The following is a 51,421-nucleotide window of genomic DNA, read 5'->3' on the forward strand; positions in this document are numbered from 1 at the left end:
ATGGGGATGCCATCCTCATACCCAAGAGAAAGAAATCCTTCCTCCTCTCCTTCCCTGAGACCTGAAATGCTTTAAAATTACGGTATTTGCCTTTGTTTGGAAGGGTGGAACTGGCTCTTTGATAAAACCTCCAGCTCTGCTGTGCAGCTCAAACACAGTGGAGTTAAGAGATGTTTTCTGCCTGGTGTCAGCTTGAAGCCTTGCAGACACTGAATCCCTCTAGAGGAGGGCACATCTGTTCAGGAATCTGATCTCATTTCTGCCTTATAGGTTCTCCAGCTAAATGGACCATTTGCTTTCATGGAAGTAATTGCTTTGAATGCTGTGGAAAAGGGAAGCCAAAGCCACAGACAGCATCTAACCTCGCTGGTGTTTATACAATAAATTAATAAGCGCTAAAAGGGTAGCATTCAAGTTCACAACAGCGCACAGCATATTTTTACACCATCCTGGATGCTGTAGAAGAGCACACAGTGCAGCAGCCACCCTCTATAATGTGCAAACGCTGGCTGTGGCTGCAGACAGGGGTTACAGTGCACCCAGGAGCATCGTGGAGCCGGGATGTAGCAGCTCCATAGAAACACATCTGCTCCTGCCCTGCTCAGGGGGAGCTGCACTGGCTCCACTGCTGCTGCTGGCACTGAATTGTCCCCCTGGTCTGCCTTACCTGAGCCCCAAGAGATCCTGTACATACACCAATATCACCAGGAATAACACCAGGACGCTGGCGGCCTCGGCACGTTATTCCCGAGGCTGCTCTGGCCTTCCTGCTGCCTGGATGCTGTGCAGGCAGGGAATGTGCTGCCGGCATGGAGGGAACACAGCGGGCCTGGGAAACCCGGGTCACTCAAACTCCGTGTCACAGCGACTTGTGTGCTCTCTCTGCATGCCAGAGGGACGTAATTCCCTTCTTGCCATAAATCTTCTTCTCTTCCCTGCTGCGCTGCCCTGCCCCTCTCTGCACATCCATAGTGAAACAGGAGTACCACAACATTCCCAGTCTGAAAGGAGCAGAGGGTCTTGCCCATGCACAGGCTCCCTCTCCTGTCATTGCACCCACCCACAATAAAAACAGTGTTATATACACATATATTTAATGCAAATGTATTATTGTGAATTGTATGTAATTATATATGTGCATACTAAAATATATAATAATAATATGTTATTATTTAAGCATGTGAGGTGAGGCAGATGCTTTTTAAATTATGATATATTTATGATAATCATATATTTAGGCATATTAAAAAACATTTTGTCAATCTCATACCAACGTCACAAGGGGAGAGGGATGGAAGGTTGCTGCTAGCTTTATATACATAATTCTGTAATTTTTTTCCATGGGGTCTGAAAGGTAGGTTGCCCTAGCTTTACTTGTTAATATTGCCTTTTCTGTATTTATTTTTTTTTTAAGTGGCAAAAGTTACGTGGATTCTTCAGAAAGAAGAAACATTTTTGCTGATGTAGAGTGTTTAAATGGCACGAACCAAACTGGAGCTCATGTTTGTCACCCAGGCCACAGCCACCAGGGGCCGGCCCAGGCACTTTCTTTAGGGGCTGTGAAGGGCTGCAAGGTGAAGAGTGATTTCTCTCCCTCCCGTGCTTGTACCTGCTCAGTCCTGCCCTCTCCTCACCTCCTGTGAGAGGTGCCTTCACAGGCTTGAGACAGACATAGCATAGTTCCAATGATGACTTCTTTCTTGGGTTTCTTTTACTAAATGTAAGAAAATTAATTTTGTTTCTGCAACAGTCTTCCATCCTGCTGGGATTCCAGCACGTGCTCTGCAGAGCAGCTCAGGCTCAAGGTGTTTGCCTCAGCCTCCAGCTTGCAGAGACAGTGTGTGAGGGAGATGAGGAATGGGGGGCAGAATAGCCAGTGGCAGAGCAGGCGTCCAGTTCCAAATCCAGGCTCCTGGCTGGATTTGGGGTTGCACAAAGCTGTACTTTCCCCTCAAGACAGCAAACCTGTGGGGTTTTGGGTTTTACTGCCAGATGGATGAAGATGGCTCTACTGTCTGCAGCTGACTTTTAAGTGAAGTAAGCAGGTAGCAGATAAGGTCCATTGTAAGCTGATTGGCACCACATAGAACTGCTTTTATTTAGCACCACAGTGCTACTGCTGTCCTCAGGATGTAGTGTGGTACTAATCACTTCTTCAGCTGGCCTAATTATGATATGTGGGTCCTGAGCTGCAGCTGCTTTTATCCCAGTGAGGATAAAATGTGGAGATTCACAGAGAACCTATTGCTGCATCCCATAGTGCAGGGAGCTGCTGGACCAAGGTGCCAAACCTCAGCTCCCGGGTGAAACCCAGTAAGGTGCTGAGCTATACCTTTGGGGTGAAGGCAGTCAAAACAAGATTAACCAAGCCTTTACCCACTGGTATTTATACAATGCCAAAGTTGTGACCAGGGTTTCACAAGCTGAGGAAGAGCACTATGGAAGTGTTTCCATACCAAATAAATTCAGGCCCAAGTACAACAAACCACAGGGTGGAGAAAAAACCTGATGGAGACTCACACAAGCAGAAAATGAGGACTAGGGATGCAGGCAGCACCAGGAAATAGACACCCAATTCTCTTTGTGAGCCCAGGAGCAGGATTTTCCTTCCCAGCCTTTCCCCAAGAATGACTTTCTCAACTCTTTTGGGCAAGCTATATCACTTCTGAATTTCTATTTTCTCTCCTAAAAATGAGGTTGCTGCTTTTATGCCTTTGCAGTGTGGCTGGGACAATGGTAACTGCAACACACTCCAAAGGGCCGCCAACCACTAGGTGAGACTTACCCAGGAGAGGAGGGGCTTAGCTCCTGAAATGCAGCCTCCTTCCATTCCAGGTCCTCTGAAAGCTGAAGTTCATGCTCCACTGTTGACAGAGCAGGAATTCAGGTGGGACCATAGAGGTCTCTTCTGGGAAGCTCAGAGAAGAGTGCACTTCTGCGGAAGGAAATCAGCTTTCAGCAGCACTGCTGAGCTCCCTGCTGTTTGAAATGCTCGCCTAGATGTTAATAATGATGTTGTTCCATAGATGAACAGATTCAAACAGTGGGAAATACACCCACCTGATTTAGAGGTGGCTAAATAAGCATATTTTATTTAATAAAATGTCATAACACTCTCTTGGCATTAGGCCTGTTCTTGGTGTCCCCTGTGCTGGTTCCTGTGTCTCTGTTGGGTACAGGGCTGCTTGGTGCTGATTTTGGCAGCCAAAATGTTTTCTTGGTTTTTTTAAACGAGGAACCAACATTTTTGACTGAGGATTTTGGCTCCACTTTGTGATTGCAATCAGCCAGTGACAGTTGAAGACTATGACATTAAAAATATATTTTTTAACTACAGTTAATTGATCCTCATGGGTAATTAGCATGCAATGGGCTGTTTGCTCTCTATTTATCACTCTGCTCCGCTGAATGAACTTGGCTGTGTTGTCTGTTTCTGTATTTCCACTGTCATCCATGAATCCTCCTGTACATCGGCGATGCCAGGCTTGGATTTCAGAGGGCAGAGGCTTAACCCCAAGCTGGGACAGGCAGAAACCAGGTGCCCCTGGAGGACCTAGGCTGCTGGATGGTTTCAGACATTCTGTGGGTGCTCTGCTGCAGCCTCCATCCCCCCTTTTCCTTGTGCTGCTTTCCTTCTCCTGCCCTGCTGCAGCTCTGGCTGGGAAGCCAGGGCCATGTGTGTGTCTCCAGGCTACGCATGGAAACTCGGCTTTCTGCGACTGACCGTGGCTGTGCCATAAACGAGGGGAGCTGTCCCTGCCTGACTGGCCAGCTAAGCAGATGTTCAGTCCCCAGACCTCATTTCAGGCAGTCAGAAATGAGAAGATGATTTTCTGTCCTGCCCAAGAGCCGGCAGTGCCCTCACAAGGCTCCTGTGCAAAGGCAGGCGGCACACCCGGCATGGACAGCTGTGCTGGAGCTGCTGGCAGCATGGCAGGGCTGCTCCCTCCCAGGATATTCGAGTGTGTGTGAGGCTGGCTCCAGCTGCAGAGATGGAATGGGCTGAAAGGATGCTTTAGAGGCACTGAAGAAATGCTGAGAGAATATGCTGGAAGCTTGGGGGTTACGGGGCTGTGTCACAGCTGAGCTGACCGCTTTAGCTCTCCTTCGAGCTACTCTATTTATTTCTTTCAGGAACAGCTCAATTTTTCATAACTTCTCTGTGTGAAAGGCTTATTATTTTCTGTTGTTGTTGTTATTCTCCAAGGTTACACAGCATCTCTGTGGCAGAAATGCAGCCCTAGGAAGGAGCTGAGCCATCTTGGCTCCATTTTCGCATCCATCCAGACACCTTTGCCCTCACCCCCAGGCAGCAGTGATGGGGAGATGTCCCTTTGACAGAGGGATGTAATAAGGGCTGTAAATGGAATAACTGGACACAAAGAGCTAATAAATGTGTAGATGTGCTCTAGTTGATTGGGGAGACTATAAACACCACTCTACCTGGGCTGGACACAGTTAAGGGGAGGTGGTTTGCTCCTTTCCATCTGACACACGAGGAGCAGAGCGAGAAGTTTTCAGCCTTGTGCTCCAGATAAGAGGTCAGCTTTCCCATTTCCAGGTTAGCCACACTCTCCCACCTCCATCTATGCAAACAGTTGTTAAAATGACTCCTCATGCTCCCATTTAAGTTGTTTTAATTGCACAAATGACTTCTGTGTAGTGGTCAAGATTATAGACAATGGCTACTTGGAGAGCAGAGCATCCATGCAGCAGGCTGGGGAATTCTGAGTATTTCCTGGAAGAAAAAAGAAGGGCAGTGGTGTCCTATTAAAGCTGTTCCAGAGTAAATCCAGCACTGAGAGGAACCACTTCAATCCGCAAACTTCCTAAGGAAGGTTTTCCTTTCAGCAGCAGCACAGTGGTCACTTCCATGGGATGCTCCAGCAAAAACCATCCCAGGGCTGCAGCAGGCAGTGTCTGCCTTTCACAGGGTGCTGCGGGAGTGACAGGCACCAGGCTGGTTTCCCCTGCTTGGCTGCTCAAAAAGCCCAAGGAGCATCCATTGTAGGGACAATGGTTGAGGCTGTTCTGGGTAAACGCTTCAGCTTCCCATCACAACAACCGGTGTCCCATATCCTAAGGCTTCTCCTCAGTCCTACATCCACCCAGAGAGCTCCACCAAAGCCACTCCAGAGGCACAGCTGCAGTGAGAAGAAATATGCTGCCAGTAATACAGCAGGTACTCCACTCACAGAGAGGCAAGGATGTGGGAAGCATTCCCATGGGAACCTGGCCAAGTCCTGGCCTTCAGTGGGACAGCATCAGGAGAAGTGTGACCAGCAGGTCAAGGGGGGGGATTCTCCCCCTCTGCTCTGCCCTCCTGAGAGCCCACCTGCAGTGCTGCATCAGCTCTGCAGACACCAGTGCAAGGACAGGGACTTGCTGGAGTGAGGAGAGCTGTCTGTCCGTCCAGCTTGGAGAAGAAAAGGCTCTGGGGAGACTTTGCAGCACCTTCCAGTACCTAAAGGAGACCTAAAAAAAGCTGGAGAAGGGCTTTTTGCAAGGGCCTGTAGTGATAGAACAAAGGGTAATGGCTTTACACTTACAGAGGGCAGGTTTAGGTTAGCTATTGGGAAGAAATTCCTTACTGTGAGGGTGGTGAGGCCTTGGCACAGGTTGCTCAGAGAAGTTCTGGATGCCTCATCCTGGAAGTGTTCAAAGCTACATTGGATGGGGCTCTGAGCAACCTGCTCTAGTGGAAGGTGTCGCTGCCCATTGCAGGGGGGTTGGAACCGGGTGATCTTTAGGGTCCCTTCCAACCCAAACCTTTCTGTGATGATTCTGTAACTGATTATTTTCCTAAAGTAACAGAAAATTGCTCCTGCTGTTATGCACCTATTCAGGGAGCTGTGGTTCTGAGGAATTTTTTGAGGGGTTGTTTGGTGTGCATGGGAACAGTTTGGGCAGTTTTCTTCTAACAGTAAGGCAAAAAGAAATGAAGGTGAAAGACTCACATGGGACAAAGTCTGCCTGGGGCTCAGAGTCGATTCAGAGATGTCTTAGCTTGCCTGTGTGCAGGAAAAAAGTGATTTAACGGAACACAGGGCTCCATTCCCAGCAGTGTGGAATACCTTGAGCCCAAGGGGAGGTTTTCACAGGAGCTTCTGTCTTTGGCAGGACTTCTGAGGGCAGTGGCCATCCCAGCACTGCCTGGCTGGGCTTTGGCCACTGCGAGGCACCGAGTGACAGCAAAGGTCACTGCAGCTCCACCAGAGCACCCAGCACTGCTGGCTCACCCGGAGAAAATGGCAACTGGGGCTGAAAAGGAGCAGGTGACAGGACTGGGAGTCCCAGACTTGGGTAGCACAGAGCAGAAACTGAGGGTGTTTGCTCAGCAGATGTGCTGAGGCCACCCAGCACAGAGAAAGAAGGAGCCGGCCTTATCACATGAAAACAAGAGGCCAGAGAATGATGTTTATGGCTGGCCTGTCTGAAACAAATCAAAGGAAAGAATATTTGGCTTGCCTGAGCATGGCAGGGAACATGCCAAATATTTCATGTGGGAGCACAAGGGTCAAGGTGTTGCTGTGCTCTGTGTTGGAGTGGCACATCCTGATGGGCAGGGATTGATGGCAACAGCAAGGAATGGGCCTAAAGTCACAGATATTGGACCACAATTTGAATAAAAACTCCACAGTTTATTATACAGCTCAGCTGACAGAGCTGGGAATAAAAATCTGGATGTCACCCCAGGGGACTGCAGTCTGCTTTAGGGACCTCCAGTTGCACTGCATTGCTGATCTCCTCCTTCCCAGCCCCTTCCCTGTCTCTTCCCCACCCCACCTCCCTTCTGCAGCTGATGTTGGCTATAGAAAAGGACAGGATTTCAGAGACAAGACAAAAATGGTCCTTCATTTCCATCCACCTGTGTTTGCTCACTCACTTCTCTCTCTGACTTCCTAAATCAGAATTTATTTAGCACTTACCACCTTCCCTTCCCACCCTCCCCTGATTTTCCTGCCTTGTGATTTGAGTTTTCCCTGGGCATTACCCGACTCCTTGGAATGTAAAGCTTCCTCCTAGGGCCATCACTTGAATATACACATGTAATATAAAGGCTGACAAGGGGAGATGAGCAGCTTGGAAGCCATGTGAGGGGTATGGTGTTTATATAAACCTTCCAGAAATGACAGATCACTGAACTGGATGGCAGGAATGGCTCTGCAGCCTGAGCCCACCACATTGGGCCAGTTTTGGGATGGGGGTGGGTATGGTGCTGGAGGGGAACCCCTCTCCTTGGGCAAGTTGCTGGAAAAGCAGCAGAAACTCCTGCAAAAGCTGAGCCAGACAGAGAGAAACATTGTCGTGTCTATTTTAGGGTTTTTGTGCTGTTGCTCCTCATCACCCTGTCCAAATACATCCCTTTAATGGATGCTGCCTGAGAGGAAGCACATACATCCTCCTGTGAGAGGGTGCCTGTGCCCATAAGCCTGTTTCCCAACACTATAAATTGGTCCTATAAAAGATGTTACTCCTCCCTGCCTCTCCTTAATAACTCTGTGCTGGGGCTATAACAGCACTTTGCTGCCATCATATTTTTCACCAGGACTCCAGTCCCCCTCTCTTTTTTCCTTCTGGCTACTGAACAGCTCCCAGCAAAATCAGGCAGTTCAGGATCCCAGAGGGGTCTGGTGGGGATGCTCTGGGAGGAGGTGGGACACTGGGTACAGGGGGGAGGGTGGTGGCAAGAGGGCCACAGGAGAATTTGGGAGCTGAGTGGGTGCATAGAGTGAAGCCCCAGCAGCTCTGCAGCCACAAGGGTAAATCCAGTGCTTTTCCAGGCTCACCCTCCAGGGATGACCCCTCTGATGATCACAGGGCCCTGTGGGAAGCCCAGCCCTGCAGTGGGAGCTGTGGCTCATCCTCAGGGACTCAGTATTCCTTGTCGTGTGAGGAGCATCTCTGCTGCCCACATCCAACCTGCCTTCCTGATGGGTTGTGCTGCCCAGTGCCAAACAACACGAATGTGGGGGTGAAATGGAGCAGGGAGGGTTCCCAGCTGGCTGCCCATGTCCTGCCCGTCTCAGCACACCCTTGGCACAGTGCTGGGATCCACAGGGAACACCAGACACCCTACTGACACCCCTTGACACTCAGAGGGGGAGACTTCCACCTTTATTCAAAACCAGTAAATTTGGGCTGTTTAAACACAGCCCAATTCCCCCTACAAGTGACCAGGTGGGGAAGTGCTCATCTGCACCCAGTTCCCCCCTCCCCAGTGCCACTAAGCAGCAAAGCTGGATTCTCTCTGCAGGACAGGCATCCAAGGTGTAGCTGCTAGTGGTTTTTTGTGGCTTCCACTTGGGGCTGCTCCTCTTCCTTGCATGCGTGGGGAATATAGCAGAATAATTTGTGTCTGGAAGTTTGTGTTCCCAAGTTTCTTTTCCCTGAGGATGTCAGAGCCCTTTCACTGAGCACTGAAGAGATGATGTGGTCTCCTTCAAAAATAAGTGCATTGGGTGCTCATTGTGTAAGCAGAGTGCAGTGAGACTGCAGAAAATCTGCACAAGCCCAGCATCAGGGAATTATGTATTACAGTAATAAAGGTTTAAAATAAACCCTTAGAGGTTCCTCTGACAGTTGAAGCTTGGAGGGATCCCTCAGTAAAGCCTTGGGGGGAACTCTAGGACGTGGTTCACCTCTTCTTGTGTCACCTGTGTGCATGGCTGGGTGCCTTGGGGGTAACAAGGCAGGGCTGTGTGCTGCAGGGGATCCCCACACCTGGGGCCAGTTGCGTCTTTATAACAGAGATGGCATTGGAACACGCTGATCCCCTCTGGTGCTCGCTGCAGGAAGGACAAGGGGAACATCTCAAAGCCATCGAATCCTGTCAGCTCACATCTGGTGCATCCTGCACAACAGGTAGGGTAAAACCAAGCAGCTGCAATGTCTTCTCTCTCACTTATGCCTAGATTTTTTTTAAAAAGGAGATCCCTTGCCCTTGCTGTTCATTCCCTCTCTTCTGGGCTATGACTCTCCTGCTGCAACCCCGCAGCAAGTTGCTGTCAGGAGCAGCCCCCTTGCTTTGTGCTCTTCCAACAAAGCATGGCCAAGTATTTGCATGAGGGCAGCTTTCATGACCTGCTTTTCTGACGATGTAAATAATCTTGTCATCTTCCTGACAAATTAATGCTTAACCCCTCCCCCTCACCTCTTTCTAACTGGCTAAAGTGTTAACCATTATTGCTTTGGGGCTTATTAATATTTTGGAGTGCTGTAGTGACACTGGGAGAGTGCTGGGAGGTTGTATGAATTAATGCTCCTTTGCCTGTCAGGGCATTTAAGTCTTAGGTTTGGGATGTGGGTGATTTAAATAATTCCCATGGATTCCTCAGCTTCCCTTGTCACATGCATGGGGACAGGAGAAATCACACGTACAAGCATGATTAACTAATGAGCTGTCTAATGAAGTGCTTCTGACTACAGGCATTAACCATCCACTGCCAAACAGATCGCGGGGGAAACAAGGCATAATCCCATGTCAAAGTTCCCTGGTGTCTCACCCTGTCTTTGGTGACAGAAGCTGGTCCCACTCCACGTGTGAGAGATGCTCCCTCCTGATAGGAAGAGCTTTATTTAACCAATCCAAATGAAATCCTCTCATTTAGCAGCCTTGAGCAGGGGGCTGCCGGCTACAAAACCCAGTAGGAACCCAAAATGAACAGCTCACAAAATGAGGAGAAATTTAATAAAATAAAAACCCCAGAATTTTTCATATCTGCATGTAGAAAACACAGATTATCACACAGATGCTTTGACAACACACCTTTCCAGTATATAAAACTCACACATTTGTAAGGCCAGGCCCTGTCTCTGGAACTGGATTTGCCAGCTGCAGGCACTGCTTGTACCGAACAGGGGCTGCAGGGCCAGGAAACAAATGCAGCTCTGCTTCCTAATGCAGCTAAGTCCAAAACTTTCCATGGAAGCATGAAAAACACTGTCTGCAATTGGCTGAAAAGCTGTGCATGGGTCAGCAATGCTTTTGGGGGATTGAAATGTCACCTGTGGGATGCAGGGAACTGCACCAGGCAGCCACCAGCTCCTCCCAGATCACTTAAAGGAATTAGAAGCATCTCCTGGGGCTCCAGCCTTTCTGCCCCTTGGGTTGGGACTGAGTTATTTATCCAACCGTGACATTTCTCAATCCACAAGTAACCAACCTGTCTCTCTGTTTTTCTCCTGGAGCAAAGGGGTAGTGTTGAAATAAGGGTGCCCTCCAGGCTCACAGAGGATCAGTGGCATTCCTGGGGGCTTCACTGGGCTGTGGAGAGAGGTTTTGTGCTGAGGTGGGCTGTGGATATGGATCCTGCAGAGTTCGATCCACCTGTTTTCTCAGGTGAAGTGCGTATCTAACTGCCATTCCCAAATCCAGGACTCATGATATCTCAAGTGGGATTTTTACTGTGGGTGTGGGCTGCGAGTTTCCACCCAATTCCCTGTGTTTAGTCTATTTCCCCAGGGGCTGTCTGGGGCCCTGCTCGGCCTGGGCTGGGCATCTCTCCTGTGTGTGTTTCCTGACTCCCAACGTGCAGGAAGCGCTTTGGAGGGATGTTGCGGAAATTCTTTGTCTCCACTTCCTATTTCTTTTCCTGCTCGCCCCCCTCATGCAGGCACGTGTGCTGCCTGCTCCAGCAGCCTTGGGCTGCCTTGTTCTGGGGCATGTCTGCTATTTCATGCTTTATAAAAGATGGGAAGGGCTGGTTTGTGATGCCCCGTGCACTTGGTATGGCCAGGCACTGCTGGGGCTGTCCTGGTGAAGCACAGTGGCTTTCTCCAGGATGATCCATCCTTCCCAGAGGTTGGGGTGGCCCTTGCTCTGCTGAGTGTCCTCCCATTCAGGTGCTGGAAGAGCAGAGTGAGTTTGGGTGCTGACTGAGGGCATCCCTTCTTCTTCTCATCCTGGATAAATGGCTTTATTCCCATATTCCCACAAACAACAGGATGTTGTAGCTGCCAAAAATCCCAGTGTTTTCTGACAGCATTTTCAGCAGCTATTCCTGGGTGCTCGTTTCCAGCAATTTGCCTGCTGGAAAGTGAATTTCTGCCACACAGGATGTGCCTGTGCAGGGAGGAGGCCAATGGTGGTGCCTGCAGTTTGGTTTTGTGGTTTATAATCCAGTAGCTCCCACTGTGGCAGGAGAGATGCTGATGCAGCTGGGACCAGGCCATCCCAGCTCCTCTGCCTCCAGCTCTTCCAGCCGCACAGAGGCACCTGAGCCTTGCATGGCAAAAGGGATGGCATGGACCCGTGGCAAAGGAGTCTCACTGTGGCTGGGGAAACCCTGGGCAAGTTCTGCTCCCTCTTTCATCCCCCCCAGCAGCGCCAAAGATGTGCTGGTTCCCTCAGGGATTGCTCGGCTTGGCATTATTTTGGAGCTTCAAAATCTTCAGCTCGATTTCCCCCCCCCCCCCCCCCCCCCCCCCTAAACATTTACCCAGCACCTGCAGCCTTGACAGTTCTCTGCTTTAGGCCAGGAACTGGTGAGGCTCCTTCTGTCAGCCAAAAGGAGCCCATGGGCACATCAGTACCAGGCTCCTGCCTTTGCCAAGGTCTTTCCCATCCCTATGATCTGTGTGCTACACCAGGGAGAAACGAGAGATGTTACAGGGGAATCGGGAGTGGAAATTTGTTACCTTCTCCCACCTACAGCTTCCGACAGGCTCCGTGGGACTCGCGTCCCTCCTGCCGTGCCTCTGCATCGCAGAAGCACCCACCTTCTGTCTCAGAGCGCCAGACCGAGGCAGGGAGGACCAGAATTACCTGCTGACCCCGGGCAAGTCCTACTGGGAGTCTGAAACACAGATCCTAATTCTTTAACTATAGCCCCATCTAATGGCTCGACACCAGCAGCTCCCTGTGCGATGCCGGTGTCGGGAAGGGCAAATCCCGCTCGGGGGCTGGGGATCCTCACTGGCAGGGCATGCCAGCCACCCTTCCCCTGCCCGGAGCCCGCCACCAGGGACACCGCCGGGCTGTCACCTCCCCAGGGACACCGCCGGCCCGGGCTGCTCCTCGGGTTTGCCCCGCTGTGTTGTGTGTACGGGAGCAGCGGCTCCGGCGGGCTGTGCCGGGCTGTGCCGGGCTGTGCCGGGCTGTGCCGGGCTGTGCCGGGCTGTGCCGGGCTGTGCCGGGCTGTGCCGGGCTGTGCCGGGCTGTGGCAGCCTGCAGAGATCCGGTGTCTGCAGCACACAGAGCGCACAGAGCCCAGGGACACACGGCCCGGACACATCTCCCGCCTGCTGCACCCGCTGCGGCACCCGGGGAAACCCAGACCCAGCGGGCTCCCGCCCTTTCCAGCCGGGAAAATCGGGGAGATTTCCAGCGATCTCACGGGGTGGGCCCTGGGGCGTAGGGCAGGAGTGCCACCCTCTGTCCCCAGGCCGCCTGCTCCTGGGCTGAGCCCCTGGAGCCGTGTGGAACCCTGCACTGGTGTCCCAGCGGAACAGAGAGTTCACCTGATGGTGGCTTTACCTGAATTTAAATGCCCTCTGTGGCTGAGGCAGGAAAAAGGACGGGAAATTAGGCCAGTGGGGCTGGTTTTGCTCAGCCCAGCTGCTGCCTGGAGGAGAGGTCCCGCCTCTGCCGGGAGGCTGGCGGGCTGGAGCATCCTCCCCTCTCTCTTCTGCAGGAGATGGTGGCGCTGGTGCTGGGTGTGGAGTGCTGGCTGGGGCTGGCCTGGGCCTGGGGAGGCTCTAGCTGTTGTCTTTCGGGGATGGTTTCATGTCAGCCAGGTCAGTCGCTGGTTTAGGGTGATTTGATTTGTGGTTTCTTCTTTAACTGCATTTACACACATCTTCAAATATTGGTGTTGACTCAAACCCAACTCCCAGTGCCAGATGTGGCTGATCTTGTCTTCTGGAGCCAAGCCATGGTGCTGAGATGATCTAACAGCAGGCTGGAAAGCCTGGATGCTCCCTGTGTCCACCCAGGGTGGAGTGAGCTGGGCCAGCCCTCTGTGGGGATGATTTAGTCACATTATCCACGTGTGTCAAGGTGTGCACTGACACCATGTGTACATCCACAGTCCTGGCTGTGTCACCCAGCCTGCCTGGGTGAGTTTGTTTGGGACTTTATGCTGCCAACAGCAGCACACAGCAGGGAAATGCAGAGGGTGTAGGCCCAGCAGGAACCTGGCTGCAGCTCCGTGCCTTAAAAGCAACTCTGGGGTTGTTGATGCCAGGACCAGGATTTTCCAAGCCTGGCTGAGAGAAATGCTCCTATGGCTGAGCAAAGAAGCTCCTCTGTGCAACACACTTTGGTGGCTCTGGCTTTCTACACCATTTCCAGTGCAGTGACTATTTCCCTTCACCTCCCGTTTCCTCCATGCGTGAGGCTGTGCCCTGATCTGCCATGTCACCTGGGCCCTGAGACCCTCGTGTTGGTTGAGTCTGGGTGGGGGTGGTGATTTTGGGGCTTTTTGAGGGCCCTGGGGGGGGGCACGAGGTGAGAGAACCAGGTGGTGTCATCAGGAATTGTCCCTTTGGCTCTGGAGCACGCACCATGGTGAGAGCAAGCCCTGGCTCTCCCACAGCAGCAAGTTACACACTGTCCCACAAAAGCACAGAAATGCAGGAAACAAACAGCTGGAGCCTTAGGATTTTTTTTCCACTGTTTTTGGTCTTTGTCCTTCTGTTGGCACTAGGGAAGGGGATCCTCCAGCAGCTGGGGCTGGACCAGGGGGCTGTGACATGGCTGTGACTGGCCAGGAGGGCACCCACCATGGCTACCTGCTCCTCCATGGTTTTGCTCCATTTGCTTTGTGGCCACTGCAAGTTCCACCAGCGAGGCTGAAAGGGAAACCTGGCCCATCTCCCACTGGGCTGGCTCCAGGGGAGCAGAAAGTGGCTCTTTGTGGGGTCCCTTTTTGCTGTGAGGGGGAGCTGCCTCCCAGCTCCTCTTTATCCAGTACCCACAGGCTGGCTACCAAAGCCTACTGTAAAAATTAATTTTGGCACAAGAAGCCCAGGGAGAGCATTTGCCAAGGAAAAATATTGTTGACAGACTCTAGAAGAACAGGATTATTCATCCAGGGGAAAATCACCCAGCCAGGTGGAGCAACCTGCACAGGAATACTCAGCACAGCTTTATCTCCAGCTGCAGATGGGTGCCTGCAAAAAGATGGTATTTCTCCTCAGTGTGGCCCCACATCACCCAGTCTGCTCCACCTTGCGTTGGTGCAGGCTTGTGGGTCCCCACTGAGGGACACATCAGGCCAAAGAGGACAGCTGTGGGGTGTAGCTGGCTGGGGCAGGGGCTGGTTTCTGTGCTGGGGCTGTGCTGGGATGCTCCCGGAGCTCTGCTGTGCCAGGGCAAAGCCCAGCCCTGGGGCACTGCCTGGAGGGCAGCTGATTTTGCTTCCTGCCTTGTTCTTCCCATCACCAGGCCTGCATGAAGTCACTTTCCCCTGGGCATGAAGCAATCCAAGCTTTAGTGTCACTTTTTCTTTTCTTTCAGACATTAAAAACTTCTGTTCTCTTCAAGCCAGAGCCAAATTCAACAAGCATCAAGCAAAACTCTGCTACACTCTGTGATCTGGTTTGACTGTCCTGACACAGGCTGCAAATAACTTCCCAATGTTTTACACAGCCTGAGAGGTAGGATTTGAGAATTGCAACCCTCCAATGCAAACTAGTGTCATGGGCAGAAAGACCTGGAGTGGGTTATGTGAGGAAGGAGACTCCTTCATAATGTCCATCCAGGCAGGTCTAGACAGGACACCTGGCTCACAGCTGGCTGCGCACATGGCACAGGAGGGGTCTGAAGGCCACCCCAGTTTCATGAGCAGTCACAGCCAGAGGGGGCCATGCCCAGCCTGTGCCCAGCCCTGCTGCAGCAGAGGGTTGTGCTGGGCTCCCCAGGCTCTGGGCACAGCTGCCCCTCAGTCCCTGCAGCGTCCCTGTTCCCACAGAGGCTGTCCCAGGCGTGGTGGCTCAGCGGCTGTGCAGGTGTTGTGACACCAAAGGTGGTGTCAGGGGGCCCAGCATTCATTCTGCCAGGTGAGCAGAGGCCATTCTACTGCCCACAGGTGGTCCAGAGTGCAGGGCAGCGCCTGGGCTTGAGCATTCCTGCACAGACAAGGTGCCAGCAGCCCTGGGTGTGCTTCCCCAGGACATCCCTGTCACGCCAGGGGATGCAGCCACAGCAGGAAAGAGCTGCAAGCAGGCCTGGAGGGTGGCACAGCAGCTCAAATAGCCCTGGGGAAAGGGAGTGGTGAGCTGTCCAGGCCAAGGGAATCGGCTTTTTCCACTCCTCCATCACGAGAGCACAGCCACGGGGAATTTTTGCTCAAATGCACTGTGAGGGAGAAAACATCAAGCCTCCTTCTGAGCCTCAGCACAGACCAGCTGCCAGGTCAGGTGACACCAGTGACCATCACCCAGCAGCTGCTTCCTTAAAACAAACATGCAGGAAAGCTGAAGTCCAACACTGAGAAAAACACTAAATTCCAGAGAAGTGGAGGCTGAAATAAGGAATTACTCCTTTAGATCTGACCACCAGCAAGCCATGCCAGTGTTGACCCCCTGATTAAAAGGAGCAGGTTTCTCACCAGCTTCATGATGGAGATGGCACAAGATGAAAATAAGAAGGGCTGGGAGAAGAGCTTATTAAAGAACCAGTGTTGCCTTGTTTTTCCTCACTCCTTGCAAGTTTCATATTTTTAGGATACCAGATGATTACTCTGCAGATGCAGTATCTACATTGCATGGCCATATCTACATCTATACTGGTCCAAGCAGTTTAATCTATTTCTTTAAGCCAGTCTGGTGTTTCAGTAAAACTTCTGATGTCCAAAAGGCCTCAGACCAGTGGTATTCAGGGAAAGATTTGGGATGGCATTTCTTGCTTTGCTCAATCTTCCAGTACATGGTGGTGGGTGTAGCTGTGGTGTGAGTTTAGAAGTTTAATTTTTAAAAGCAAGGGACCCAAAAGCATGTTGCTGAGATCTGTACCTGCCCTCTGAACCCAGCTGTGGGTGCAAGCTGAGCACACCAGAGCCCAAGACAGGTTCTCTGCTGCCACAGAGCATGGGACCAACGTTGGCACAGGGACTTGCACATTACTACAGCAAATAAAGCAGGGACCCAGCCCTAAAATTTGTCCTTTTGACAACAGACCTCCGAGTGTGGACCCTGTCTACTAGTTACCTCAGCTGCCTGCAGCCTTTGCTCTAAATCACAGCCTCTCATCCGTGACTGACAAAGCAAAGAGCAAGGGAAGGTGCCAAAAGCCAAGGGGTGGGAAGGACAGCAAAGGAGACAGGGAAGGGTAATTTCACAGAGCAGACAAGTGGCTTCACTAGCAAGTGGTTTTGAGTGCACTGCTTATCCTTCTGGGATGGCAGAGCCAAGGAGGACCATGTCCCATAGAAGTGTCTTGAAGAGCCTGTTCTAACCATGTTTTTTTTTCCCTGGGATTATTTAGCTTTTCTCCAAGGACCAGTGTATTCTGAACTGAGTTTTGTCAAGTTGCTGCTGTTGTGTCACCTAGTTACTGTTAGTGCCTCTGTCCATTCCTCAAAGTGTTTATAGTAACTCTCTTGTGGAAAGGAGCTGTCTAAAGTGAGCTACGAGGAGCACAGCTCCTCTATTTGTAATTTTTTTTTATCCATCTTAACTGGGGAAAGGGGAATTTATACATGCATGAGACAGATAAAACAGGCTCAACCAAGGCAGGCTTGCTGCTGTAATTACTTTGGTTTTCAATGCACTTGCACATTTCGTGTGAAATTAGCTTGTGGCAGACCCAGACTATGGTCCATTGAACTCAGCATCTTGCTTCTCATAGCACAGCACTTGCTTTTTTCTCTCCAAAGAGAATTCTGCTCCCCAGCTGAACTCTGGGACCAAACTAGTGCATATCCTGGACTCAGCTCCAGGATAAGCTGCTTACCAGCAGCAGCTAAGCAGTAAAAAGGGACTGACACAAACCTCAGCATAACTTGCCTTTTTGCCTCTAGGTCCTTGCTTTTCTTCTGGTTCAGTCTAAACCGCGCATGGTCCAGTCTCTTTCCCTCCAGGTGAGGGATTTCAGGACTCTCTTGGTGGAGAGAGCTTACAGGTTTTAGTTGCCCACATCCAACCCCTTCTGCTCCCCACTCAAAATCCAAAGAGCTGATGCAGCTCAAGCTGGGCTCTTCCAGTATGGACAGATGGCCCCATCCAGTGAGCCAGTGACATTCCTGGGCAGAGCCTTTGACCAGTGTGAGCACGGTGCTGAACCTCTGAACATGAGAGAGAAGATGACAAGTTTAGCTTAGCTCAAGAGCCATACACAGCAATGCCAAGGTTTGCAAATTAATAAAAAGCCAACAGCATTACAGATAAATGTATTTTAATTAGGATTAAATACTATCTCAAGGTATCTTGAAATCGCACTTGTACTGTACTATCAACAGCCAGAGGCAATAAAAAAAAGTCTGAAAACGTAGAAGTTCTAGCATCCAACACATGACAGTAAGTGCTGCCATTTAAAGCGACAAACACCGCTCCCAAGAACAGATAATTCTTAGGGGAAAAAGTTGTAACATTTTTGTATGGACAAAAAAAAAAGTAATTTGAAGACCAGAAGAAATATATTAGTGCCTGCCTTTTTAAAAGTTTTTTTTTTGTTGTTTTTCTTCTTTTTTTTTACATTAAATACAGTTTTCTTTAAAAGCAAGGTACTTTCTAAATTCATGGTTTATATACTGTATGTACACAAGAGCAGAACATTGTACAGTGTTTTTGGATAAAGCAGCACTAACTAGCTGTAAGCTGGTACGGTGTTGCTGACCCAAAAAGCAAGATGACAAGTTAAGCACTCTAGGAGAAGTATCTCCATGGTTGGTATGAGAAAAGTAAAGTATCATGTATGTACAAACTGACCCTTCAAACAAACCCCACCAACTCAGCACCATTTGCTGTGGAACTGCACATGCTGCAGCTGATCAATGGAAGCCTGACTGCAAGAGCTGGTCTGAGACCCAAAGCAACCATTTCCTTTCAGTAACAAGGTGCATCACCCATGCAGAGAGCACTCGCAAAGTCATCACTGCAGCATGTCACCCTTGGGCTCTGGGGGGAGTGCATTCTTACTGCAGCCTCAAGCCAAGGAGACACCTGCACTGGTTTTTCACTATACAAAACACAAAATGCCCCAACCAAGCCATTTGAAATTGAGATTAAAGCTACCTTAAGTATCTGTATGGGCACCTGGTCTTTCTGCCCACAGTTAAAGCAGAAAGTTTGCACCCCACTATCACCAGTTCAGACTAAAATGGAGTGGCAGTGATTTCCATATTAGTGCAACATTAACTCCTAGACTCTATCAAAGTGACTGACTGCTCTCCAGACACACAACGTGTATTCAGGTCTTACAAAACTGGTTTCAAGTCTGTAGCCTTTTTTTTTTAGTCTACCCCATTAAAAACCCCATTACACTCAGGAGCAGTCTGTGTCCTGTCCAAAGTCCATTGCATCAAACTGTGACTTTTATTCTAGGGTTAGCAGTGGGGCAGAGATTAAGGTTCTTCTTGTTACATATCCTTTTAAACATCATTCAGCTTACACCTTCAGAAGAGGTTATTTGCTGTACTTTCAGGATGTTCTTCATCCTTGTCTTACACACTACACTGGTATAAGGAACTGAATGTTTCTTCTTGGATGAGGACAGAAGTGAGACAACTTGTTTCTAAACTGCATTAACTTAAAGTTTCAAGTTTTAATGGTGTAAAAAATCTGACATTCAATTACAGTTAAGAGAAACTTGCTACACAGCAAACTGCATCCAAATCTACCAGTTACTGATGGGACCTTTAAATTAACCATGAACGACTTATTCAAGGCATCCAGACCTGGAAACATCAGATCACCCAGCCAGTGAGCCAGCAACTCCCTCCCCCTTTTTCATGAGGCTTTAACTGCAATTGATGTGACCTCAGCACTGGAGCAAATGACTCCAATCCCCAAAAAGGTTAGGGAGATCCTGTGTTAAGCCCAATGCAATATGCATTAGTGTCATGGAGCAGGAAGATCCCAGTGTCTACTTGTTAGAAGTTCACACAAACCATACAGATACAGACAGGATGAAATACAGACTCAAAAGGATCCATTATGCTTGAAGGAAATTCCAAATAAAAATGACATCTTCTGCACAGCCCAGCCTCAGACACAGCCACACCTTTATCTAGTATAATAAACTCTGTAGTAAACTGTTTTTGACCTCCATAGAGAGTAGGAGTTGTCAAACTTAAGAAGATAAACTCCTCTCCCTGGGTACTGGTGGCTGCCAGCATACACTTCTTCGTGACAGTCTCGTCTGTACACAGGCACTATTTCATCTAGCTGAGGCTTGTTGGCATTCTTTTTGGCTTTTTCTTCACTGCTTGTATTTTCTGCAAGGGAAAAAAAGGGGTGTCAGTGAACATGGGTGGATGCTTTATGTGAGAAAGTCAGACTAATCCCTAGGGGACAAGGCCCTCTTTGTTAGTTTAGGAACAAGGGAGTCACAGGGATTCATACCAAGGCTGGGGTTGAAGCACTTAGATGCAGGAGGACAGCAAGCATGCTCACTTTATCATGATTTTAACAGTTTGATATTAAAACTCACCACACCCATCTCCCCAGCACCGCCAGGTCAGTTTGTGGAGATGCCAAGCTCTAGTTTTCAGTAGCACAATCACCCACCACTGACAGCCACTGATGTGACACACTAAGTAGCACAGATTACTTGGTAGGGATTCCCAGAAAGCCACAGCTTCCTAAGTCAGGGCAGCTCCTTCCAAGCAAATTACATGCTCATTTCAAAACATTTTTGTGATGCTAGATCCTCCACAGGCAAAGGCTGTGACCTGTGTCTCAGCCACTATCAGGACTTGTTCTCTGAAGCTGTTTTGCTGCAGCCTCAGGGAAACTTCCTTCCTAGAAACATCTACTGAACAGCAGGACAGGATTTTTCCTAAGCTTTCAGAGTGTAGATCCACTGTGCTCTGTTACAGCACGGGTTTGAGTTTAGTTTACTGAAGAGCTCACTTAGGAAAAGGATTTCCCCAGCCTCAGCTGCTTCACCCTGTCTGTGATCCAAGGAGGGGACTGAAGTTACTTCCAGAACTGAAAATGTTTTCAAAATTGAAAACATGACTGCAGCCAGAAGGAGCCGGGGAAAGGAGATTACACAAGACCATCAGTGGGGGCTTCCCTCACAGCCAACCCTGACAGTTTACATGCATTGGCGTGCTTACCTTCCTCTTCCTCCTCATCATCACTGGACTCGCTGACATGCACACTGACTGCAGTATTAGGGGAGTCTGTCCATTCAAAATACACCCCAAAACCAATGTCATAATTGTCTGTAGCAAACTCCCAAAAGAGGTAAGACCCCTCTTCATGAGTTGGTACTCTGACTGTAACCACTTCTCCTCGGCCCACTGTGATCACAGAGTCTGCATCCTGACGGATTTTCTCCTTGAAGTCTTTGATCTGGGGTCGTGTCCACATGGATGGGGCAGCGATCACTGGGACAGAATCTGGAGAGAGAGGAGGAAATACTCCAGTTAGGCTTTATTTCTGCTATTTATGCTGCTATTTATACTTAAGTGTGACTTGAGAGCACTTGAGGGCCCCAAGCATCAAAGTTGCTACCAATAATTTTTTTTTAACTGAAGAAGCAAGTTTCAGCTCTGAAAAGATATATGAACCAGTGCAAATTTAATTATAACATTACTAAATGCTACCAGTTTATCCATCCACCACATTTAAACCAACAGTGCTTATGCAAAAAAGCCTCAGAAGGCAAGTGTACTGCTACAGGTGACAGGTTTATATTGCCCAGAACCCTTCACTGGAAGGATCTGTAAACAGCTCTGACTCAGTTCAAATAAAACTGAGAATATTTCTGCCCAAACCAGCTTTGTGCTAGAACTTCTACGCTCCTTTCCTTCCAGTCTAGAGTGACAGGAGGTTCTGGATCCCATCAGCTTTGCTGAAATGCTTTTGCTGCCTCCTCTTTCCCTCCCCTCCCAAAGCTGAGCTTTGCCTATGCAATATTATTCTCCCAGGAAAGACAGCAGCCCCAGGAATCAAACCTAGCTTTTCCATAGTCAAATGAAGCCAAACAAAGAACCACAGTGACCCTACTTAAGACACCTGAATCCTAAGAAAGTCTTTTACTATTTATTTTTAATTATGAAATTCAGCTAGCCCCACCTTTTGGTCCATTCTCCAGCGCTTCTTCCAAAACCTCTGGATCCAACTCTTTTTCAGGGCTGTCTGCATGTGCACTGGCCTGCCCATTAATGGATGGGGTGTCCCCTGGGGCAGGGCTGTTCACCTTCGAGGCAGTAGTCAGGGACGTGCCTGTCGCTGCCACCACTGCATCCTGCTGCTTCTGCAAGGCTGCCTAAAACAATTTAAGGAATTTAAGGCAAGTACTCCAAACTCCAGGAGTACTAAAACTTCTGCAAGGCTGCCTAAAACAATTTAAGGAATTTAAGGCAAGTATCAAACTCCAACAAGCTGCCAGTTTTACACCTTTCAGCAGAAGGTCTAAAGACAACTCAAAGAATAAACCTCCCCCTTCACCCTACAAGGGGGCTTGACCCAGAAGACCAGAGGCAGCACACATTAACCAGTTACATCTACTCGGTCCCAAGGAATGTGAAGTAACTTGCTTCTAGGCTGGTGGATACAACCTGAACAAAAAATTTCAACTTTCAAATTAACTACAGTACACACACTCTTGCACTCTACTACGGAATATTTCATTCCTGTAACATTTCTATCAAAGTTGGAAGAGTGACTTATTTGCTGGAGGTTTTTTTACTGGCTGGAAGGGCTCCATCCAGCCTGAGCTCATCCAGGTCTAACAAGAGCTGACTATTGAAGGTCTATTAGCTACTTGCCAATTTATGAGTTAAACAGAGAACTCTGTTGAGCAACCCCCCTGTCCTTTATTTATCTGTATTTATTTATCTGTCTGGAGGGTTATCAGTCCAGACAGATAACACAGGCTTTTTTGTTGGGACAGGGAAAAGATGTAAGTGACAGTGCCACTTTAAAGTATAACCTAACAATCACAAGATTTTGATGAGCAAATATAGGCATCCTGCAGGAATATGAAGACAATACAGAAAAATATCAGTTAAGATTTCAAATTTAACAAGCAATTGCACAGATGCTGTCCAGATTTCACTACTACAGCAGTTCTGTGCTGTGAACTTTTCTACAAAACTATTGCATACAGCCCTTCCAAGATTAATTGCATCAGAAGCTGATCTGTAAGCAGAACAGCACTTTCTAACTGCTCAAACAGATCCCAGTGCAGCTGACTCACAGGCATCCAAATAAAGTATTCCTCAGAAGTGCTATGGAAGCTACATGAGGGAAGTCCAAAAAGTAATTATAACAGGGCAGAAAGTCTCTGCCTTTCCTACACCACTTCAGCCCCATCCAATCATGCTTTGGCTTAGAAGGGAGCTACAAAGACCATCCAGTTCCACACCCTTGGCATGAGAATGGACATCCTCCACCAGACTAGGCTGCTCAAAGCACCAACAAACCTGTCCATGAACACTTCCTGGGATGGGATTTCCACAGCTTCTCCAGGCAATCTGTGCCAGTGTCTGACTGTAAAAAAAAGTCTTCCTTATGTTCAGTCTAGACCTCCCACAGATGAAAACTTCTGCCCTCGTCCTGTCACTATAGGCCCTGGTAAAAAGGCTTTTCTTTGTGCTTCTTATAACCCCCTTTAGATACTGAAAGGCTGCAGTGAGGTTTCCCCAGAGCCTTCTCTTCTCCAGGCTGCACAGCCCCAGCTCCCTCAGCCTGCCTTCATAGCAGAGGTGTTCCAGCCCTCTGAGCATCTTCATGGCCTCCTCTGGACTCACTCCAACAGGTCCCCATCCTTCTCATGCTGGGGACCCCAGAGCTGGATGCAGCACTGCAGGTGGGGTGTCATGAGAGCAGAGCAGAGGGGGAGAATCACCTCTCTCCCTCAACCTTCTGGCCACACTTGTTTTCCTGTATCCCAGGATACAACTGACTTCCTGAGCTGCAGAAGTCAGCTCATACCCAGTGTTTCACTCACCAGCCCAGCCCTGCAGGACAGCTCTCAACACATTCACCCCTCAGACTGTACTGATACTGGGGAGTGCCCTGACCTGACCCACTGCAGGGGCCTTGCTGAACCTCATGAGGATCACATGGCTCCCTTCCTTGGACATTTCTTTACTGAGGGCATCAGCCTCCACAAAATACGAATTACTTAACAGGAAATTGAACTTTAGGTCTTTAGCTCAAGAACAGACTTCAGGCTGGCAGCTACACTCTGTCCTCCCACCCAAATCACAAGCAGCTTATTGCAGGCAAGCAACTACATCAGGTATTAGTACTTGATGAAGTCAGACAATAGGTGCAAAAGGAGAGAGAAGTCAGCAGTGAAGGCTGCCAGGGAGAAGCAACCTCCAACCCAGCAGTGATGCTACAGTGCTGCATATGCATGCTCAGCTAGAAACACAGGGCTGACCACAGCCTGCTGCTCTGCACAGATCTTCAGGAGAGTCACTTGAAGAGGTCTGTTCATGCTCAGATGCACCCATATGTCATTAAATTACACACACACATCACCAAAGCTGCAGCAGAGCGGTTCACGTTTCGTCTCTAATAGTAATATTGAACTAAACCATTAGTAAAGAATGCTTAGTGTTTTCTTAATTAACAGCTGCTTCAGAAAACTGCTCCAAAAGATGAAACTAATAAAGGGGCTTTGGTGTTTGATTCTGAAGCAGCATTAGTCACTAGCATGGTAGCTCTCCCTGTGGCAATTATCTTTTCAAGCAGATAACAGCAGACAAGTTAATGCGTCCCAGTGACAGCCTGGGTCACAAAGCCCAGGATTCCCAGCCATACCTGCTGCTGTGCCAGCTGCACCTGGTAGAGCTGCTGCATGTACTGCTGGTAGTGCTGCTCCTGGAGCTGCCGGATGAGGATCTGCTGCTGCTCGTAGTTGCCGGGATACTGCTGGGCCGCGTACTGCTGGAACTGCACGGCCGTCTGCGAGTTCAGCGCTGCCATGATCTGCTGCCTGCCACGGTAGCACAGCACAGCCTTACCAACAGCCCAGGGCACTGCAGAATCCCTGCCCTGAACTGCCTCTGAGGCCACTTAAACCACTTCACTCCATCCTGCAAAACTCAATCAAGATAAATCCACGTAATCGACGAGAACCCAGAGCTAACGCAGGTGTGAGTTTTGCCTAAAAATACGCCGAGAACATAAAGAAGGAAGCAATGTTTTCTACCCAGTGTTTGGAAACATCAAATGTTAAAACAACAAGCGAGTTTACATAATTCTAAACCTGTAGTGTGATAAAGAGCTAGTGTTACACAAAACCCACATGACTAAACTCCTCAAACAAGTAAAGGAAAAAACCCACATATGCTTTTTCCAGAATCCATCCTTCTAGCAGACCTTCTTTAAATATTGGTAGGAACAAACCTCCTGTGGCACAGCACACCAATGCTTTTTGGTGAACTGAAGAAAGACACACCACATAACTATCTTACTTTTCCTGGTCAGTATGCAAACAAATATGAAAAACGTGACTGACAGTGGCCTAAATCAGGAACAACAACAACAGAAAACTGCTGCCAGATGGGGCATCTGCATCTCCAGTAATCTCAAATGCTGAAACTTCAGGAGGAACACATAGGTTACATATGCACAGGCTGTTTTTCTTCTCGCTCCAAAGAACTAACAGAAATTCTATGGCTGAATGACAAGATACATCCAGGGCCTGTCTCATGTTATGTCCATCAGTAACCAGCTATCAATGTTTCAGAGGAAGGAAGAAGTATCACACAATTGCAAAAAAATAATTCTCTCCTCCTTACTCTTCTTCCATCCCCAAAAATCACATTCTAAAGCATCAGTATTAGACTGGTCTAATATCCCAAAAAGCAGGATTTACTGCCTTTAACACACTGTGACCAGTTTAGATACACATTTGGTATCCACATTCCTTTTCTGTCTAAACTCTTTATCTCCATAACCTGCTATGACCATTTAATACACAACTCCCATTCATGTGAAAAATCCCCTCAACTTCAAGGCATACCACACTTCTTGTTACTTAGCACTGTGCAACACTTGTTATTGTATATATAAATTTATGTCTGTCTCTTACACTCCTCTGGCTCTCACCGTGTTAAACAAGCAGCAACACTTGTGGTTTAATTATTTGCCCCCTTCTCAAAACCACTACATAGCATGCACAGGATCTACTTCAGAGACCTCCCCCCGCAAAAACATTTTTATGGTGGAAAATAGTTGCTGATTGATGTGGAACAGCTTTACTATTATCTTAAATATTACATGTGCAAAGCCAGATCTGTGTGTTCAGCATCTGGATGTGAAGGGAACAATGAAATATAATTAGAACACTGTCTCAAATGCAAGGCAGTTATTTTCTTTCAAGTGCTGTTTGTTTCCACTACTCACTTCTGTTGCTCCATCCGAAGTCGTTCCTCCTCTATTCTCCTCATCTCCTCTTCCTCCCTTCTCAGTCTTTCCTCTTCTTCCCGCCTACGTTTTTCTTCTTCCTTTTGTAACCGCTCCCGCTCCTCCTCTTCACGCCGCCTTCGCTCTTCCTCTTCTCTTCTGCAACATCCACTCAATAAGCCATTTCAGCATTCCTACAGTCCTAGGATGAGTTATTTTCAACGTGCTGTAACCTGCCTTTTGCCTGCCCAGTGAGGCTTTTTGTCTGGTATCATGTCCTCACACTTAAATTGGCCTGGAGAAGTCTTACTGGACACAGGAGAAAACCACATTACTGCAGAGTTTTACTGCACTCAGCAGCGTGACAAAGGTAAATTCTGTGTTACAATTTGATATTCATGCTAACCTGTTACTGTGCTACCGGTATAGCAGAAAACATTGGCTGGAAGCTTTAAACACATCTTCCAAGCTTGCACACATGTTCAATAATGATGTGGATCCTACGATTTAATAATCACACCCGGAAGCAATAATAGGACAGCCTTTGTCAAGCTGCTAACCCATATTAGAAGAGACATTTAAAAACTGACATTTTAATATCCTCTGTATATTTAGTCCACAGACATATTGGGACAGAATGCTTTTGTGAAGCATTTCTTCTTAAGCAGAGGACAGTATCAGCAAAATTTTTAAAACTCCTAAACAACCACCCATTACTGACAAAGTGAAAAGGATTAAAGAGATGAAATGATACCACAGCCACCCATATTTCAAGCATTTCCCTTCCCAAGACAACTCCAACTTAAGCTAGCTGTGATACTGTCCACAGGCCAAGAGTTACAAAGTCCATCAATGCCAACACCAAAGCACCCAAACACTACCTTTTCTTTTCTTGCTCTTCTTTCTCTATCTTGTGAGAAGTGACATACGTTGAGAACAAGTGGCAGCACCTATGCAGGAGCTTGACGAATTCTGTCATAGCCTTTTGCTTCGACATGTTTCCAAGGGCAGCCCATTCCTTCCTGAGGGAGAGAATTCAGCTGAAATTACAGACTCAACTCTTTCCAAGCCAGAGTGAGCACTGACAACCCAGCAAAGAGAAAAAAGTTGGAAGACTAGGAACTAAACATCATTTGCAGTTTCAGAGAACCAACTTCTTCCCAAAGACAGTACAATGTTCTCTTCTCTACTGTCTTTCAAACAGACATAACTCAGCTCTTACGTGAAATTTCATACATCCCATCAACCCTACTTTGAATTCTGACTGATGTCCAAAAACTTCCCAGCTACAAATGACCCTGAAGTATTTTTTAATCTCCTTCCACTCTAGTTTGTGGAAAAAAAAGTATAAATTTTCCTGAATGAAGAAGCATGGAAACAGCTATTGATGACAGCACTTCAGTTAGTTGAAAGAAACAGCCTTGTTCTTCCTAAGAAAAGCTGCATCCTTTTGTGCAAAAGCAGTGCACTGGGTCCACCTCAGAGAAGCCACTGCTGTGTTGCACACTGCCTTCACTCTAGAACACTAAAAAGAGCAACAATGAACATGAGAAGTGCAGCCTGAGCTGCAAGCAACACAAGAGACACACCTGAGACTTCCCAGGTCTCATAAAAGATTTACTCAGAGCTTGAATGCATCAGGTTTTAATTTTCTGACTTCAGAGATTATCTTTGGTGTTAGGACAAGCTCTGGTGAATGCTTCCACCACTGGCAAAAGGCTTGGCCTGCTGTAACCATGGTGTGGAGTTCGGATGAAACATGGACCTGCACATGAATGCATCTTAAACTGCCACGAGAAACTGGACTGTGAGCAGAGCAGCTTCTAGTGTGGCTGAAAAAAACCCAAGCCAATAATCTTCCCTTAGTTCCTGTACTGAACTGTGACTCACACTTCTAAGATACATTTGAAGAGGCCACTTCCACTTTCCACTAGCACAGACACTTGAGATAATCCACATACTTGTAGAAATTGGATGATGCTATCTTCTCAGAGAAAAAGCAGAGTTAAGACCAACAAAAGCACCAGCCCTTTTACCTTCTATCATTCCCCAGAACATCAAAGAATCCAACTTCAGGGCAAGTGTCAGGGTTGTAAGGTCCCAGCAGAACCTGCTTGTGCAGTGCCACAAGTTTGAGCTTTTCTTCATATGTTGGATGAAAGGCTTTGCCATCTTTTTCTGCAGGGAAAAAAGAATAAATAAATTTTCATTGTTGTGATTAATTAAGCAAAGAATATGAATGAGGATGTTGCGCAACCATTATCATGATTTCCACCAAAAAAAAAAGAGAAAAAAGTCAAGTCACAAAAGGTTCGACAAATTAAGTCAGTTCTATTTAAATAAAATCTAGACCTGTCCAGAAGAAACACATCCACTTCAGCTACCGAAAACTTCAGTGTGGAGTGCTTTACATCCCACTATCTACAGTAGTCTTAGTGAGTCAGTTATCACAAAAATATTTACATGAATTTGTTGAACATCACACCATATGGATCTATATCTCCAAAATATTTAAAAACCTTAACTGAATTCAAATGTGTCTGCCAAGTGTCTACTCTAGCACACATTGGAAGGATTTTCCACAAAGAAAGACGTGATCCTAACTTTATAAACTGCTCTCCTTTCATGCTCTTCACATTGATGAAAGCAGAACCACCAAGGTTGAAGGCAAGGAGAAGAGCAGAGAGGAAAAATTAAGAGTCAAGGAGAGTTGTCCTTGAGGGAATACAACTGCTGCCCTTGGCCCAGGCAGCTGGAATAGCCCCTCACAGTGAAAAGCCTTGCAGCTGCCTCCATCAGCACGAACACATACAGTGAATTCTGACAATAAGAAGGCAACATAAGCCGGAACATGTTCCAGTGGCTCCACAGGAACCTCTTCTGAAGTATTCCCAGTTAGATCCCATCATGCTTTTACTGGTAAGAAGACTCCTGCATTGATTTAAAATTATATATGAATTAGTCAGTGAGGACCTCATACATTTAAATTGTCAAAATAAATCAATTAAACAGACATTGCTGTTTCAGTGTGACTACACCGCTCATTAAGAAAAAGACATTTTTCTTTAACAGGAAAACAAATAAATAAGCACCGTCTCCCTTTGGAAGAGCAGAAATGAGGAAGCCACTACGAAGAGGTAAAAGATAGTCACTTCCCATGACTCCACTGCTCTCCATGTAACTGGGAGCTGGAGACAAAGCTGCCACTCATTCCCAGTTCTCCTGTGGAGCAAGTTGTTTACAGCCCCAAACTCAACAGTCCACACCTATATTTCAGGCTGACACATACTGCAAAATTTCTTGGCTGACACTTGGGAACAGTTATTAACAGGGAAAGAAGCAAATCTCACAATGAGAGAGGAAGGAAAATACCCCTACTACAGCTTATTGAGAAACTCAGAGCGAATACTTCTGGAAATCAGAAACAATCCCAGTGGGAAAGTATTTGCAGTTCACAGCAAGACGCTCTATTTTTGACAGAGAAAGTTCAGTACATTGCTGGACTTACTCAGCTGAAGCATCATAAGGAACCACTACACGCATGCCATTTGTTTTGAAGCCACAATCAAATTATTAGGAAGGCAAATATTTAATTACTTATTATCCATTCCTAGGAGTCCACATCACTCTTGCAGAATTTCAAGTATTTGCTCTCGTCCCAGTGTCACACAACCTTACAGCAAATATAGCTGCCAGCTTCAAAAACAGAAGCCTTTCTCAACAAAAATATCTACTTCCAAAAATATCTGGGGGGGTATGCAAAAACTGAACCAGAGTCTACTCAGTGTATACAATGAAAGGACAAGAGGCAGCTGACACAAACTGAAGCATAGGAAATGCCACTTAAGCATTTTTGTGGGGTTTTGTTTGCTTGAAGTTGGTGTTTTGGTTGGGGTTTTTTTGTTTGTTTGGTTGGGTTTTTTTATGCTGTTGTTATTTAAACAGCCAGTGATCGAGCTGGAACGGTTGCCCTGAGAACAGGGCAGGTTGCCCTGGGAAGTTTTTAAGCCTCCATGACTGGAGATGTTCAAAACTTAAATGGACACAGTGCCTCGAAGCCGGAACTGGAAAGGAGGGCTAAACCTGACAATCACCAGCAGCCCCTTCCCTCCCCTAGTCTGTGATCCTTAAGGGATTCAAATCACCACCTTCTGGTAAACTCCTGCTCTCAGGTCTTCCAAAGAGCCCGTTGGCTTTCCCCCAACTCTTCACAATTTACACTCAACTCAGAATTTACTTATTAGGTAACCAGCACTTCCATTAGCCTCAATAAACAGCATGTACTTTGAAATAATACTTAATATCCTGGGGCATCGTGCTACAAAGCAAGTCAATTGACAACGGTACTGCCCTACAATTTTGCCAGTCTTCTGAGCAAAGCATGATTCTCAAGAGGGCCCCTATAGCACAGTTTACTTTTCACAACCTGTGTACCTACCATCTGTCTGGCCAAACACGCAGCTATTTGCTGTACAGAACTGCTACCTAAGCCAGATAACATCATCAGTATTTGAGCTCCTGAAGAAAGTTAAAGTGAAAAAACCTTCATTTCCCATGCAATGCACAGCACATTTGCATTTTCACAGAACAGAGAAGACAGACCTTATGCCCTAATTATTAAGAGAAGCCAAAATCTGCATTTACAAAGGACGGTGACCCAAGGGAAGAACAACAAACAAGCTAAATAGGAGAGGGGAAAATAGGAGAAAAATACAAGACAAGCTTTCAGTGACTTGTAGATAATGTAGCTTAGAAGCAAATTATCAGAAAAACACTTGCAGCCAGCCAGAGTGAAGTTTCATACTAACTATTTTGCAGCTGAACTCTACAGCATAAACCACACCGTATAATCACCCCAAAGATCAGGAACTGTTGGTGTTTAACTGAACCAGAGGACCTGAATTCATCTGCAGAGCCAAATACGCCAGAAAGAGCATTAGTGTGTCTAGACAAGTAGAAGTGCCAAATGTATCCAAGCATCCGTGAACGCGCCATTTAAGCAGGCATTACCCACACACCTCGTACAGCTGCCGGGGAAGCGGAAGAACATCAAAGAGCTCCGGGGAACACACTGAAAAATCCTAAGGACCTGCACAGCAGTAATACAGCAACTGCACAGCCTTCTCTAAGCCACTGGCGTCTCTGACACAACAAGGCCAGGAATATGCTCAGTTTTCAACCACAAGACAAAGATGTCACCATGTGGCACTGTATTATTGACAGGAATTGATAAAAGCCCGCAAATTTAGACACAAAGGAGTTTAATAACTAGCTTAAGAGATTGCACTGTGCAGGATGCTGTTACTCCTCTGTAACTTCAGATATTTTTCCCCCTTAGAAACTCTGCACACCATGCTGCACCTTCCACTCCAACTTCACCTCCTACACCCACTCTAAATGCTTAATTCCATTGGGATAGCATTCAGTTGAGTCATCCAGAAGCAGCTAGAAAACAATTTGTGAAGAGTGATTTTTCACCTCATAGCTTTTAAAAGCAGAAGTCATGTATGTTAATTCTATTCATTTGCAACGTTCTAATGAGTGAGACCAAAACTGAGGAGTGTGAGGATTGAACTGCCTGCAGAGCCCAGTTCACTCTTATACTCCTAATCCTCCTCCCCGGAAAGTGTGTTCTGCATCAACAGAATTACTGACTGGCCCTTCCAATTAAATATGATCAAAGCACAACTTCACAAATGTAGATACATGATAGGGGTTTTCATATTCTTGACAACAAGAGCCTCCTTAATTTACAAATTACAATCATACCATCAAATTAGTTCTCAAAAAAAGAGGTCAAACAATTAATTGAGAATGATGTTCTGCTGAGGATGAAGATGCATTCTTGTTAGGATAAGAGGAAATAACTTAGAGCAGTCAAAGAAAATTAGAGTACTTAACATTCCAGGAGAGCTTTTAGATACCAAAATGATATGGTTTGTGTACCGTCTACTCAGATGTGCTGTGCTACAAATCACTTTAGACAGTATATGAACACTTCAGGGACTGTCACATATTGAAGGTTGGGTGCAGTGGTATTTCAATGACAGGATGTGGAAAACAATAAAGCCAGGCTGATCCTGAGAGAGACTTGCTGGCAGAGGTATGCAAGCCACCCTCTCCTGCTTCAGGACAGAGCCTGGACAGGTTACTGCCTTCAGTGGCATAACTCATACCAGCTCAGCAGGCAGAATAAGCCATCAGAGACACTTCTACTGTGCCAGATGCCCCAGGGCTCACAATCACAGGCAGTCCTAGAGACAAAGAAATGTACAACGACTGTGACATGACTGTTCTCCACTGTACACTGGATCCAGCACAGTGGAACAGATTCTTAACGGCAGCCAAAATGCTGCTAGACCTGCACTAGGCTTAACAGAGCAGGAAGGGAGAGAGTGCATAAGGGAAAGGGCTGTGTTTCCAGTTCCAGTTCCAGTCCATTTTTCTGTGTTTCCCACAGAAAAATGGACTGGAACACTGTTACCATCTATTTTCTATGCCTCTGTTATTCTGAAAAGCTCTCTCCACAAGCCATTTTGAATGTTAAAAAAAAAAAACCAAAACGAAACAAAAAGACAGTGAACATCTCCTGCACAGCCTAAGGCCTGACAGTTGAAGTGACCCAGAGTCAAGCATTTTAGATCTGCTTTAGATTTGTCTTTATCAGAGACAGAATAAAGTAGCTTTTGAGTCTCTTTAATATCCTAGCCTAGTTTCCATTGTGCTTTGCACACTGTTTATACACACTTCCACCCTGTCTTTGAGAATTCTGTTACCTGCAATATGCCACCACTGACAAGTGTTAGCAGTCATTGTAATAAGCAAACTCAGATTCAACTTTTCTTGGACAAAAGTACACCAAGAGTTACAGACAGCTTGGGCTGCACACTGAAACAGGAAAAAAGCTGCTTAACTATCAGGAGAGTTTTTAGAAGAATGGTCAGAAATTAGGTCTCAGCACTGACCTATTAACATGGGCCACCCTTCAGACAGAGCTGTTGCCTCCTGAAGTACAGGAGGAATCCCTATTTGCTCCTTGGCGTGCACAGGGCTGCTAACCAAGTGTGCCCACTCCCTCAGTTGCTCTGATAGCATGAAAATAATTTGGAAACGAGACCACTTATTTTTGGAGCTGTGCAGATATAGAACAAGCTGGCAGAATCAGTAACCCAAGTATTACAAGCTCCTGTAGCTCCCCATCAGATCTATAAATAACAATCTTTGTGTTATGTCACTTTTAGGAAAAAATCTACAGATGAAATGATGGGCAATGACTGTGAGGTATTCCAGCCACGAGGATAGAGAACAAGGTTTTCACTGGAAAGACTGACAACACAATTGAGCGGGGAAAATTATCATCTTATCAGCACAACCATGAGTTACAAAAAATTGTAGAAGGCTAAAAAAGGAGCAAGAGTAAGCTGAAACACGTTGATATTAAGTTTTGATTAAAAAGAACAGCGACCAAAAAAACCCCAAAAAACCCCCAAAAAACCAAAAAAAAAACATTACTAAGACAGAACAAGGCAAGGAACTGGAACCTACACAGAAGTAACACCCCACAGACTTCACCATCAGAGAGAAGATAAAGCCAGAACATAAATTCTGTTAAAACATGATATAACAGATATAGGTTATTGACACATAGCAGCAATATAGATAAAGTCATTCACAGCATGTAACTTTTGCACTGCAAACACCAGCTCACACTGTGAACACACTTCACACTGTAAAAACAGGGTCCTGTAGAACATTCAACCCAAGACAGAAGACAACCACAGCTGACTGAGACAAGGAATGTGGTACTGCAGAAACATTTCTTTCTGCATCATTAAACACAACCAGAACTGTTTCAAGCAACTTCTTTTACAGAAAGAAGAAAGAGACATTAAGTACAATGCTTCCGCAACCTGATAACCTCGGATACAGGAGGGGGAAAAAAGTAAGATCTTATGATCCCCTATTTTTTTTAGAGCTTAAAAAAGTAACACCTCTGTATATTAGCATGCTAACAAAATAGCTACTTTGTGGAATGGTATCAGAACAGAGTCAAAGAACCAGGGCTTAAGGAAACTGCTTACATGCTCCTAACAACCACAAGGCGCAGGTCAGCCAGTGCGAAGAAAGACAACTTTGTCCTTCCAGCAGTGTTTCCACCTGCCAGCAGCGCTTGCCCTTAGAGGAGGCAGCTCCCTGGGAGGTCATCTAACAACTGACTGCCACAGGACTGACCTTCCCAAGCGCAGAGCTTGTCTTCCCTAGCGCAGGCATGAGGCTGGACTCCCTGCTCCACCTGAAACAGCGTCTGCCTGAAAGCCACAGGAGCGATACACTGCTGAAGTGTGGTCAGTGTAGCGAGCACAGCTCTCCCCTCAGTACCCCACAGCCCACTTCTCCCTCCTGAAGAAACCAAGTGTGGCAAGATACGTCCACCTTCCCAGGGATACACACCTGGCTACAGGGGATCCCAGCAAAACCACTCCAGGTCTACACCCTAGGTATTTCACAGCTGCCTGCTGGGGTCATGGCAGCACACGGATTCATTGAATCAATTAAGCTGGAAAAAATCTTTGAGACCATCGAGTCCAACTTATGACCAAACACCCCCGCGTGAACGAGACCATGGCATTGAGTGCCACGTCCAGTCTTTCCTTAAGCACTTCCAGGAACAGACTCCACCACCTCCCTGGGCAGCCCGTTCCAATGTCAAACCACTCTTTTTGTGAAGAGATTCTTGGTAATGACCCGCACACAGCCGAAGCCGGGTCCTGTCGTCCCGAGGCCAGCCCGCTGAGGAGGGCACGGCACCTCCCCGGGCTCTCAGCGCTGCTCACGGCGAGCGCTGCTCGCCCCCGTCTGCTCGCGTTCCCCGCCCGTGACACCGGCACGGAGCCCTGCCGCCCCGGTTCTCGGCGGGGTGCTGCACAGCCCCGGCAGTGCCACGCCGCGCCCCGGGGCAGCCTGTGCTGCCGGCCCCGGGAAAAGCGCATCCCCGCGGGCCGCCGGGACACGCTGCCGGTCCCGGCACGCCGAGCCCTCCCGGGGCCGCCCCCCGCGGCTCTGGGGGGACCCGGGGCTCGGCCCGAGCAGCCCGGCCCGGCGGGCGCTGCCGCCCGGGGCTCCCCGGTGCTGCCCCGGCTCCGGGCGCGGGCGGCGCGGGCCGGGCCGGCGGCCGGGCTCACCTTTGAAGAAGCGCAGCGCCAGCCCGTAGAGCTCCTCCAGCGCGAAGCCCCAGCGCCGCTCCAGGCTCAGCGCCGCCTCCTCCGCCGCCTCGCCGCCGGCCTCCGCCGCGCCCGGGGAGCCGGGGCCCGCTCGGCCCCGCCCCGCCGCCGGCTCGCCCCGCGCCGGCCGCGCTTCGCAGGCCGGCACCTCGGCGTTGGGGCTCAGCGTCAGCCCGTCCACCGAGACCTCGAGCCGGTCCGAGCTCAGCACCGCCGCCATCCTCCTCCGCCGCCTCCCGCCCGCCCTCCGCCTCCTGCTCCGCTGCGGCGGCCACGTCCCGACTTCCCGTCCCCTCCGACCCGGATCTTCCGGGCCCGCCCCGCCCCGCCCGCGCCTGCCGGGCCGCGGGGTGCGCCGGCGAGCGGGCCGCCGCCCCGGGCCCTCAGGCACCGCCTGCCGCCGGGAATCCCGGGGACACGGGCGTCTGCGGGGCTGCCACCCTGACCGCGCCTCTCGCTCGCTTGGGGGATAATGGGTGTTCAACAGCGCGGTCTCCCTCATCAGGAGAGACTGCGGGAGCTGGGCCTGTTAAGTGTGGAGAAGACAAGACCGAGAGAGAATCTCATTAATGCATAAAAATACCTGAAAGTGCCGAGACTTTTCGGTGGTGCCCGTGAGAGGATGTGGAGCGATGGCCCTAAACTATACCACAATAAGTTTCACCTCAACCTTTTACACTGGGGCTGGCAGGGCACTGGAAGAGCTGCCCACGGAGGTGGTGGAGTCTCCCTCTGGAGACATTCAAACCCCACCTGGAGTCGTTCCTGTGTCACCTGCTCCAGGTGACCCTGCCATGGCAGGGGCTTGGACTGGTGGTCTCCAGAGATGCCTCCTAACCCTAATGACTCTGTGATTGTGTAAAAGCCGCTTGATCCAGCTGGAAGGTGGTGTGGAGGTCTGCCATTCACCTCTTCTCCTCCTCTCTCAGAAATCATGCTTCAGGCCTCACACAGGGGAGGAAAGAAATGAGCCAGAGAAAGGAAAAAAGAGCACAGGGCAATTACTTCTCCAAGAGCTGTATCTGCAATTAGCTCATTCCCTTGTGACCGTGAAACGCTGCTTACAATAATACTATTATCGTCTGCGGTGGAAGGGGGAAGAGTCGCTGCCATGCACGGCTGCAGAGGTTTATTCCCAGCTCACACCATCTTGCTTGCAGGATTTTGAGAGACACTGCGTTAGCATGGAGTGCTTTTGGTCACATTTTTCAGCCAGACCAGGACTCAGGCTGCCCACCTTGCCTGGTTGTTCATGAAGCCAGTGCTAAGGAGGGCAACTGCACACCTCTGCAGCTTCCTGAAACTCAGAGGTGTGGGAGTCTCACCTGTTCCCCCAAAGCCTGTACCCCCTTCTGGAGTTATCCCCTGAAGTTTGTCACACTGCCTAGTCTATCTGCCATTCAAAGTGGCTTTGGATCCATCTGTTGATCTCTCAGGAATGTTGAAGACATTTTATTGTCACACTTACAAAGTGCTTAGAAGCCTTTGGGTGAAAGGGACAAGACATGTAAAGCTTTAAATTAAATTACTTCATTTCCAGTTAGTATTTCCTGGGAGACAATGCCACTCAAGGCACTGTTTACCACACATGAGGCTGAATTTGATTTGGATGATGAGTCACCTAAGCTCCAAAATAAATTTTACAACTAACTGGAAATCCTTTATAGCCTCTTCACTAGTACTTTTGTTTATTGAGGATTGAATGTAACACCGTATGATTTGTTTTTTCCTGCCAAAGACTGCAAAATGAGGCTGTACCATTCCCTTTTGTTGGTTGGAGCTCTCCAGACCACACAGTTCTCTGTACTGACTATTTGGTGGTACTTCACAGACCAGTCTAACAGCAGAACAGATGACTTTATCTCCTCATACAAACCTGCACCCTGCCTTACAGGTCTGTCATTTGGGCATCATATCTAGCTTCACTTTAATGTTTAATAGTTAATTTATAAATCACTGATATTGAATTTTCAGTTTTCAAAGTTTTGGTCTGACACATTTCCTGCTTGGCTTAAGGAGTAAACACTTCATAAATATTTTTTTGGCATCGATTCTACACTTTAATCCATAGTTCCTGCTTTAAGAAACCAAATTCTTTACCCTTAAAGTGCATCCTTAGAGTAAAAGAAGCTGAAGTTCTGAGTGATCCCTGGGTGATTGATTTTCTGTTTCACTCAAATGGAAGAAAATGCTCACTTTCTATACTGTTAAAACCAGAGGTGTTCCGGCTTCATGGAAGGAGACTGGTCTGAAACCAGGCAGCCCTTAGTTTGTGTGTTTGGAGGCCAAGCTAAATCCAAGATGCCAATGAGCTGATTTTGGAATAATTACAGAAAACTGATTTATCTCCTGGGCCGTGCCCCATAGTGAACTCTCGTCATGCTTAGCAAACGTGAGGCCATTCCTGTCTCCTCGTGCCAGCTCTGCTCTGCCATGCAAGAGGCATGTGAACTGGCACCAGCAGGGCAGCTTCCTCCACCAAGGGCACCATAAACTCTTGGAGAGATCCCAGCTGGAGGGTCAGAGCAAGGTGTCTCTGATAACACTGTGTCTGACTGAAGTTCCCTCGGGTGTAGGAAGTGGAATAGCTGTGAGATGGTTTAGGAAATAAAATGGAACTTTAAATCCTGGGAGGAGTCAGGAAGTCCTGGTCTGGGATCACGTAATAACAAATGATGAAACATTTTTCTAGAAGAGAATTTTGAATTTGCAGTGATGGTTATTTGAGCTGACTGTTCTCTGGCAAGCAACCAGTATGATTTGCAACACCTTCAGTGAATTGTTCATGAATCCTGTAAATGGAGATATATTTCCCATATGATAATGACAAAGAGTTCCCAATAATTTATGTGTTGAAGAAAACCCTTATCTTAATTCACAGATAAGATGAAAATGCTAAGTTCAGCCAGTAAATTGTTCATTCATTTCTTGGAACAGCAGCTTCTGCGTGGGAAAAGAAACAGAAGAAATGCAAGTCACAGAGAGAGAGTCTGGTCCTGTAAGTACAGTGCTCTCCAGTAAGAAATGTAGACCTAGAACATTTGTAGAGAATAAATCAATTATTTAATTCAAGCTGCTGAATGTTTGACAGTTAAAAATACCAACCTACTCACTGAAATAATGCCGTAAAGAATGGAAACATTCATAGGGCACTGGCCTGATGTACACAAACAGCTCTTCCACTCTTCCTGCTGGGAGAGTGAGGAGCTTACCTCTTGCAGGTACCAGAGCACCAGCCCTTCCTCCCAGACAGCCCTGGATGAAACCCATGTGCTTCTTGTGGCTTTGGCTGTCTGTTGGAGGACTCCCATTTGTGTGGTGGTATCTAACAGAGCAAGAGCTCCACTTTGAGAGATGTGGCCTAACATGGTGTTTGCTGCAGCAATGGCTGCTAAATAGTTGATTATCTCAAATGCACATCTCTGAGCAGCTGGGTCTGGCATTGTGCTGTGGCCCCAGAAATGCAAATCCCTCATTCAGGAAATATTTTTATCAGTTTCTCAGGAATGGCTACATTCAGTAAACCGGGTGTGACCATCACTGCCAGCCCTAGTGCTGTGGTAGCAGCCCAGTGCTCCCGTAGCTGGGAAGGAATGCAGTGCCTGGTAGGAAAGGCTACATGTATCTCTGGGAGGGTGACCAGGTTAATAGATTAATTAAATTCCTCAAAGTTTAGAAATGGAACTGCTTTTGTGAGTATTAACAGGATTGACCTTTTCCCATGAATGACAGTCCTATTTATCTTCTTACTGTCTTCATTTTCTATTCATGGGAGTTGTACTGGTGGAATAGAACCAGGACCAGAAAGAAGAAAATGTTCAAGCTCTTTTGGTTTAATTAAAGGTTTTCTCTTTGTCTGCTTGCCTTTCCTTACAGGACAGAGCTGTTTGATTAGGAGCTGATCTGACACTGTAAAACCACCCAGGGAGGCACTGTTATAGTGTAGTGCACTCCCAACTCTGCTAGTTGGGAAAAACAATTTTTCTTTGTGCTTATGTCTGATACAATCCAGGCTATGAGTATATTTCTGTTTTCCTCTTATAGTTCTCTTGATCACAGTAATTTCATAGAAATTGACTTTGGATATTGGAAAACATATTTTTCCAGGACTTAGAATGAATGATAGAATCATCATTATCATCTGCCATTGTTGTCCATTTTGGTGACCACTCCAACCTCATTTACCACCAAACTGCTCTTTTTCTGTCTGCTTGTTGCTTTTCCTAAGGTTTAGGGGCTCGTGGTGACCCTTATGTACATGTAACAGACAGCAGATGTTCTCAGTAACTCTTTAGATGTTCAGGACATGTTAAACTCAAGGATCACACTCCAATGGCTTTCATTTCTGTAGTAATTTATGGTGACATTCACACCAATTTCTCTAACTTACTGTAAGAGGTGCAGAATAAGTTAATTGGATGTAGGATTGTAGGATCTTGGCAGTACCTTTTTAGCCAAGTCAGCAAATCCTGCTGAAATCAGGTTTACCAGCAGGGTGCTCGAGTGACTCCTGAGGAAACGTACAGTGCTGAAGTCCATCTTCACTAAATATTCCAATTCTGAGAAACAGCAAACATCCCATAGCATGGACACAATTATCCCAGCTGCAGGTGACCATGAAAGAGCAGTTCAGCCTCATAAATGAAGTGATACCAGTTCCATTATCTCACGCTGATATGATTGCATCTGCTGCGGTGTAGCTGTGTAAACAGGCACGCCCTTCACAGGCACAGGACCTGGGAGAAGCAGCACAGCACTTTTATCTACAAGTCTTTGCCAGGAATTGGAGCACTTCCTGAATTTAACCAACTCCTCTAATAAAGTGATTTTACAGAAGAGAGAACAGGGAAATTGATGCAATTAGCAACTGCACTTTTGGCTATGTGCCCAGAAAAAAACATGAACCAACAGCCAGATGAATGATTTCTATCCATGTGAATTCAGAGCACCTATGGATGCTCTTTTCAAACACCTCCAGATAGAGAGTTGTACCTCTGTGGCAGGGCCTGGCCTCAATTAGCATGTGTCCCCAAAGAGGAGAGAGGTGGCACATGGCTGACCCTAAGCTCCAGACACGTCCTCTTCTGTGTTGTGCTACATACCAGGTTCTTCCCTCCTGCGTCCTTTTCTTTTTTTATTTTCAAATGAACTGCATCTACCTTTGAGATTCCAAGCTATCCAGTGGGAAATGATAGACAGAGGGGAGGTTTCTCTGCAAAACTGCTGCCTCTCTCTTGGTAAGAGCAAGACTATGTGTGCAACACGTGGCCCTATCAACGTCACTCCTTCTATTCAGCAAACAGAAGGATAACACACCTTTCAAAAGCATGCAGTAAGCCTGTTCCTCTCCTCTGATTATCAGATGCACTCTTCAATGGAGAGCATGCGGCTGGTTCCCAGCTGCTCAGCTGTGGCTCACTTTTTTATGTTGTTGTTTGGGGTTATTTCTCCTGCCTTGAGTTAAATTGAGAATGAGGTTTCGTGCGATGTCTGCAGCCCTGGCCTGCTCCTAACCATACACCACACACTCCCATCAACATCCTGGTAGCTAGCTCTTAAGCTAGTTAGACCTGTCAGCAATCCTCCTCGCCTTTTTAAGCAGCTGGGTTAGTTCTCTGCTAGCTTAGAGTGCAGGCCTGGTTCACCAAGGGGTCGGGAAACCAGTGGCAGCAGCAAGAGCGTGCTGCCAGGAGCAGGGAAGTGAGGATGGGAGCAGGTTGCCCCTTTGGGCACAGCACTTACAGCCATGAGCTAATGCCAAATAGCAGTGGCTGCACTCCACCACTGCATTTCCTGCCCTTTCCCCTGCACTGGATCTAGCAATGGAGTGGCTTCAGAGGAAGTTGATCCAGCTGGCTGATATGACTAAAAATTCCTCATTTTTATGGCATGGTTGGTTTGCTCCTGTTGTCAGCCAGATGAACAGATTCTCCATGTGGCTGCATGGCCACTAAGGGCAACATAAGGAAAGCAGTGCAAATGGGAAACAGAGACAGAAACCAGCTTGTACATAGCCTAGCTGCTGTACCAAACTGCAGCCTAAAGAGCAGCCACGCCTATCCAGCTCTCCTGCTGTTCCTGCCAGAGACAGATCACTCAGTTTGCTTCCCTACCTGTGCTCTTCTGCTCTAATGAACATCTTTTCAGTACAGGAAGTGTATTTTTATCTCCCTTGTTCGGTGTGAGTAAAACTGCACTCCAGCAGGCAATTTCAACCTCTTCTGATTTGTAGACTGCTAGTGGAGAGGCTGACAGGACTAAATCTATTGACTTCCGTTCCTTTGTGGCTTTTGTGGACCTTGGAAGTTACTCACAGTGGCAACAACTATAGACTGAAATGTACTGCACAGCAGAACTGCTGAGAATCACATAGGACTCACCAGACTGGCAATAGTCTTTTGACATCTTTTTCTCCTCTCATTTCCTTTTATTTCCTATCAAGGATAATAAAATCAGAGCAGATTATGAAGAGTGAGGCTAGTGAACAAAAATGGAAACTTTGAGCTAAAACCCTTTGAGTTCAGATTCCTAATGGACAGCACAGAACAAACTATTGAGCCAGGACTTCCCATTCACTCTGTGAGTAGGCTGTCTTTTTGGGAGATAAGCAGATATCCTTTCTAAGTAGTGTGAGAGATATCCTTTCTAAGTAGTGCAAGATCCTTTGTTGCAAGCCAGAGTTGAAAAGCTACATTTTTGAAGGGACTGCACCACTGCAGTTAACTGTGCCTCCTCTTGGCTTACAGATGCTCCTTTTGGAAAAGCTGTGCCTCCTCTCTCCATCATAGCAGTAGGCTGTATTTTGGTATGAGGAGGCTTCAGTAGCAATACTGGCTTTGCAGAGAAATGCAGCCTCGTTCCTTTTATTCCTCTTCTCCCTCTCTCTCTCTCCTGGCTTTATTACCAGATCTCATTCACAGCCCAGCCCCGTAAACTGAGTCAGTACAATTGTCAGGGTGAAAGGCTGCAAGGAGAGGAGTGGGAATGAGGGAGATGGCAAAAGAAATGGCAGGCAGGATCTGCTTAAGCTGCCAAACCCTTTCCACCAACTCAGACTTCAGCACTGTCATGTTTAATACATCCATAGTCTGGCCCAGCCCCTTCAGCTAAAATTGTCTGTAGTTTATCCGCACACCTTCTGGTCCCTATCTTGCTGATGACAGAGAGGAATTGCTGCTGAAGACATCATATGTTTTTCTCTTAATTGTTTTCCTTTCACATTCTTTGCTGCAAAATAATGAAACCTTTGAATGAAGAGGGGAAGAACCTATTAAGATATAATTTAAAGTAATCATGAAGTCATCCACTGGGGACCTCATCATGTACCTTGTTAAGTGGGGTCTGGGATGGCTGGCACGTGTGGGAAAAACAGGGCAATAGTTCTCAAAGGAAAAGCTTAACCAAGGTCAGTACATTTCACCAGCTAGATTCCTGAACAATATTCCTGGGAGAGAAGTATCTGAATGCCTAATTGGGTGGTGATGCACTCCTACACTCCAGTCGCAAAGCAGCAGAGGTTAACAACACTCAGAATGTCAGCACTGGTCCCTGAGATAAAACACCATCCTGACGAAAGGAGCAATTCTCTGGTGTCCTTCTGCCTGCAGAATCTATACAAGCTGGGCTGCACTCAAGGAGCCTTAGCAGTGCAATTATGTGAGTTAAGAATCAGGTCTTTTGCTGATAAAAGCCCTCATTTAGGTGTAGCTATACACATATAGGCATGAGGAGTGTGTCTTTAACCTCACTGAACAAAAACCATATTTCTAGTATAAACAAGCCCTTAGGATCAAAAGTACATGAATATCTTCTGGTGTTGATTTTATTACAGGCCTGCAAAGAGTGCTCATCACTGTACTTCTTGAGTAGTCCTTAAACAACAACAAAACAGTGGGATTTTCCAGCTAGAGAACAGGCTCTAATATGAGGAGCATTAACTGACATTTCTTTCCAGATCAAAACCTGGGGAAGGAAATTCCTTGCTGGATGGAGGCTCAGGCATCACTAGTAGTGTGCCCATAAGCTCTTAGCCATGACAGACAGCTGGTTCTTGCTAATCCTCTCTATCCAAAAAGAGGGCAGTAGCAATCTTTGAGGGTTGAACCTTATCACCGTGGTGTGAAATGCCACTTGCAGGTCAGTGGCTACTTGTTCCAACCCCCCTCACTACATTTTGGGTGCAAAAACATAATTATCTCTCTCTCAATTACTTTAAGAGAATAGTCCAGTCCCCTGGCTTAAGTGGTCATGTCAGGAAGGGGCTGGTCCTGATTAGGACTCCCAAATCCCAGAGAAATAAGTAAGAATATCCAATATGATCTGGTTTGATGAGAATAACACTTACTTAGATGCAAGTAATCTAATGCACAACAAAATATCTAACAATTTTCATCTTTTCAACTGTCACCTAAGAGACAGGAGAAAAATTCTTCAGAAGGGCTGGAAAGTCATGAAGATCCAAAGAAGAGAAATTGTTATAACCACATGTGAAAGAAATAAGATGTTAGCTTTGGGATCACATTCATTGCAAAGGGGTCCAAATTTTCAGTTAATTTTATTTTTTGAAAAAGCTTGTTTTCCTCAACTTGTAAAATATATTAGTGGGAAAAACGTGTTTTGAAAGGAAGTATGATTTTTTTTCCCCCAGTGACACAGCACAAGATGTTCCCTTCTAATGTGTTGCAAGAGTTGGTTTGATGATTCCTCCTGACACCTCAAAGATCCAAGACTACAAAGCAGTGAAAGGATTAAATAAATCACTTGGTCACTGTGGAAAATCATAGCCAGGGAGTCAGAACACAGGGAGCCCGAGGTTTCCATGGCTATTGTATGAGACAGACAGCTTCATCCTGTTACCCGTCTAGGACTGCAGGACTGTTTTTTCTCTTCTTTTATCAAATGGGCTCACGGCCAAAAATTCACCAGTCTTACTTCTACCAGTGTGGAAGCCACTTGGTTGTCACAAATCCTCAGAAAAGCATTGCAAAAAGTTTCAGCTGTCCTTATTTAGAACAGAGGCTGCTCATTATCTAAAGAACTGAGCTCTTAGTTGTCAAGGGATATAGTAAAATCTTAAATAATCTGCAGACTGTTAGAGGCACTGGAGGAAATTATTGAATGTTCAAGGATTTCCAGTATCCTGTTTCCTAGGTGCCATTAAAAAACCCACAACCTTTAATTCTACAGCAAGTCCTCTCCCCCTGTGATATCATTATGTGTACATGGCTGGACACGAAAAATGTGCCAGCTCTTACCTGACACCACAGTGCTACACACTGTAGCATGTAAATTAGTCACTGTGTGTTGACACAAGTCACCTTTCTTCAGCGTCACTTTACTTAAACAAGCATACACTGTATGTTTGCATGTGTGTCTGTGGGTAGAAGAAACCACCTCCCCAGCCAGGTCCTTTTCCTGCTCACACTCTGAGCCCACGGCACAGTGAAGGGCCAGGAGCCCTGGCAAGGTGGGGGAGCCCGAGGGGGTTTCCAGAGAACCTTCAGGCAGTCTGGAAGGATAGGATAGGCACCAGGGCTGCTCCCTGGCTCCCTCCCAAGCTTTCTGTCTGCCTGGAGAACTGCTTGCTTTCATTTCTGGGTGCCTCTGATTTCCTCATGGATCAAAGCTCCCTGCTTGGGAGCTGGGTGCAGCCAGTGCTCAGAGATATACCAAGCCCATCCCATGTTGGAGTGGAGGTTTCCATCCCAACGACTTCGGCTGATGCCAAAACATTCCTCACGTCGCCTGACTGTCCTGTCACCTCTGCTAACAGCCGTGTTTGGCAGCCGACCATTTCCTTGCAGACTGGTGAGCTCACGGCTGCTCCAAACTTGTGTCACAGGAGTTTGCACGTCCCTTGGAACAGGCTGCTCCCCACCCACACTACAAAGGCCTATCTGCACTACAAACCAAACCACCCTGCCTACAACATTGCAGCCACTTTGCACTGTTTAGTCCTGTGAGGATGCAGAAAGGAACTGGAGGCTCTGTGAGGCAGGAGGGTGCTGTCCCTCAGCCTGGCTGGTCCCTGCTACAGGCCCTGCCAAGCAGTACTTCAAGCAACCACTACAGCTAACTGGACACTCATGAGATTTTTTATTTCTGAAACTTTCCTTCCTTTTTTATCTAACTTGCTTTCTGAACTCATGCTGTTAGAGCTGCCTCAGTTGGTTTCAGAAAATGGAATTGGATTTGCATTGGTAATGTCAGCTCATCAGACAGCAAGCCAGCAAGTACAGGGAAGGGGAAAGGCACAGCCGGGCTCACCTTTTTGTTCTGCCACTCACTGACCTTCATGTACTGTGACCAGGCTGCTCAACCTTCCCATTTTCTAGTAAAGCAGACATATAAAGCCTGGAAGATTTTTCAAAGTCCTCAACAGAAGCAAGTCCACAGAGCGAGATGCAGGGATCACTCCTGAATGTTTATTGTTCAGATTCTGGGAAAAAAAAAAAAAGGCTTTACTAAACATTCACCATTTCAAGGCTGTCCTTAACAGAGACCCAGCCAAAACCACCTCTCCAGTACTGTGAGGGTGTGCAGTGCTAGCACAATTCCACAGTCATTCACTTCTGTCTGTTCACTCTAGATTAATAAATCCCATTTCCTTCAACAGTTTCCCTTCCTGCTTTTATGGGAAATAAAATATGGGCCTGGTCAGAGTTTTTTAAATATATATGGCCAAATCCAGTTAAGGATGAGAATGGGTTTTATGTGTTGGGTTACATATTGATGGACTTATTCCATGCAAAGGCTCAGTTTGTAAGTGTGTGTGAACAACACCCAGCAGAGCTGCCCAAAGGAAGGTTTGCTGCTCTGTTGTCACTGTATAGGCATTACTGATAGCACATAGTCAATGTGAGGTAAAAGTCAGTCAATTTTGCAAATCCAGGTAAAATTACCTTTCTGTTAATAAACTGTGCAAAATTACTCAGTTTGTCTAACCTTGAATTCCTCCTGGTCTCTGGGGACATTATGTCCCAAATTCCTTGAACTATATAATGATTGCTATTGTATTTTATTTTGGTTGTGTGAACATGAAGTAGGGCGGACTTGTAATACACCAGGGACTGTGTAGAGCAGCAGCTGTTACACTTTCAAAGAGCATTACTGAGCTTTTTATAGTTGGCTGCAGTTGACATCACAGCTAAATAGAGTCTTGCTCTAAAATATATTCCACCCAGCCTATGCAATCTGAAATCTATGCATTGCTGGGAGGAGAGAGGGCCACAGGAAGCAATGCAATACCAGCACAGAAGTAAAAGCCTGGGGATGTGTTTGCTTGTTTTTTCCTGCATCCCTTAGAAATGCCCTTGATTTTTTTTTTTTTTTTCAGGAAGAGCAGAAACCTCTGGAGAAAAATGACAGAGTGAAACCTCTCATCTCAGATCAGCAATCAAATCTGGCCCAGGTCAGCACTGACCAACAGCTGCAGTACCTCACTGTAGGTAGCCCTTTTAGTGCCTCATGGATGACTGTCCGAACCAGAAGAGGCCAAATGCTTTTACACTGTTATCACTGGTGCCACCAGGATGCTGCTGGAGCCTGGGTAAAAGCTACTGTGCAGTAAAATTCATTGGAGAGGAGCATCACATGCCCAGCTCCCTTTTTGGACTGGACCAGCACCTTCCAGAGCTTTTGGGAGAGAGCTCTGCACTGTACTCACTATTAAGAAAATAACAAAGCTGAGTTAGTTGAAACAAAGCTGAAGCTTATCCAGGACTCTAGTTTAGCCCCCAAAATGTCTAAGTCCACACTGTCCTTGTATGTGTCTCAGTATCTCTACTACTCTATAGCTGGACATACTACGTGTGAATGGCCTGGGTTTCCTGGGGTACTTTCACAGCTTTACATGCACTGCACCTCCTCTCTGAGCCTGACTGAGGACTCTGCTTTTCAGATATGGTTTCTTCTGGGATCCTAAGTGAAAATGACCTCATGGGGAAATGTAAGTATCTTACTCTTTGCCTGACTTTCGTTTCATCTTACAGGGACCCATTGTCCTGGCAAGAAGTCCCTCTAAGGGGCCATGCCAGGGATATCTAGCCTACCTTCACCAGGAAAGACTGCAAAATGTGAGGAGATGGTGCACCACCAGTCTGTGAGCCTTCCCTGGGTGTTGGTTAGATGGCCTGCCAAAAACATCACAGGTGAGACTTACTGGCACAAGCCCTTTCACAATCTGACTCTTTACTGTTTGTAGGGTGTGATGGCACAATTCCTCCTGAAAACTGCAGACACAAGCCTCCTCTCTGCTGCAAAATGCATTATCCTTGTAGCCACATGAATCAGCACGTACCCAGCGCAGCAGCCAGGACTCACCAGCACTGCCTTCCCCTTCCAAAATGTCAAATGAATTTCTGCTGCAGCATATGACACCAGCAACCACACAAGTCTCCCAGCCTAAGGGTTGTTGCTGTCCTCTTTATGTTATGCTCCCCTTCCTATTCATAACAATGTTCAATGATCAATTCCCAAATGGCTCAAACTCCTACCAGAGGAAAAAATAATTGCCATTATCTAAACTATGGCCATTCTGCACGTGCTCCAAAAACCACTTCATCACCCTTTTTTTCACAGTTCATGATTTTTACATGCCTACATGAAGAAAACCAGTAACCTGGACCCACAGATCTGGAGATGATTTCACAGGAGTGGCTCACCTTTTCTTGTGAAAAAAAAGTGAGTAAGTCTTTACTTTAATGTGATGTGATTGATGGTTTCTCCAGCTTCTGAAAACATGAGCCACTTTGAGAAGTGACCCTGGGAAGTGTGGAAAGAATTCACTTAGACCTGGAATGAATGACCTGGTCTCTTGCAGCTCTTTGTGCCAACACATTTTACATAGTCCTAAGTTAAATTCCCACCTGAAAACAGTTTTTGCACTTTGGTTAGATAAAGGAATCTGGTACTGCTTCAAGATTAGATAAAGGCCCAGAGAGCAGGAAGCAGGTACCAATCCAGCTCTGAGTCAGGCACCAAAAAACTCTGCTGTGGGCTTACAAAAGTCAGGGTAACCCAGTGAAATAATGCCTATCAAGTATATTGCGTGGCACTTCTCTTTAATTTGGTTTTAAATAGCAAAGAAATATGAGTCAGTTCAGGCACAGAAGAGAATGACTTCATCAAATGGCATAGTAACCACTGCACTCCCAGCCATGATCATGTGGTACTGCTGATTTAATGATCAACTGCAAAACCCCAGCTCAGGTGAAACTTCCCACGTTCCATCCACGTGTTAAACCTGAAAATCTTCCAAACTTTACAGGGGCTTGAAAACCTTTGAATTTAAAGAACCCAGAAAAAATGCAAGAGCAAAACCAAAATGGTTTTGTTGTAAATGTTATGATACATGAGACTAAAAGCCCCTCATCTCCAAAACTGTGTTGGAAAAGAGGATGGGAAACATTTAGAATGAATGATTAGACTGAAGCCAGAGCACTGACCTTGGCACATGCCTGAGAAGCAGCAGGGAAGCACATGGAAGCCAGATGAAGGATTCTTCGGGCAGTACCACTCAGAGAGGGAAAACCTGGTGGATTTTAATAGCACCAAGGCAGTGCAGAGAAAGATCATGGTCTGTGTTCATATTGTAAGAGGCATCCAACCATCCCAGGACAGTTCTGGTTCTATGTATTGTCTTCTGGTTATGAACCATTGGAGCAAAACTTGCTTCACATTTGGATCCTTCTCTCAATAACCATGAGACACAAGCTGTAACAAACAAACAAACAAAGTTAAATTTACATAAAAATTCACTAATTTCAGCAGCTCATGCTCTCAGATAGTAAACACTGCAAGACAGAAACAGAGAATCTTGTGACTCATTTTATTAAGTTGGAGTAGAAGGAAGAGCTTACCACATGATGCAGGGGACGATGATAAGGGTTTAAGAGCCTGCCAAGAAAAGGTAGAAAACAATGCCCTAACACTGCTTGCTAAGGCTAAGGAGCCTGAAAAGGGAAGAGAGGACTGTTTGGAGTTTTTCTTGCTGTTATCCAGTGCTGTTGGAGGAGGATGTGGCCTCTCTGCTTTGCCCTGCCTGCCCTACTCCGTGTGTATGTTCTGGCTGTACCCTGGCAGGGTGCCTCTCCTAAGTAGGTGCTGTATGAAAAGGAAGAAGACACGGTCCTGTCTTTTTCCTTACCTCTTGTATTCTTATCTTTTTGTTTCTTTTTTTTTTATCTGCAGCTATATTCCTTTGCTTTCACAGTGAATTAATTAAACATTTATTGGGAGTTTGGATAACATAGCTATTTTGTATACAGAACCACCTGCACCAACAGTTCTCAGCAAATCTTCATTAAGGAAAATATCTCTAAGAGCTGGGTATGACCTTGTTCAGAGCATGTGAGTAAGCAAAGCAGTACAGTAAATACTATTAAATAGAAGCTTTAGGTTCTCTCACAATATAAATATAAAATTTAAAAAAAGGGCATAGAGAGAAATTGCAACAAGGATTTGTTTAAGCCTAGGGTTTCCTGCCATATTAAACTTGGTGGAACTGCCCTATCACTGCAGAAGCACCTCTGCATGCACCTTGCCATTCTCGGGGTATCTCAAAACCCAAAGGTAAACTGAGGTTTAAGTATATTTAAATTCAACCCTAAACATCCTCTGCTCTTTCAACCAGCCCCTCCTATCTCCAGGTAGCTTCCTCCCTATTGCCCTTTCCCTCTTCCCACCCCCACCATTTGCTCTTATCTTCCTCTCCCTCTGATGGTAGGGATCCAGCTGCCAGCCATCAGACATACTCTGCTCTTGCCCCGTTGCTGTGTCTGGGTCCTCTCTGAACCTGGGCATCTTGCCCCAAATCTGTTCCTGTTGGGATTTCGAAAATACGGCCCCTTGATCTTTTCATATGCATTTGCTGGGTTTTACGCCTCCCCCCTCCCCCACCGCTTCCTTCAAGGCTCTCTGTGTGTCTGAAGCTCTTATCAACTCCTCGGAGCAGAATACACGAATGGCACCACCAGGTCTTGAAGTCGTCTCACACCTCCCAGGAAATCGCTCACCCCACCAAGTCACATCCCCCTCCTAAGCACAGAGCTAAAGTCACAAGATACTATTAGTTCCTCATGGCCAAAGCCAAGGAGACATGGCAGCTGAATTTTCAAAGGAAAATAAATCGTGCATATATAGAGGTAATCAGGCCTGAGCCAAGCAAGGCAGACATCTTTCAGAGAGAACACAACCTCTTGTCACACTGCATTTATTTTAACCCTCTATCTGTGCAGAGAGCTGCTGGGCAAGCCTGGTGATCTGAAATGAACTGTGCTGGGGATTGGTATCACCAGGCTGTGACATCATTCTAGTTCCCCAGTGCTGAGGGCTCCATCATGCTGGAGATGTTCCCAAAGGTTTTTATTTTTTTTTACCCCCATCAAAAAGCACTGAAAGGGGTTCAGCCCCGCCCCTTGGTCACAGTCACACTCAGGACACTGTGACAGCACCATCTCCCTTTCACCCCCCAGCACCCAGGCAGCCAGTGCCCTGGGGGACAGCCTGGAGCAAGTGGCCAAGTGCCATTGCTGACCTTGCAGTAAGGCACTGGCTGGATCCACCTCACTGTGTCCCAGCTGGAGGTGAACACGCTCCCTGGGCTGACGTGCAAGGCGAGCCTTCCCTGTAGAGGACTGTGGCAGGGAGGGGCTCTCAGGGACACAGCTGAATACCCACAGTGGGCAGGCAGCTTGGGCCTTTCAAGAGGATATTTCAAGGCATCTGCAAACCATGCCAGAGTGAGGACCATACACAGCCCACCATGCTCAAACTCTTCCTTGTTAAAGCTGTGAGGACTAGAAAAGGACCACTCTAAATTAAAAACACGACATCACTGTAAGATCTCAGAACTCTACCTAACAGCCTGGATAGGCCTCAATATATAGATCTTGTGTCATTGGGAAGAGCTGATAAACCTCTAAAAGCATTTGGAGGTTGTAAAGAGCTTTGTCACAATGACTAGAAGCAATCAAAGGGAAATTAAGTATTTATATAAAGATTTCCTCTTAGGCAGAATGAAAAAACCTCAAAACCTAAGCCTGGCATGCGATAATAATTTTTGGTATCACAGCCCTGCTAGAGAAGCTGGAAATTATATGGTATTTTCTTGCCAGCAGAAACTCTGGAGTAAATGTAGTTATATATGCAACCATAAAAATGTGTCTGGACTACAATTAATTTAATTAGTGAGATAATTATCCAGGGATTGCTTCTTCAGGGACAAGCTATCCAGGGATGTCTTAACAGCAAAAATGTGCTTTTATTTTTTCTTAAACTTTCTCTAAATTACTGAAATCATGTTTGATTGACCATTGTCCCTTTTTTTGGCCAGTCTCCTAATACATGGAGAGGGACTTTTTACAAGGGCATGTCATGACAGGACAAGAGTAAACGGCTTCAAACTGAGAGTAGATTTAGATTGGATACTAGGAAGAAACTCTTTGCTGTGAGGGTGGTGAGGCCCTGGCACAGATTGCCCAGGGAAGTTGTGGATGACCCATCCTGGAAGTGTTCAAGGCCAGGCTGGTTGGGGCTCTGAGCAATCTGGTCTGGTGGAAGATGTCCCTGCTCACGGCTGTGGGGTTGGAACTAGATGATCTTTAAGGGCCTTCCCAACTCAAACCTTTATATGATTCTGTGATAAGGTTTGAACTTTTTGGCCAATTTCAGTTAAAACTGATGTAGAAATTGAGATCCCCAGCATACCAAATCTTTGCAAA

General features: G+C 46.9%; 1 protein-coding gene across 1 annotated transcript; it reads right to left on the reverse strand.

Annotated features, from left to right (window-relative positions):
* Positions 1-17,321: 17,321 nt before the first annotated feature.
* On the reverse strand, positions 17,322-34,927 carry ACBD3 (acyl-CoA binding domain containing 3). Its single transcript, XM_066316295.1, has 8 exons — positions 34,662-34,927; positions 27,516-27,657; positions 26,361-26,501; positions 25,480-25,638; positions 23,890-24,064; positions 21,190-21,382; positions 20,226-20,510; positions 17,322-19,379 (listed from the first exon to the last, which is right to left on the reverse strand). Exons 1-8 carry the CDS (start codon positions 34,918-34,920, stop codon positions 19,168-19,170), a joined length of 1,566 nt encoding a protein of 521 aa, XP_066172392.1. The 5' UTR covers positions 34,921-34,927; the 3' UTR covers positions 17,322-19,167.
* Positions 34,928-51,421: the final 16,494 nt, after the last annotated feature.

This window comes from Sylvia atricapilla, chromosome 3 (genome assembly GCF_009819655.1).
Source record: "Sylvia atricapilla isolate bSylAtr1 chromosome 3, bSylAtr1.pri, whole genome shotgun sequence".
Taxonomy (NCBI): domain Eukaryota; kingdom Metazoa; phylum Chordata; class Aves; order Passeriformes; family Sylviidae; genus Sylvia; species Sylvia atricapilla.

Bases quoted from the DNA above. Each gene is read 5' to 3' on its own strand.
- ACBD3 (XM_066316295.1), bottom strand. From the start codon at position 34,920: ATGGCGGCGGTGCTGAGCTCGGACCGGCTCGAGGTCTCGGTGGACGGG. The intron at 24,065-25,479 runs GTGAGTAGTGGA...CTACCGTGGCAG, and splicing joins CTTCGGATGGAGCAACAGAA to GCAGCAGATCATGGCAGCGC. The intron at 21,383-23,889 runs GTATGGCTGGGA...AAATTGTTTTAG, and splicing joins TGCAGCTGGCACAGCAGCAG to GCAGCCTTGCAGAAGCAGCA.